At 38.9% G+C, this 72,089-nt stretch overlaps 2 protein-coding genes across 2 annotated transcripts; one reads left to right on the top strand and one right to left on the bottom strand.

Annotated features, from left to right (window-relative positions):
• Positions 1-36,457: 36,457 nt before the first annotated feature.
• LOC110933064 (basic salivary proline-rich protein 2-like) lies at positions 36,458-37,335 on the top strand. The gene is made up of 2 exons (XM_035974258.1): positions 36,458-37,025; positions 37,127-37,335. Exons 1-2 carry the CDS (start codon positions 36,458-36,460, stop codon positions 37,333-37,335), a joined length of 777 nt encoding a protein of 258 aa, XP_035830151.1.
• A 32,614-nt stretch (positions 37,336-69,949) lies between these two features.
• LOC110933063 lies at positions 69,950-71,158 on the bottom strand. Its single transcript, XM_022176304.1, has one exon. It carries the CDS (start codon positions 71,156-71,158, stop codon positions 69,950-69,952), a length of 1,209 nt encoding a protein of 402 aa, XP_022031996.1.
• Between the last annotated feature and the right edge of the window lie 931 nt (positions 71,159-72,089).

The raw sequence follows: 72,089 nt of genomic DNA, 5'->3' as shown, positions 1-72,089 counted from the left end.
AACGTTGCGAACCACAGTACACAGGTTGATGCGCACGTCCATGTACGACTTTTTAGCAACAGTAATTTTTCAGGTATAAAAACGACTTTTATGCAAAAACCCTTCAAAATTACTAACCCTGGCCGCACACTCGTTCTTGGCTCTCCCACTCCTAAAAAGAACAAATTCTTGGAAGAATTTAACTCAAATCTTCAATCAAGGTATGATTCCTTACTTGTTTTTAGTGTGTTTGTTTTTGTTTAAATAATGGATTTGATTTTAGTTATCTAACGGTTTGATCAATAGTATTGTTTGCTGTTTTGGTTAGTGACATACTTGGCAGGTATACAGGGATGCACACAGAGTTGAGAAGACTCATATTCAAAGTCTATTCATACAAGACTACTTCAACTCTAAGGGAGTACTTCTATCCTTTTTCACACTTTAGTTTAGCTCTTCATAATTGCTTAACTAAGACGTGTTTCACATTGGGGACAATGTGAAGTTCAAGTGTGGGGATGGGTTTAAGGGTTTATCTTAGTTTGTCCTTGTGTATCCTCGTTTTTGTATACATTTATTTTGAAAAATAAAAAAAATAATACAAAAAAAACTTTAAAAATACAAAAACGGTTAATTGTGTTGTTTAGAAAGCATCAGATTTGATAAAAACCGACAAGACAAATCTATTTTTGAAAAAGATAACTAAAAGCGTGACAAACAAAAAGAAAGACTTGCATATTTATCTTTACATTTATACCCATTCCTTCCGTTTACGTGAGCATATTTTTGAGCCTTTACTGCTTTCTTCAATGCTTCTTTGTTTTTGCGGAAAATGAGTGAGCCGGATGTTTCATGTAATTTAGAACTTGTCATTTGTATACTTTTCAAGATCATGAATATGTGAAATTGCATGAAAATGACGGAGGCACTTAGGATACCCTTTTGTGTTAGCCTTTTTCTTTGTTTAGATCCCGTACCCAACATTATCCATTAGTCCGTCATGTTGAGCCTATTTTTCGTATTTTTCTAATTTTACCCAACTACTTAGCCTACTTAACCAAATTTAGCCATTTTATTTTTAAACCTTTGTGTTAAAACTCGGCCAAAGTTATTATCCAACTAGCTTGTTTGTAATTTGTGACACCTGTGCCTCCGCGACCATAAAAAAAAAACCAAATCAATGAAATATTGGGTTTCAAACTTGGGATTTGTGTAAACATGTGTATCGTTTGCACATGTCAATTCTTGTTCGATTTCGGGCCTTAAATCGCTTTCTGGAAGGTTATACGCGATCTGATGCGTAAATATAACCAGTTTAATGCAACAAACACTCCGGAATAGTGACATATGCTTAACATACCTTAAATAACCTTTACATAACTTATAAATAAGTTTTGGATGGTTTGGTAATGCCGAAATCAAGTTTGTTCGCTTACAGGGACTAAAATTGACAAACTGCGAAAGTATGTCGATTTGAACTGTAACGAACAATCCGGAACTTGATCATAAGTTAAATATGCCCTAAATATCCTTTACATAGCTTAGAAATAGGCTTTGAGGTGTTTTGTGCGCAAAAATAAACTTTATGTTCATTCAGGGACTAAAAGCGTCAAAAAGTGCATAGGTTTGCATTTTCACGCATATCTTATGTTCTGAATACATCCGGACATCCAAAAATTTATGTAAGCATTAAAATATTTTATTTTAGTGTTTGGCATAAGAAAATTTCATTCGTCGCTTGATTTGGATCGTTTTTGCGTTCGTTACGACTTCCGCCGTAATTAACCGAACAACGCAACCGTACGACCAAACGAACCGACATCCGACATATTTTTGAACATGTTTTGAGTTCCCTATACTTTAACTTCATTTTAGAGCCTTGAAATGAGGTTAACGGGGCTTAAACGTGTCAAAAATGAGCCGAAATGCAAGATTCTGAAGTTCAGGGACCAAAATTGACATTCTGCCATAGTTAACTTAGGAAGGGACCAAAATGAAAAATCTAAATTCCAGCTTGTTCCAGCTGTTCCCCTCATTTGCACATGGTTTTAATGAAACTATGGGCTCCCATGGTTTCACAAAACCATGGGCACATGTGTACGGATGAGATCGAAGCTCGTTTTACGATGAACGATCCTAACGGTTCTAGATTTCCTATATATACCCACCTCCTTTCACTTGCAAAACCCACAATGATCTGATTTTGGCTCTCTAAGTTGAAGTTTATGCTTCATACCTGAGAGTAAATCGGATCATAGCTTGCGGTGACCTTTTGTAAGTATTCTTTCGTTCTTTTCATTCGTTTTTATCGTTAAAGTCAAACTGCGTTTGACTTTCTGCTTTGACCAGGTTATGGTCAACGCGAAGTTCGTTCGAACTTCATAACGTGATCGTAATCACGAGGGTTATGGTCCCTAGTGACTATACCTACTGATTACCACGTTATCTAGGCTCAGTGACGAGTCGTAGTTTCGGCCAAAATGCGTTTTCTCGCGTATTTTGTAACCAAGCTACTTATAGGTATCAAAACCGTTTGTTTTGATACCAAACCTCTTTTCCAACTTAACTAAACATGTTTTAGCATGTTTAGCTCGTCACTTTTTAGTTTAGTGGTTGTGTAGAGTCGTAAGTCAAGCGGACTAAACACCCGCTTAGACTTTTGAACACGACCCGTTTGGTCGATCATTAGGATCCGACCAAACATGTTTAGTGACCATAGTAGCATAGGGAATAACCTTCTGAGGTTATACCTTATGGTCACCTAGGTTTAATTAATCATATGACAGGTAGTATATATGCCTTAGGAAAATTACCAAAATATCCTTTTTACGCATAAATTCATTTTAAGCATATGTAACCTAAATTTTGACATCTAAACTGATTAGACAATAATATTAGACATGTTAAGGCATATATTACTTGTCATAGGACTAGTTAGGCGTTCCGAACGCGTTTTACGCGAACGACGCGTTAAAGTAGCGTAAGCTACCTAAACGGGTCATATCGGGTCGTAAGCACTTAGGTTAGGTTTCATTTTAGTATGTAGGCTTTGTTAGACCATATCATATGAGTTCCAATACTCATTTGGTTTACAAAACCTCATACTATCCGATCTTCCGAGTTTGGTTCGGTTATTAATGTAGTTACCTATATTAGGTGCCGTTTGATTTCCGTGATCCCTCTAGCTTTGCTTGGTTGTTGTTCAAGAATTCTAAGCACCCTCAAGTGAGTACATAGACCCCTCTTTTACTGTTTTTCAAATGTTTTGGGGTGAAACACATGTGCCTACTTGTTACTTTCATGTTTTCATGTTTTTATATCATATACTTGCTATGTTCATTAGTACACTATTAGTACATGATTTCATACGTTTTTATGCTATGTATGTCCATTGTGTGCATACTTAGTACATTGTTTTACATTACATTTTGCTGCATATGCTCATCCAGCATATGGACACATTGAATTACATTTTGAACCGTTGTAACTATTTGACTATGTGAACCGGTGTAACCATTTGATTATGTGAACCGTTTGTAACCATTGAATTATGTGAACCGTTTGTAACTGTTGAACCGTGTAACCATTTGTATCTGTTGATTGACATGAACCGTTGGGTTAGGGAAGTGATTAGGTAACGGGGCGGGTGTAATGTGCTAAAAGCATGGTGGATACGCCGCTGGTACTTCCTATATATAAGTGCTTTTAACACATTATATATCGTTGCGTTATCTGGATCACTTGGGCAAGGTTATCAAAAACAAAGTTATACTACAAGGTTTTTCTAACAATATATATATACTATTCGAGTTTTTATTTCAAAAATGATTTCCAATCTGGGTTTAATTAAACAAATGTTTTTGGAGTTAAGAAGCATGGCTACGAGATTTTATAAATTATAATCAACTTGATTTGAGTTGGTTAATTATGTCGCAATGCTATACTTTTCAAAATAAGGTTTTAAAATAAGCATTGCAACATGTAAAACGAGCCATGAATCTGACACTCACATAAAACCTATGTACTCGCCGGCATTTTTATGCTGACGTATTTTCACATGTGTTTCAGGTACAATAGTTGATGATATTTGATGATGATATTGGTGTATGCTCACATAGGAATGGACGAGGCCTTAGTGACTTAATAACAACGAAAGACTATTTGTTTATGTTTTGTTTCAATTTCTAATGTAATGTAATACATTTGATTTAATAAAACGAAACTATTTATTCCATGGTTGTGAAACAATGATTCTGTTACAACACTCCCGACGTTTCCGCCACGTTTTGTTGTTTTACGTGGTCGGGGTGTGACATAAGTTTTCCCTGTTAAAAAAAAACTCCAGAAAATAGTGATCGAAAAACAGATCGAAAGACGATCAAATTAGAGCAATTTTAAGCACTGAATAGTACAACTATGTTGTATAGCTCGAAAAGTGTAAAATCGTCTTTAAGCGTTATTTATGTATAATTGTTGATTCATTTACGCTAGTTACAAATAACCGCTGAGTTTTAACCGTTTAGCCACTTTCAAATATCCATTCCACACCCTTAACCATAGCCTATCATTACAACACATCAAAGACCTCTTGATTTATGTTTTTCACATGTTAATTGGTGGAGATTAGATCTTTTGACAAGCTTATGATATTGCATGATTCATTAACTAGGCATCGAGTGTTTTACATACACATTATATGTATGATGCAGAAATTTAACTGAGTGTGTGTGAACATTGTGAGAAATGTAAAGATTTGCATGCTAAGTCAATCGAACGTAGAGTCATTGCTTTATGATTATCATTTCATACATCCAACTAAGCTTGTTTATTTTAAATCTTTGATGATGACTTTTTGGAAAACCAATTCGACTACCAAACAAATTAAGTAACTTTGTAGATATTCAGATTTCATTCCTTGTTTTTACTTTAAGTTTGCTTGAGGACAAGCAAAGTTCAAGTGTGGGGATGTTTGATATACGTTAAATTATAAATGTTTTTATACCCCAAAACACTTCCGTTTTAAGCATTTTTTACCAAAACCGTGATGTTTAGGTACCAAATCTGTTGATGCACTACGTCTGTCGACTACGTCTTACATCGAGTCTAGTGTTGTATAGGTTAGACATGGCACGAAATCCTAGAAACTTGTGGTTGAATAGGTTTCGCTTATGTGTCAGTGTCTAGGTTTCGCTTATGTGTCAATTGTTCTAGTTTCGCTTATATGTCATTAGGATAGTTCCGCTTATGTGGTAAATGATGTAGTTCCGCTTATACGTACATGTACGTATAAGCGAAACCTGTGGAACTATATATAGGAGATCATTTCAAGCGAACCTAGTGTGTGTGTAGAAGGTGTTTTCTTCCGGTGAGCCACGAAGTGCTGCCGAAGTGCTGTCAGAGTCTGTAAAAGTTATCAAGATCAATAAAACAGCAATTTAAAGTGAATCCAACTGAAATAGCACCAAATCATTAGTTTCCGCCTCTTGATTTGGATAGGAATTCTACTGATCGACTCAAACAGGGCCGAACGCGATCCTACAAGTGGTATCAGAGCTCAGGAGGAGGAGTTCTTGCCATTTCAGCTGCATTTCATCTGTTTTTCTACACTTTCTTCAAAATTTCAAAATTTTTCACGGTAAAACCAGCTCAATTTCACACACTGCACTCGGAATCATGTATTAGTAAATCCTTGAAAGTTTCAGATTGAAAATCGACCTAGAAAGTAGAATTTTTTGAGGTTTCGCTTATTCGTGCATGTTCAAAAATGACATCAGCAGATAGGTTCGCTTGAAGGAACAAGTTAGTTTCGCTTTTATGGACGAAAATGTCAGTAGTTTCGCTTCAGTGACAGTTTAGTTTCGCTCCAAGTGACAGTTAGTTTCGCTTCAGTGACACTTATTTGTAGTTCCCCTTAAGAGATCCGCTTGAACAGACAACTTGTAGTTCCGCTTGTGTGACAATTTGGAGTTCCGCTTATTTGGTTAAACTTGGTTCCGCTTATCTGTTCAAACAAAGGTTCCGCTCCAAGGAACAAACAGTAGTTCCGCTTATTATGACAAGTGAAGATTCGCTTTTGTGACACATTAAGTAGTTTCGCTTATTGTGATAGTTTCGCTCCAAGGGTCAAACTTGCCTAAACTTGGAATTTTTTGTGAACTTTGGACAATCTAACAATGGACACTGAATTCTATAATGCCTTTGCTAGCCCGATTTCTATTACTCAGAATGCTTTGATTGATAATGAAACTGGAACGTCTCAGAAACCACCTAAACTCATGGATATTGATGATTATAACGTGCGGTCTGAACGATTTGGAAACTGGGTCGAGGCATATCACCTAGATGCGTGGGAACAGACTGAAGAACCATATGTTAGACCCGTTACAAATGGTGTGCAACAAACAATTCGAGAAATGAGTACTGAAGATAAAAAGAAATACAGGGATGAAAAATTGATGGTGAGTCTGCTTCAGCAAGCGATAAAGGAAGATATCTTGATATTGCTTCAACATGATGGAACAACTTATTCAATCTGGACAGAATTGGAAGCAAAATTTGTTGGAAGTGATGATATGCTCAAAAATAAGATGTCTCTCATGAAGAAAGAATTCGATTTATTCCGTGGTTTGAAAACTGAAAATACCAAGCAGATAATTGACAGATATTGTAACTTGGTGAGAAATATGACAAAACTTGGTATTAAGAAAGATACTGATGAATTGATTGAAAAACTTGTAGATGCGTTACCACATGAAACATGGGGAACGTTTCTGATGATGCTGAGATCCAACAGAAAAGATTACAAGAATATGACACTGGGAGATTTCATCAAACACCTGGAAGCTTAAGAGATGGAGCAAAGGAAGATAGCCAGGATGAAGAATTACGATGGAGAACAAGACATCAGCTTATACTACAAGAGTGGTGTTCCTGGAACGGCAAGTCATTCTCCAAAAATTGAAACCGCATTCAGTGTGAAAGATTCTTCTGAAAAGAAGTCATCCTAAGGATCAAGCAGTACAAGATTTTCATCATTCGATCCAAACATTTCTGTAACAAAGAATGGAAGAAAACTTCAGTGTAATATTGTTCTTAGTCTTGAAAATGATCAAGATTACACTGAAGAGATTGCTAAAAATCAAATGTCTTTGTTGGGAATGGTTCTTGAGTCTTAAAGTAGTTTTGTGGCCGGGAAGATCGGTAATCCAATGCTCACGAAAGAGGATTACGATCAAATTGATGCTGAGGAAATGGAATTGATGGACATTAAATGGTGCATGGCTAGCGTGATGAGACGAGCTGAGAAGTTTAAACAAATTACAGGCCGAGATGATTTTCATGATGCAAATGTTTCAACTTTAGGCTTTGATAAATCTAAAGTTACGTGTTTTTGTTGCAGGGAAAAGGGGCATTTCAAGAGGGAGTGCAAAAACCGTGAAGCTACTGGAGCCCAAAATCCTTTTGGAAACAACGATTATCACAAAAAGGCGATTTATCATCAAGTCACACCACCAGCACAGCATCAGGCACAAACTGCTCACGGAAGAGATGTGATTGACGGGTCAAAAAGAGCATGTCTAAGCAAATATGAAAATTTTTCATGGGATAAATATATTCCAACAAACAGCAAAGTGTTTTGGCAGAACAAGATGATGAAAAGTTGGTTGAAGATTTTTGTTGGGACGATTTTTTGTCTAGATCAGGATCTCATGGCCAAAGAGATGTCCAAAAACACTTCAAATGTTAATGCTTTCATTGCTAATGCTTATGATTTGAAATGTGCAGAAAGAAGCAGAAAAGCCATAGAAGCTGCTGAAGCAAGACGGAGGAAGCTTGAAGAAGAAGAAGAAGAAGAAGAAGAGAGATTAAAAGCTGAAGCTGAGAGAAAAAGAAGAGCTGAATTTTTACGATCAAACAGAAAAGTCAAAGAGGTTCCTGAATTTGAAGTAAAATTTGATGCTGAACCAGTCAAAGTTCCCGAAAAATGCATGAACTGTGATTCTTTAATCAAGTAGAACAACGAGTTGCTGCATAATATAAGCAGATTGTAAGAATCATATGATACAATGAACAGAGAAATCAACAAGTATACTGATTCGAGTGGTGAACAAGCTGTGGCTATGAATACACTGAAGATAGCGTACCTGAGACAGCTTGATGATGCTAATTTTCATATAAAGAAATGTGCTGATCTAGAGTTGGAATTAGCAACACAAAAGATAGAAGCTGAAAAAGTTAGAAAATTATTAGAAAGTTACTCATGTTCTACTTTTGTTGTTGACAGGATTTATCCGGTTGTGGAGAATTTGAAGACGTTTGGAGAAGAGAAGACATCCGAAGAAAAGAAATCTGTGACAAAAGACGAAGAAAAAGTGAAGACTTCTGGTAAGAAATCAAGTGTGGTCTACAATAGATGTCCGCCCCCGGTCGAAAATGGATATTCACCTCGAAATCCAAATTCCGAGAGAATCGAAAAAGCAATAAACTTAGAATGGGAGTCTGGGCCATCGGATAATTTGCCGAAAAATATTGATGTCACATACACGTCATCCGACACTGATCATGAGTCAAAGTTGATAAAAAGTGTGGTCGATCAGGTGTTAGATAAAGATGACAGTGAGGAGTCAAACATGGAGTCCAAACCCGAGTCAAAGTCTGAGTCCGATGCGTCAAAGCCAACAATCAAAAAGGACAAACGGGTTTATGACAAACAATTTTTGCTATCAAAATCTAATTTGAATGATGAATCATTCAAAGTGGCATATACTTTGAAAGATTCTGACAAATTATATTCTGATGATACTTTTCCAATAAGAAGTGTCAGACTTGAAATGATTCAAAAGGTTTTCAAAATAACAGAAATTAATATTTCTGAAATAAAAGATTTAAATCTTATCGGAAAACCTAAACAATACACTTCAAGAGATCAACAATGTCACACCCCCAAAATCCACCTGCGGATAACACCCGCTTCGGGGGCGTGACTGACCAGGATCCAGCCACCAATTATACCGAATACTTAAGTTGATAACAAAAGTAATACTTGCTATTCATAAGCTTAGCAAATATTAAGTTCAGAGTTTAAAGTTTTAAGTTCAAACAGTTAATAAGTAGCGGAAGCATAAGTAAAGTAGTTTAGACAAAGTTCATGTTTCAAAATAAGGTAACACCCAGCACAAGGGTGAACAGACACTACACGTTCCCAAGCTGCAAGCTCCTTCGTCACTGGTTACCTGCAAAGCATGCAGTAAGGGGTCAACAAAAATGCTGAGTGAGTCCACTAGTTGTCCAGTTTTAATTACCAAAAACTTTGTTTCACCGGTTAATTTATCCGTTTATACATGCCCTGGGGAGCTACCCCAAAAGTTAGCGACTAAACTGTTTTTCCAATACCGAACACTAGGTAACCGTTGCGTATCCGCAGGATGCCCCGATGTCAATGTTCTATCATCATTGACGGATTTCTGAGTACATTAGTTCACGACCGATCCCAAACCAGGGCACGGTGTGAGGCTGGTAAACACCTAAATAGCGCTATCAACTAATAACTCGCTCGCCTAACCCGGCGACTAATCGGTATTTGTAGTAGGGACTTGAGTGATAGAGTTTCGTTTAGTGCCGTTAGTTGCAATCCGTATAAACAGTAATTAACCAAAAGGTTTCCCAATACCCGGGAAGGAAAAGTAAGTTGTGTTCCCAATAACCAGGGAAAGTATGTAAATGGTATCCCCTTTTACCAGGGGATAGGATTGTCCAAAAGGTTTCCCAATACCAGGGAAGGAAAAGTAAGTTTTGTTCCCAATAACCAGGGAAAGTATGTAAATGGTATCCCCTTTTACCAGGGGATAGGGTTGTTAGTCTCGTGTCCCAAACCACCGGGACGCATGCTTTTAAGTGGTGAACTCACCTTGGGTTGCTCGGTAGGTTTAGGTTACTTGTCAATCACGCTGGTCACCACGTCCTAACATGGTTACCGGTATAGGTCAGGTTCGGTGCACAAGCATTCACGTAAAACACATATAGGCACGTATCAAGCATATAAGTAAACAGTCATTGGGTTATTGGGCCGGCCTAAACAAATTAACAGTCAACCGCATCACATAGTCCATTTAACAGATAGTCCAAGTTAACACAGAATGGCCCAATAACCAAAATGGACGGCCCACTCGCAACCAGCTGGTCTCGAGTCGCAACCAGGTGGTCTCGGCTTGTCTCGTTATGGTTGCGAGTCGCAATCGTGGTCTCGAGTTGTCACGTGTTGGTTGCGAGTCGCAACCGTCGTAGTCTCGAGTCGAAATCTCGTAGTTTCGACTTGTCATGCTTTGGTTGCGAGTCGCAACCGTGTGGTTTCGAGTCGTAATGCCGTCGTTGCGAGTCGGAATGCTGTCGTTGCGAGTCGTAATCTGTCACTTTCATATACACGTGATGAAGCAGAAAAGACAGTCCAAATTGTACATATGAAATCAGACCCATATCCGGAAACTACCAATAAGGTTTCTACAAACACTTTTCCTCATTTGACCATTAAACCATATAGATCAAACTTTGCCATTTTAAATCTTCAAACCATCTTCAACTAGTTCATCAAATGTTCATAGTTTCCTAGGGTTTTCTCCTTAACAAAATCATACATTTATGAACCAAAAATCACATATTTCTAGCAAGATTATCATGCAAGGACAAGTAAAACATACACTTTATAATCTTGAACATAGTTTTGGTTGGCATAATCATTCCTAAATCACTATACTTTAGCCATCTTTAAACATGTTATATGAGGGTTTTCACATATGACCAATCTTCACAAATCTTCCTAAAAATCATGTAAAATACTACTAACCAAGCATTTTTCTAGTTCATATACATATCATTCAAGCAAGAATACAAGGCATTTCTAGTTCATAATATTTCACAAATCTTATACACCAAGGAGATAACACTAACCGGTTATGAAAGGAGGGCCGAAAACAAAGAGAAGGGAACCGAGAAGATGGAGTATGCGAGTGATAGTCTTGACCGAGTCCTTGTCCGATATCCTTGCTTGAACCGAGATCAAGGAGAAAGAAAGTGGTGTTTGTAGAGGGTTTCTAGTGAGAGAGATTAGAAGAAGTGTTGGTGTGTAAAATGAAGCAAGTGGGGAAAAAGGGTGGGATTTATACAAGGGGTCACGAGTTGGGCTTGGGGGTTTCGGCCCAACCGGTTTCGGCTCACTAGGCCCACTCGAGACCGAGTGGCCCACTCGCAACCGCCCGGTTGCGAGTCATGGTCTCGGGTCGTGGTCTCGACTCTTATATATACATATAATACATACATACATCACATGTCATGCAAAAATCACGTTTCCATTTAATAATATTTATATACACACAAAATATTACAAGGTGATCGTTCGGAAAAACCTCGAGTGTCACATTATCCCCAAGTTTTAAGAACTTTCGTCCCGAAAGTTGAAGCAGCCACTGCCAAGCTAGCGTGTTTTAACGGGGTGTCACATCATCCCCCCGTTAGTTTGGAATTTCGTCCCGAAATTCGGTTGTAGCTTCAGTGCTGGGGTTTTCGTTTGGGAATAACTGGGGATACTTGGACTTCATCTGGTCCTCCCGCTCCCAGGTAAACTCTGGGCCGCGCCGTGAGTTCCAACGAACTCGCACAAGGGGTATCTGGCTACGTTTGAGGGTTTTGATTTCTCGATCCGTGATCTCAATCGGTTCCTCAGTAAAGTGTAGCTGTTCATCAATCGTCAGTTCCTTAAAAGGAATTACAAGTGTTTCATCAGACAAACACTTCTTCAAGTTAGATACGTGAAAAACGTTGTGCACTGCACTCAGCTCTGCAGGCAGGTTCAATCTATAAGCAACCTTACCGATTTTCTCGGTAATTTCGAACGGTCCAACATACCGTGGATTCAGCTTGCCTCGTTTACCAAAACGAACCACACCCTTCCAGGGTGAGACTTTAAGTAGAACCCGGTCCCCGACCTGGAATTCTAACGGTCTCTTACGCTTGTCAGCGTAGCTTTTCTGACGGTCACGAGCTGCCGCCATGCGTTGCCTGATCTGGGAAATCTTTTCCGTTGTATCTACCACTAGTTCTGGGCCTGTGAGTTGACTGTCACCTACTTCCGCCCAGCAGAGAGGTGATCGGCATTTACGACCGTACAATGCCTCAAAAGGTGCCGCCTGAATGCTAGTGTGGTAGCTGTTGTTGTAGGAGAATTCCACCAACGGTAGATGCTTCTCCCAGTTCTTGCCAAAATCGATCACACATGCTCTAAGCATGTCTTCCAGGGTTTGGATGGTGCGTTCAGACTGCCCATCCGTTTGCGGATGATAAGCGGTGCTCATGTCCAAACGTGAGCCAAAGGATTTGTGCATAGCTTGCCACAATTCGGAAGTAAAACGAGCGTCTCGGTCGGAAATAATAGAAGTTGGCACCCCGTGCCTGGAGACTACTTCCTTTAAATAGATTTCTGCCAAGGTAGAAAACTTGTCTGTTTCCTTAATGGCCAGAAAGTGTGCAGACTTAGTCAAACGATCTACTATCACCCAAATAGTATCATTCCCGCGTTGAGATCTAGGTAGCCCTGTAACAAAATCCATGGAAATCTGTTCCCATTTCCATTTCGGGATTTCGGGTTGCTGTAGTAGGCCTGCTGGTTTCTGATACTCGATCTTGACTCTTGCACAGGTCAAACACTTGCCAACATAGGCTGCTATGTGGGCTTTCATGCCAGGCCACCAGTATGTGGTTCTTAAGTCGTGGTACATCTTATCTGCACCAGGATGTACTGAGTAACGGGACTTATGGGCTTCGTCCATCACAAGCTCTCGTAGGCCTTCGTAAAGTGGGACCCAAATGCGCCCTGCCACATAGTAGGCGCCGTCTTCTTTCTGTTCTAGCTGTTGTCTTGATCCTCGCAGGGACTCAGCCCTGATGTTTTCCGGTTTCAGAGCTTCAATCTGAGCATTTCGAATCTGGGTAGGGAGACTAGACTGGATGGTAAGTTGTAATGCTCGCACGCGCCGTGGTATAGTGTCCTTTCGGCTGAGGGCGTCTGCCACAACATTGGCCTTGCCCGGATGATACTTGATGGCGCATTCATAGTCATTCAAAAGTTCGACCCATCGACGTTGTCGCATGTTTAACTCCTTCTGCTTGAAGATATGTTCGAGACTCCTGTGATCGGTGTAAATGGTGCACTTGGTACCGTACAGGTAATGTCTCCATATCTTAAGCGCAAATATTACCGCTCCCAGTTCCAAATCGTGTGTTGTGTAGTTCCTTTCGTGCGTCTTAAGTTGTCGAGAGGCGTAAGCAATAACTTTCTCGCGTTGCATCAACACGCAACCGAGCCCATGAATAGACGCATCGCAGTAGACCACAAAGTCGTCAGTGCCTTCAGGTAACGAGAGAATAGGAGCACTGCAGAGGTTATCCTTAAGCCTCTGAAAAGCAGATTCCTGTGCTTCATTCCACTTGTAGGTGATGCCTTTCTGAGTGAGCGTAGTGAGGGGTTGTGCAATCTTTGAGAATCCCTGAATGAACCTGCGGTAGTAACCTGCCAATCCCAAGAATTGGCGAACTTCAGTCGGAGTCTTAGGGGTAGGCCAATTCTTTATAGAGTCGATCTTAGCTGGGTCGACGTGGATTCCATCCTTGTTAACCACGTGCCCAAGGAAATGGACTTCTCGAAGCCAGAAGTCGCATTTCGAGAACTTGGCATACAGTTGCTCGTTGCGAAGGAGTTCGAGGATAAGTCGTAGGTGTTGTTCATGCTCTTCCTGACTTTTCGAGTAGATCAAGATGTCGTCTATAAAAACGATCACGAATTTGTCGAGGTAGGGTTTGCATACCCGGTTCATAAGATCCATGAACACTGCAGGGGCGTTGGTCATTCCAAAGGGCATAACGAGGAATTCATAGTGACCATAACGAGTTCTGAATGCAGTTTTGGAAATATCTTCGTTACGGACCCTTAACTGATGGTAGCCTGATCGCAGATCAATCTTAGAATAGTAGCTCGATCCTTGCAGTTGATCAAACAAATCGTCGATTCGCGGGAGAGGGTAACGATTCTTGATGGTAACCTTGTTCAACTCACGATAGTCAATGCACATTCGGAACGTGCCATCCTTCTTCTTAACAAAGAGTACCGGTGCTCCCCAGGGTGATGAACTAGGGCGGATAAATCCTTTATCCAATAGTTCTTGTAGTTGCGTCGAGAGTTCCTTCAATTCTGCGGGGGCTAGTCGATAAGGCGCACGAGCTATAGGCGCTGCCCCGGGAGCTAGCTCGATTTGGAATTCGACCTGACGATGGGGAGGGAGTCCAGGTAATTCCTCAGGAAATACCTCGGGGTAGTCACGCACTACTGGAAAGTCTTCAATCCTCTTTTCCTTTTCCTGCGTGTTGGTAACAAGTGCTAAGATAGCGGTGTGCCCTTTCCGTAAACACTTCTGGGCCTTCAAGAACGAGATAACGCCTGAGACTTCTCCGCCTTTGCCACCTTGTACAATGAGGGGTTTGCCAGAACGGCGAGGAATACGAACTGCTTTCTCTTGACAAAGGATCTCAGCGCGATGCTTGGATAACCAATCCATACCAATAACGACGTCGAAGCTTCCAAGAGTAACAGGGAAAAGGTCGATACTAAATGTCTGACCAGACAACTCTAGTTTGCAACCCTTGACAACGTGTGAGGCCTCGATGTTTCTACCATTAGCTAACTCGACGATATGAGGAGAACTTAGTAACGTAAGCGGACGCTTAAGCTTCTTACTAATACGTAGGGATACATAACTAGCATCGGCACCGGAATCAAATAACACAGAAACATAACGATCATCGAGTAGGAACTTACCCGCCACGACATTGGGGTCATTCCTTGCTTCACCAGCTCCAATCACGAAAGCTCTTCCTCTAGCACCATTCCCAGCATTGTTGTTCTGATTGTTGTTCCCAGCTCCCTGATTATTGTTGCGGTTCTGATTCAGTTCAGGGCAATCCTTCTTAAAGTGTCCCTCAGCTCCACACTTAAAACATGCCCGGTTGTTTCCCTGCTGCTGTTGCTGTTGGGGTTGCTGCTGGTTCTGTCTAGCTGGGAACTGACTTCTGCAATCCTTGGCCTCATGCCCCATTTTGTTACATCGCTGACACTGGCCCTTCACACACTGCCCGCTGTGATGTCGATTGCACTTGTTGCACTTGGGGTGGTTTCCACGATAGCCACCCTGTTGTTGAGCGCCCTTGTTGTTTTCGGTTTTCCTTTGCTGTGCTGGGGCCTGAGTGGGGTTAGCATCCTTGCTTTGACTTCCTTCCCACTTACGTTTGCTGTCACTGGAAGTTCCGACAGTAGCACTGATCCTTTTGGGCAACCGGCCCTCTTCTACGGCTTGATCAGTGAGTTTGTGAGCAAGTCGAACAATCGGCTGAATGGTAGTGTGGTTGGCTGAAGTGACATGGCTTCGAATCTCTGGAGCCAAACCTTTGATATACAGTTCGATCCTTCGGTACATTGGTCGAGACATGTTTGGGCAAAGAGCAGCGTAGTCATTTGACAGCTTGGTGTATGTTTCAATTTCTGACCCAACCATCTTGAGCTCATAGTACTCATTTTCAAGCTTGTGGATGTCATCCCGGTGACAGTATTCATCCTTAATCATATCCTTGAAATCCTCCCATGCCGTAGCATTTGCAGTTTCCAAACCAAACATCTGAATCTGCGCCTTCCACCAAGAAAGCGCGCTTCCTTCAAGCGTAGCAGTAGCAAATTTCACCCAATTTGCAGGCGGACACTCGCAAACAGCGAAAACAGCTTCAATTTTCTCAATCCAATGCAGAAGACCTATGGCACCCTCAGTGCCGTTGAAAGGGAGAGGCTTGCAATCCATGAAAGTTTTGAAAGTACACACTGGTGGTTGCGCAGGTGCATGCTGACCTGTTCGTGAGAAGCGAAGCGTATAGGTTTAGAGGCGAAAAGTCGACGTGGCGGTAGGATCTAAACATCCTAAAACAACGAGCTTACCTATAGGGTGAGCTGCGAAAGCTGCAGCCACGGTGTTGAGCAGGTTAGTGAACTGAGCCTGCGTCATGTTAATGTTTCCTCTTCCGCGTCCACTCATTGTCTTCATAACCAGAAAACACAGTATGAGTGTGATGCCGTAGTGTAGCGAGAATGAGATAGAAGAGAGAGGTGTATCTATCTAGTTAGGCACACTAGTACGTATAGCATAACAGGAAACATAAAGTAAACAAGTAAACACTGGTCCGAGCTATGAAGTCAAATGTGTCGAGCCTTGCACTTGGAGTGTAGTGTCGTCGCGAGTCACAGGTTATAGTCTGGTTTTCTCCAAAAAGATTTTCCCCTTTTTAAAACCAAGTTCACTATAACCAATGGCTCTGATACCAATCTGTCACACCCCCAAAATCCACCTGCGGATAACACCCGCTTCGGGGGCGTGACTGACCAGGATCCAGCCACCAATTATACCGAATACTTAAGTTGATAACAAAAGTAATACTTGCTATTCATAAGCTTAGCAAATATTAAGTTCAGAGTTTAAAGTTTTAAGTTCAAACAGTTAATAAGTAGCGGAAGCATAAGTAAAGTAGTTTAGACAAAGTTCATGTTTCAAAATAAGGTAACACCCAGCACAAGGGTGAACAGACACTACACGTTCCCAAGCTGCAAGCTCCTTCGTCACTGGTTACCTGCAAAGCATGCAGTAAGGGGTCAACAAAAATGCTGAGTGAGTCCACTAGTTGTCCAGTTTTAATTACCAAAAACTTTGTTTCACCGGTTAATTTATCCGTTTATACATGCCCTGGGGAGCTACCCCAAAAGTTAGCGACTAAACTGTTTTTCCAATACCGAACACTAGGTAACCGTTGCGTATCCGCAGGATGCCCCGATGTCAATGTTCTATCATCATTGACGGATTTCTGAGTACATTAGTTCACGACCGATCCCAAACCAGGGCACGGTGTGAGGCTGGTAAACACCTAAATAGCGCTATCAACTAATAACTCGCTCGCCTAACCCGGCGACTAATCGGTATTTGTAGTAGGGACTTGAGTGATAGAGTTTCGTTTAGTGCCGTTAGTTGCAATCCGTATAAACAGTAATTAACCAAAAGGTTTCCCAATACCCGGGAAGGAAAAGTAAGTTGTGTTCCCAATAACCAGGGAAAGTATGTAAATGGTATCCCCTTTTACCAGGGGATAGGATTGTCCAAAAGGTTTCCCAATACCAGGGAAGGAAAAGTAAGTTTTGTTCCCAATAACCAGGGAAAGTATGTAAATGGTATCCCCTTTTACCAGGGGATAGGGTTGTTAGTCTCGTGTCCCAAACCACCGGGACGCATGCTTTTAAGTGGTGAACTCACCTTGGGTTGCTCGGTAGGTTTAGGTTACTTGTCAATCACGCTGGTCACCACGTCCTAACATGGTTACCGGTATAGGTCAGGTTCGGTGCACAAGCATTCACGTAAAACACATATAGGCACGTATCAAGCATATAAGTAAACAGTCATTGGGTTATTGGGCCGGCCTAAACAAATTAACAGTCAACCGCATCACATAGTCCATTTAACAGATAGTCCAAGTTAACACAGAATGGCCCAATAACCAAAATGGACGGCCCACTCGCAACCAGCTGGTCTCGAGTCGCAACCAGGTGGTCTCGGCTTGTCTCGTTATGGTTGCGAGTCGCAATCGTGGTCTCGAGTTGTCACGTGTTGGTTGCGAGTCGCAACCGTCGTAGTCTCGAGTCGAAATCTCGTAGTTTCGACTTGTCATGCTTTGGTTGCGAGTCGCAACCGTGTGGTTTCGAGTCGTAATGCCGTCGTTGCGAGTCGGAATGCTGTCGTTGCGAGTCGTAATCTGTCACTTTCATATACACGTGATGAAGCAGAAAAGACAGTCCAAATTGTACATATGAAATCAGACCCATATCCGGAAACTACCAATAAGGTTTCTACAAACACTTTTCCTCATTTGACCATTAAACCATATAGATCAAACTTTGCCATTTTAAATCTTCAAACCATCTTCAACTAGTTCATCAAATGTTCATAGTTTCCTAGGGTTTTCTCCTTAACAAAATCATACATTTATGAACCAAAAATCACATATTTCTAGCAAGATTATCATGCAAGGACAAGTAAAACATACACTTTATAATCTTGAACATAGTTTTGGTTGGCATAATCATTCCTAAATCACTATACTTTAGCCATCTTTAAACATGTTATATGAGGGTTTTCACATATGACCAATCTTCACAAATCTTCCTAAAAATCATGTAAAATACTACTAACCAAGCATTTTTCTAGTTCATATACATATCATTCAAGCAAGAATACAAGGCATTTCTAGTTCATAATATTTCACAAATCTTATACACCAAGGAGATAACACTAACCGGTTATGAAAGGAGGGCCGAAAACAAAGAGAAGGGAACCGAGAAGATGGAGTATGCGAGTGATAGTCTTGACCGAGTCCTTGTCCGATATCCTTGCTTGAACCGAGATCAAGGAGAAAGAAAGTGGTGTTTGTAGAGGGTTTCTAGTGAGAGAGATTAGAAGAAGTGTTGGTGTGTAAAATGAAGCAAGTGGGGAAAAAGGGTGGGATTTATACAAGGGGTCACGAGTTGGGCTTGGGGGTTTCGGCCCAACCGGTTTCGGCTCACTAGGCCCACTCGAGACCGAGTGGCCCACTCGCAACCGCCCGGTTGCGAGTCATGGTCTCGGGTCGTGGTCTCGACTCTTATATATACATATAATACATACATACATCACATGTCATGCAAAAATCACGTTTCCATTTAATAATATTTATATACACACAAAATATTACAAGGTGATCGTTCGGAAAAACCTCGAGTGTCACATTATCCCCAAGTTTTAAGAACTTTCGTCCCGAAAGTTGAAGCAGCCACTGCCAAGCTAGCGTGTTTTAACGGGGTGTCACAAACAAAGAATTAACAAGAAAATGGGTTACAATTGTGGTTATAGTTTCCAAAAGAAACCAAACCATAATCGTAATTTCAAAAAGAAAGGATTAGGTTTTGTTCCACCGAAAAATGATAAAAATGAAAAAATGTATAAACCAAAAACTATGTTTGTTTCAGGGAAAACGTCAGAGGCTGAAAAAGAACAATCATTCAGAAAGCAGACAAATCAGGAATTCCTTGCCAAGAAGCAAGAAGAACTGAAGAAGAATGATGTTCCAAAGAAGATTGAAAAGAGAACCTGTTTTCAGTGTAAAACTGTTGGTCATGTTGCGAAGAATTGTCAAAAGACATTCAAGCCAAAACAGGAAGTCTCTGGTAAAATGAAAGAAAAGGTTGTCGAGAAAACTGAACTGTCAACCCGAAAGTTTACTGGCTTTGAAAAGAAAAGATAATGTGCCAAATCAAAAATGGGTTGTGAAAGGTTCAGGTAATAATTCTGGTGATGAATCTGATTCCACAAAATCAGAGGACTCACGTGTTGAGAAAAAGATTGAAAGAAAAGTTCCGACTATGAACGATGAAAATTTTCCACTATTTCGTGCTGAAAATTTTATAAAGAAAGTTGGAAAAGTTGAAATTTCAAATCAATTTTATTCTGACAAGAAAAAATTTGATGTTGAAAAGACTTTCAACGGAAATGTGAAACACATTTTTGGCAAAATTGTCAATGGTAAGGCCAAAGGTGTTAAAGAATTTTATGCTGCCAAAAGAAGGATTCACAAGTCTGTTGAAAGAAAAGATGAAGAAGTTGTTGCTACACCCAAAGAAGGTCAGGCTTGGGTGGATATATTTTTCAAAGAATAAAAACCTGACTTGCCGGAGATCCCAAGTTGGTAATTGTGGATTAGGAATCGGCATCATTCTTTATCATGTTTGTATAATGTGTTTAAGAAGTTTTGCAGGACTTGCCGGAACTCCCAGGTTTGTAAGCGAGGAGTAGGAATCGACATTTTGAGAATTCAACCAACAAATGGTAATTAGTTGAAAAAACAGGTTTGATTTGTATGATTGTTGTTGTTACAAGTGGTTCGGAATTAGAACCAGGTTGACTCTACAAGTGGTTAATCAAGGTCATTAGATTGAACTTGAATTAACAAATCATTCAAAAGATTGGTAAAACAACGTGATGATTTAATCCCCAATTTTACAAGTGATAAAATCAACAAAACTTATTTTCCGGAAAAACCATTCTGATTAAAACAAACTTGAGTGTTTTGAAATCATTATGGGAAAATAGTTTGTTGTGAGGGGGAGTTCAGATTGTTTATGCCAAACAGATGGAGAATTGAGGCATTTCAATATCAGTTGTCATGTTTTGTATAATTTGTTTTCAATTTTCTTTAGATGTATTTGAATTTTAGGGGGAGTAAGAAATTTTTAGAAAATCCAAAAACATCAGAAAATTTGAAAAAGCCAAAAACATGATAAAACTGAAAAATGAGTTTTGATTGCATAATAAGAGGAGATGATAGTACATCAGTGGACTATCACGACATGCTAAAGAAATGTATAGTCAAAAATGTGATAAACAATCTTACTGTGGATGTGTCAGTAGATTTTCGCACATTTAGTAAACTATAACGAGATATAAACCTAAAATCAAACTTGCTTATTCTGTGGGTTAACAAAACTGCTTGGATATATAGGTAATCCCTGAAATCTTGTTTGAAAGGTCCCTTATTCTGAGATACTAGGTCTTTATACTCAGTGATATCTAGGGTATTATCCCGGGACTTCTGCTGTATGGAAATACTGACCTAGTCCCCGGATAATGCTTTTTGCAAAAAGCTTTGAAATATAAGCTCGCCCTCAGCATGCTGATGAAACAATAAAATTGATAGTCGCTGCTGTTGTAATTAAAAGATCCTCTAAAGGGGACACACCAAAAGTCGAAGCCGTCATCTCTCTGCGTATACGGAAGTATCGACCTGAGCTCTCACGGCCCTCGCACATAACCCCTTTACAGATATCAGCTGTGGTATACTCACCTGTAAGACTGAATATTGGGATCTGGATACGGGAGTATATTCAAGTAGTGGACACACGGATAAGTTTAAGTATCTAAGACACTAATTGCATATCTCGAAACAGTTGAAATCTGTGTGAAAATTTAAGAGGACAAACATACTGACAATCTAGGTAAATTGTTTAGAGCTTAAAATGAAATAAAAGCTTAACGGTGTTGATGATATGTCTCAGAAACTGATATGATCCTCTTGCACGAACTCACAAAAATATTGTCTGTAAATATTTCATTACTGCATTGTTTCGTATTTTTGCAAGTGGTGTTAGTTACTTTCTTTCAGAAAATTCAAAAAGATTTTAGTGTGTTTTAGCATAAATTTTTGTAAAATCCAAAAAGATTTTCGACAACTGGTGTTGAAAAGCTGATTTTCGAAGTTCAAAGTGCTAAACATGAAGAACAGGTTTGGGAGAGAGTATGTGAAATTTGTTAAGTTTGTTTGAAAAGAGCCAGTAAAAGTTCTTGGATGTAAAATCTTTAATGTAATCTCTTGCATAGTTTCTAATTGTTGAAAAGGTTTAATATTTGAAGAAACTTATGTGTGGGTAGAGATTATGCAGGAAAATGTGTGCCAGGTAACTATTCTGTGATAGAATAGAGCCAGGTATCAATCCTGAGATAAATTTTGAAGCTGTGAATTCCAGACTACGATCCCAACAAATTGAGAGGGGGAGTCTGAAGACACCGTGTCAACATCCGAGAGAGAGGAGTTTGTTGATGATGAAGATAAAGTTTGCAGATTCTTGAAATGTCAAATACTTCAGAGAAAGATTGAAGACTGATAAAGACTATAGGTTGACAATCGAAGACTCGAAGACTCCGTCAACATCCGAGGGGGAGTCTGTTGATGCACTACGTCTTACATCGAGTCTAGTGTTGTATAGGTTAGACATGGCACGAAATCCTAGAAACTTGTGGTTGAATAGGTTTCGCTTATGTGTCAGTGTCTAGGTTTCGCTTATGTGTCAATTGTTCTAGTTTCGCTTATATGTCATTAGGATAGTTCCGCTTATGTGGTAAATGATGTAGTTCCGCTTATACGTACATGTACGTATAAGCGAAACCTGTGGAACTATATATAGGAGATCATTTCAAGCGAACCTAGTGTGTGTGTAGAAGGTGTTTTCTTCCGGTGAGCCACGAAGTGCTGCCGAAGTGCTGTCAGAGTCTGTAAACGTTATCAAGATCAATAAAGCAGCAATTTAAAGTGAATCCAACTGAAATAGCACCAAATCATTAGTTTCCGCCTCTTGATTTGGATAGGAATTCGTCTAATCGACTTAAACAGGGCCGGACACGATCCGACAAAATCCGGTACTTTTATATTTTCAGGTCTTAAACGAATAACAAAAGACAAATCTAATGAAAACGGGCAAATTCTGATGTGTTTCTGATAAAACGGACAAAATTCTGATGACTGCCAGGTGTGGCACTACCGTGCCATCTTAACGCACTACCGTGCGAGACCTCCGACCTCGGAAGCACTGCCAGTGCGACTCATGGTGCCGCTGATTACTCGAACCGCACGACCGTGTGAGCCAACCGCACCCCCGTGCACCACCTGGACCATACTTTCTGATCACGATTCTGATGACCTCGCACTACCGTGCGACCAATCGCATGACCGTGCCGATCTGGTGACCTAGACAAGTTGTCCACTAGTCCACTTGGCTGACCCAGGATCGCAGAAAATGACGTCACCCGACAAGGCCTGACCGCACGGCCGTGCGCCCCAACGGCACGACCGTGCCAAACTCAAAATTGCCTATAAATAGCAGCATTCGCTACTGATCAAAATGTTGGGTTTTTCTCCATCTTTCTGGGCGATTTCTGGGTTCCAAAGCAGTCCTGATCAGACCCATTTGAAGCTTAAAGATCGAATGGAAGCATAACCGATCCAACCCATCAATTCCTTGCTTGTTTATGGTTCGATTCCTTGTTCTTGAACATGTATTCTGATCATTTTTCAAGTTAAGAGCTGATGTTAGTTTATGTTTATGTAGTTTATGTAATGGTAGTTATAAACTTGTTTCTTGAATAATCGTTACATTGTAATCTTATTTGTATGAAGCTTTGGTACTTTTTCATGTTTGAATCTTCATGATTATATAATGAATGTTTCATTGATGTTGAGTTCCTGATTATGTTTGATTATCTTGGATAATGAATCTGTGGTTAGTGGGATGGTAACTATTTCTTTATTAATCACTTATTTGTAGACTTTGTTTACACCATGAAACCAGACCAGGGTATTGGTTTTATACAAGATATATCTTATTGTGATTAAGAATACTTTCTTGCACGTAAGGGTTCTAACGAATTATATGGTGTTGATTACATGTTCTTAAATGTGGTTTATGATCCTTGTTTAGTAGTTTTGGTCTGAAATTGCTGACATGGTAGATTTGTGTTCAAGACTTTTAAAGGTGAAATTGTTTGTTATATGATCTACATAATTGCTTATCATTGCTTATCTACGAAACCGCGGCGGAAACGTTGGGGAATGGAGCAACAGAATTATTGTTTCATAACCATGGATTCAAAAATTTTATTTTATTAATAGATTAACCATTTACATTGTCTTGAAATTTAAACAAACAAGTTAAACATAGTCTATCATCGTTATTAAGTCACTAAGGCCTCGTCCAGTCCTAAGTGAGCATGCATCCTAGCAATCAACATCATTCAACAACACCTGAAACATATGTAAAAACAAAGTCAGCAAGAAGTGCTGGCGAGCACATAGGTTTTATGAGAGTATCAGATTCATGGCTCGTTTACATGTTGCAATACCTCATTAGACTACAAGAGTCAAAAGTTGAAAACCTTGTTTTGAAAAGTATAGTATTGCAACAAAATTAACCAACTCAAAACAAGTTGGTTATAGTTTATAAAATCTCGTAGCCATGATTCTTAACCCAAAACATTTATTTAAGAAAAACCAAATTGTAAATCATCTCGTTAACAAAACTCGTATGGTTTATATCATTTTAGAAAACATCGTTATATGACATCGTTTTTAAAATCGTTTGCCCAAGTGAACTAAATAATGCCACGGAATGTAATATGATAAAAACACATATATATAAGAAGTACCAGCGGCGTATTTACCATGCTTTTATCATATCACACCCGTCCCATTATCTAATCACAACCCAATAACCAATCGTTTATCCAATTCGTTTAACTCGTTAAAATCGTTTCAATCGTTTAAAATCATTCTCGTTTTAATTGTGAAAACTACTTTTGGTCGTCTCGCTAATAACATCCAAACCTTCACAACTCGTCTATCGCCAATCTCGCATTAATAAACCACCAAAGGGTAAGTTAACAATCACAGATTCAGTCGTTACCCACATAACCCCCACACATAACCATGGGTGCAGTCTGATAACGTGATTTGTCAGATCCTATGGTACCATAACCTAATACTGGTCGATTCGGCCAAAACTAATGAATGTTATTCGTTATGTAACTACGTCCAACAAGTTTGTTCACATTATCGAAATCGTTATTAGTTTTATATAAACCATATTATTCATTTTTGAAACCATCGTTAAAAACATCGAAAACATTTAACACATATGAATCACCCCAAAACAATCGAAAACAGCAAAAAGAGGGGATCTATGTACTCACTTGAGAATGCTTAGAAATTTTGAATAACAACCAAGCAAAGCTAGAGGGATCACGGAATCAAACGGCACCTAATATAGGTAACTATGTTAATAAACCGGACCTAAATCGAAAGATCGGATTGAATGAGGTCTCGTAAACCAAATGAGTTTTGGAACTCATGTGATATGGTTTAACAAAGCCTACATTCTAAATCGGAACCTATCCTAAGTGCTTTCGACCCGTTACGACCCATTAAGGTAGCTTATGCTACGTTAACGCGTCGTTCGCGCAAAAGCTCGTTCGAGACGCCTACCTAGTCCTATGACAAGTATTATATGCCCTAACATGATTAAATATGTTGCATAATCAGTTTAAGTGACAAAAGTTAAGTTACATATGCTTAAAATTCAATTATGCATGAAAAGGGTATTTTGGTCATTTTCCTAAGGCATATAAACTACCTATCATACAAATAATTAAACTAAGTGACCATAAGGTATAACCACCGAAGGTTATTCCCTATACAACTATGGTCACAAAACATGCTTGGTCGAATCCTAATGATCGACCAAACGGGTCGAGTTCGAAAGTCTAAGCGGTTGTCAAGACCGCTTGTCTTACGACTCTATACAAGCACAAGACTAAAAGTGACAAGTTAAACATCTTAAAACATGTTTTGATATCAAAACAAAGGGTTTTGATACCCAAGAATAGTTTGGTTGGAAAAAACTCATAAACGCGTATTTTGACCGAAACTATGACTCGTCACTACGCCTAGTCAACGTGGTAATCAGTAGGTATAGTCACAAGGGACTATAACCATCGTGATTACGCTCACGTTGCAAAGTTTAAACAAACTTTGTGTTGACCAAATCGTGGTCAAAGCAAAAAGTCAAACACGGTTTGACTTTCATGCTTGAAAAAGCATGAAAAGCATGAAAGAAACTTACAAAGGGTCCAAGCTAGGAAGTCTTGATTCAAATTGCTCAGGTATGAAGTGTTAAACCTCAACTTAGAGCAGAGAATGAATCAAGTGTGAAGAAAATGAATGAAAGGCTTGGGTTTATATAGATTTCGAAGAACCGTTAGGATTGTTTCTCTATAATTGAGCTTTGATCAAGACCATACATGTGTAGCCCATGGTTTACAAAACAATGGGACACTAAAAACAATCAAATGGTATTGCAAAACCATGAACAAAACCATTAAAAACAGCTGGAATGGACAGATTCAATGTTTCTGTACTGGGCAGCTGTCGCGGGCCATGTAAGAAAAGGGCTAGGCTTACGCGCCCCGCCTAGCATCTTTCACAAATTGACAAGTTTGGTCCCTGCAAGCCCAAAACTTGGTTTTCGATGCATTTTTGACACGTTTAAGCCCCGTTAACCCCATTTCAAGGCTCTAAAATGAAGTTAAAGTATAGGGAACTTAAAATATGCTCAAAAACATCTCGGATGTCGGTTCGTTTGGTCGTACGGTTGCGTTATTCGGTTAATTACGACGAAAACTCGAACGAACGCAAAAACGATCCAAATTACGCGATGAATGGTATTTTTGCATTCTAATCACTAAAATAAAATATTTTAATGATTACAAAAATTTTTGGATGTCCGAATATATTCAGAACGAAAGATATGCGTGAAAATGCAAACTTATGCACTTTTTGATGCTTTTAGTCCTTATTGATCAAATAAGTTTATTTTCGCATACCAAACCCCTCAAAGCCTATTTCTAAGCTATGTAAAGGATATTTAAGGTATGTTTAACTTATGATCAAGTTCCAGAACGTTCGTTACTATACAAATCGGTATAGTTTCGCAGTTTGACGCAAATAGTCCTTACGATCGAACAAACTTGATTTCAACACACCAAACCATCCAAAACTTATTTCTAAGTTATGTAAAGGTTATTTAAGGCATGTTAAGCCTATGTCACTATTCCGGAGTGTTTGTCGTTTTAAACTGATTACGTTTACGCACCAGTTTACGTATAACCTTCCAGAAAGCGATTTAAAGCTTGAAACCGAACTCGAATCAAAATGTAAAATCATCAAACACAAATACACACATAATAACAACAAAACACATTATTTTATTGATAACTGATATTGTTTTACATTATACATCGATTACAGAGCGCAGTTGTCACCGATGCGATAACGATGCGATTAGTGACAAATAGATTAGCGATAAATAGCGATTAAGCTGCTATTATTAGCATTTACTCCACATAATACAACTAAAGTACATAAATTAAAGACATCGATTGACAAGTCAAAGAGTACAATCAATAATTAAGCAAGGAGTGACAGACCACGTTTAGCAATCTTTTCTTCCTTTGACTTTGACTTTGACTTCGAAGACGCGGGTTTTTACAGAAGTGACAAAGTTTATAATATGGAATGGATCAACTTTAAGGAAATGGTTGAAAGAAAATTCTGTCCTCCTAATGAGAATGAACAAATCGCCAATAAGTTCCTAAATCTTAAAATGACTGGAATAGACTGCAAAGGTTACACTATCATATTCTTCGAATATGCTAGGATAGTGCCAACCTTAGCCTCACCTGAACCAGTGTTAATCTCCCGTTATATTTGGGGATTAATTAGTGAGATTAGACACGTAGTCAAGGCAGCTAGACCGCAAACCATAAAAGAAGCAGTAGAACTAGCCAATACTCTGACTGATGAATTGGTGCGTACACAAGAGGAAAACCAGAGAAAGAGCCTAGCTCAAAAGCTTACCTAGGAATTTCACTACGGTAATTCCAACCATGGGAAAGGAACATGTTCTTCCTCTACACCTTATTTTAGATATTGCAAAAGAAAGCATTTTGGAAAATGCTTTATATACTGCAACTTTTGCAAAATGTCGGGACACAAGGAAGAAAACTGTAGGAGGAAACCAAGTAACGGGATATGCTTCACTTTTGTGGGGAGAGTGGGCTCATCAGAACAAACTATTCGAAACTAGCTCTAGCAGCAACTAATAAGGCTAAGACAACTGAAGGTCCTAAGAAAAATGCCAGAGCATTTGTTCTAACAGCTGAGGAAGCCAAGATGATTTCGGATGTGATTGCCGGTACGTTCTTAGTTAATAATATATTTGCCAAGGTATTGTTTGACTCTGGTGCATACCAAAGTTTTATAAATACTTCTTTCTACAAATTTCTTGACCAACCCTTAGCCAAACTCCAACAAGATTGTCTGGTAGAAACAGCAAACGGAGAATCCGTTAAGATTAGTGAAATCTTGCAGGGAGCAAGAATAGAAATCCTGAACCATCATTTCTTTGCTAACCTTTACCCAATGAGTCTGGGTGGATTCGATATCGTATTAGGAATGGATTGGTTGGTAGCCAATCGTGCCAGTATTTTATGTGATCAAAGTCAGTACAAGTAAGTACACCAAGTGGTGAAAAGATCACAATTAAAGGAGATAAGCCAACCAGAATGACGAAATTCATCTCTGTGATGAAAGTCGCAAGTTATGAAAGGAAAGGAGGAATAGTATATATGATTTCTGTAATCATTAATACTAAAGGAAAAGAATTAAAAGATATCCCAGTAATATCTCAATTCTTAGACGTTTTTCCAGAAGAGTTACCTGGATTACCGCCTGATAGAGAAGTTGAATTTAGAATTCACCTAATACCAGGGATGGCTCTGATTGCCAAAGCACCATATCGATTATCACCTACGGAGATGCAGGAGCTGAAGAAACAGTTGGACGAACTTCTTGACAAAGGTTTTATACAACCAAGTTCATCACCGTGGGGAGCACCGGTGTTGTTTATTAAGAAGAAAGCCGGATTGATGCATATGTGCATTGATTACCGAGAATTGAACAAGGTTACAATTAAGAATCGGTACCCACTACCGAGAATCGATGATCTGTTCGATCAACTTCAAGGAGCTCGATTCTTTTTCTAAGATCGACTTACGCTCCGGATATCATCAACTGAAAGTACATGAAGAGGACATTCCTAAAACTGTTTTCAGAACAAGATATGGTCATTATGAATTTACCGTCATGCCATTTGGTTTAACCAATGCCCCAGCCGCATTTATAGACATGATGAACAAGATATGCAAGCCATACCTAGATAAATTCATAATTGTCTTTATAGATGATATTCTAATTTACTCTAAGAGCAGAAAGGAACATGCAGTGCATCTGCATACACTTCTGACATTATTGAGAAAAGAGAAGCTTTATGCTAAATTCTCAAAATGTGAATTTTGGTTACAAGAAGTGCAATTCCTTGGACATCTGATTAATCATGCAGGAATTCATGTGGATCCCACAAAGATCGAGGCAATTACTAAGTGGAAAGTCCCTGAATCACCAACGGAAGTATGAAGTTTTCTTGGACTGGCAGGATATTATAGACGGTTTATCCGAGATTTTTCTAGAATAGCCATTCCATTAACCAAACTGACATGTAAATAAGTTAAGTTTGAATGGGGACCGAAACAGGAAGAAGCTTTTAAGATTCTTAAGCAAAGGTTAACTAACGCACCCATACTCGCATTACAAGAAGGAACTGAAGACTTTATAGTCTATTGTGATGCGTCTAAGTTAGGATATGGATGTGTGTTGATACAATGTCAAAAGGTTATAGCTTATGCCTCTAGACAACTTAAGAAACCTGAAGAGAATTATACAACCCATGATCTAGAGTTAGGAGCCATAGTTTTTGCCCTTAAGATTTGGAGACACTATTTATATGAAAATAAATTTGTTGTCTTCACCGATCATAAGAGTTTAAGGTATATTTTTGGGCAAAAAGAATTAAATATGAGACAGAGACGCTGGATGGAAGTTCTTAGTGATTATGATTATGATATCCAGTACCATGCTGGGAAAGCTAATGTAGTAGCTGATGCTTTAAGTCGAAAGTATCATGAAAAGCCAAAACGAGTACGTTCTCTCAGATTAAATCTACAAGTAGATTTAAATGAACAAATCAGAGAAGTACAAGAAACAACAATCAAGGACGATGCTGTAAATTTAAAAGGAATGATTAAGGAGTTAGAACAAGAAACAGAAGGAATTTGGAAGTTCCATAAGAAAAGGATATGGATACCTAAACAAGGAAACCTACGCCACAGAATTCTAGAAGAAGCTCATAAGTCTAAGTATACAATACATCCCGGAAGCGATAAGATGTATCAAGATCTAAGAAAGAATTTCTGGTGGATAGGATGAAAAAGGATATAGCAAACTATGTTGCTAAATGTCTAACTTGTTCACAAGTTAAAGCTGAGTATCAAAAACCCTCAGGGTTATTACAACAATTAGAGATGCCAATATGGAAATGGGAATTAATAACAGTGGACTTTGTTACCAAATTACCCAAGACAGGAAAAGGAAATGATACAATCTGGGTGATTGTTGACAGATTGACCAAATCTGCTCATTTCTTACCAATGAAGGAAACTTTCAGTATAGAACAGTTAGCTAAGCTATATGTAAATGAAATAGTTTCATTACATGGAATTCCTTTATCTATTGTATCTGATAGAGATAGCCATTTTACTTCTCATTTTTGGACAAGTTTCCAAAGAGCAATGGGAACCAGGTTAAATCTAAGCACGGCTTATCATCCATAGACGGACGGACAAAGCGAAAGGACAATTCAGATGATGGAAGATATGCTTAGAGCCTGTGTAATTGATTTCGGAGGAAATTGGGACGACCATTTACCTTTAATAGAATTTTCCTACAATAACTGCTATCATACTAGCATTAATGCTGCACCATTTGAAGCACTTTATGGACGAAAGTGCAGAACTCCAGTCTGTTGGGCAGAAATTGGAGAAAAGCAATTATCTGGACCAGAGATAGTGCAAGAAACGATAGATAAGATAACTCAAGTCAAGGAAAGACTAAAAGCAGCACGAGATCGTCAAAAGAGTTATGCAGATAACAGACGAAAACCTTTAGAATTTCAAGTAGGAGATAAGGTATTATTAAAAGTTTCTCCATGGAAAGGAGTAGTCAGATTCGTTAAAAGAGGAAAGCTAAGCCCCAGGTATGTTGGACCTTTTGAGATTATTAAAAGAATAGGACCTGTAGCCTATCAGCTACAACTGCCAGAGGAAATGGCAGGAATACATGATGTGTTTCATGTATGTAATCTCAAGAAGTGTTTAGCAGACGAATCGTTAGTGATACCTCTTAAGGACATAGAGGTAAATGAAAAACTTAAGTTTCTCGAGAAACCCATTCAGATTGAAGATAGAATGATTAAGAATCTCAAACACAAGAGACTAGTTCTGGTCAAAGAGAAATGGGATTCCAAGAGAGGACTAGAATACACTTAGGAACTCGAGTAAGAGACGCAAAGGAAATACCCACACCTGTTCCAGTAGATCTCGAGGACGAGATCCAAAACAAGGTGGGGAGGATATAACAACCCTCCTAAACACACTTGGACACCCCTAAATGTCCTAAAATATACCCTGTACGCGAGAAACGAGCCCGAAATACCCTTGTATTTATAAAAATCAAGAAAAACCAAGTTTAGCAGTCGCTCACGGGGCGCGACCAAGACCACCTTGGTCTGTTGCGGGCCGCGACTGCCTTGGTGTGCCGGGCAAGGCATTGCGCCACGTGTCCGGTGAGTCACCCAAGCTAGACCAATGACTAGCCAAGCCTACTGCTGCCTTTTGATCCTCACGGACCGCGAAAGGCCTAGCTATATCTCTCGCGGGGCGTGAGAGACCCCTCGTCAGGCCTATAAAAGGAGGGCTTCGGCTCATTTGATCAATCGTTCATTAATGTTTTCTCTCTCAAACTTTCTGTAGGTAATTATTATACCCGGGCATAATACCCACTATAAAGCGAAGCTCTGCCTCGTTGTAAGTACTATAACCCTGCTATTACCCTACACGATCGATTTAGGATTCCGTAACGCATGTCGGCTCTGCCTGACTCAGTCGTTGGAATTCTGTCTCGTGTTGCACTCGATTGATCTAGGATTCCATAATGCATGTCGGCTCTGCTTGACTCAGTCATTGGAATTCTATCTTGAGTTGTACGGTTAATGTGATTTGGGTTATTTTACTAACATGTGTGCATTGTTTAATTTTAATAGATAATAACCAGGAGATTCCCAGGAAGCTATAGTTTTACCTAAATCTGCAATGTGAGTACATCTTCTTTTTGTCACCTTTTTGCAAATATATTTCTGTGAGTCAAAATATTTTACCAAAACCTCAAATGTTTTAAGTTACACTTAACATTAATTGAGTATTTGTGATTTTACAATTACTGCCGGTATGTTGGGGTTTTGTATACAAAATGTGAAAGACGTTTCCATTGGACAATGAGATAGCCAATGAGTAATATGACCAACAGGTCAGGTGTTGACAGTACTGAATGAGTAATTGAGTAGATAAAAACAAATGTAATTGCGGATGCCCTCCATTCTATAAAGTTGTAAAACTGTTTTGATTAAACTGGGATGCACTCGCCAGTATTTCCTTTTAAAACGCGTTTCAGGTAACACAATATGAAAGCCAATAGAAGCCAGCTGGAGAGCACTGAAGGCTAGGAAACGTGGCTATAAAAGTTACCTAAATAAAAAGGAGTTTTTGTTTTCAATAATTAGGGTTCATCCCTAGAAATGTATTGTCAAATGAACTTGGGTTTTATCCCAATGATATATTATTATAAAAAGTTTGGTGTTTTACTCTGATAAAAATATTTCCTAACTACGGTCCTGATGTATTCCGCCGCTAAATTAATAAACACCGATACCACTGATCTGGATCCTCGCGGCTGTCGCTCCTGGGGTAGGGGTCGGGGGTTGCGGCATATAGTATGGCATTGGTGCTATTTGTCACGGTTTTACGCCCCACCGCAACACGGGGAGCTTAATACGATAGGACTAAAAGTGTCAACATGCCAAACTCGTGCCTCTGAATGACCTCATAAGATGTTCATATTCTTGATTGAATAAATTGACGGACACCGGAAGCCGTTATGCTTAAAAATAAAAAGTTATGGATCATAGGGGTTAAAAGCGTCAACATGTTAATATTACCTTTGAGTGGCCTTTTAACGTTCCCAAAGCTTTGTAATGCATTAATAAACCCTCTTATATATTTGATAATAAATTTATAAATTCCAACTCAAGCTTGTGAGGAATAATTCAAATTTAAGAACTTGGGATCACATGTGCAAAAACCGACAAATCTTCATTCAATGGCCATCTCAAAAGACTCCGAGGCAATGTTAATGCATGGCGATGCATTCTGATCAATGCAGACCTGATCATGTGGACCATTCCTGCTGAAAGCGACTATAGATTCGAGTTTAGAAAGTTGCATGGTCAAATATAAAAGTTCTCAAAATGTTTGTCTCTGATGGAAGGCTTACGGACCGCAAAGCTTTCGCCTTACAGTCCGTAAGATGGCTTAACTGGGCGATACAATTTGAATTACGGATACGGACCATAAGGGCTTAGGCTTACGGTTCGTAAGACCTGTAACTGGGCAGTAAAATGGACAGCTGCAGGTTACAGCCATTCCATCGCCTTTGCAAGCTTGTTTTTCGATACCAGGGTCTGTGCAACTGGTTTTAACAGCCTAGGGACACCTGGGAACATCTGGTAACATCCTAGGGACACTTGCATTAATCCTAGACAATCCAAAACAATATATAAGGGCCTTGTTTTTGCTTCATTTGAGCTCACACTTGAACTTTCTCATCTTGCAAACTCTCTGAAGCCTCCTGCTGATTAAGGAAGCTTTCCCAAGTTCAATATTCGTGCTAAGGACTATAGTAAGTGTTCTTAGCTTCCTAAGTTTAAGTTTTATTAGCTTAATAACCGAAAGTCAAAGTTATCGTAATTAAGCTTTGACTTTGTGGTTATTCACAAATGGTCCAGCCATTATTCGAATTGAAAGTGGCTATGTGATGGTAATTATGTAGGTAATAAACCCTTAAAAGGGCACCTCCTAATTATCACATTTACTTGGTCAATTGTCGGGTCAAACTTATTAATAAAAAGTCAAACGGGTTAGTTTTTACAAAATAATTCATAACTGATAATGTAGAAGTTATGGAACATGTTTTAACACTTAAATAACCTGATAAATAATATAAGAACATGTTTCGGCATGTTCAACCTGACAATTCTGAGTTTAGGCTCGGTTCGCAACCGAAAGTCGCAAAAGTAGACTTTTGCTTTGACTTTCAGTTCTGACCCGATTTAGCTTAGTTTAGATATGCCTTAGGGTTCCTTTGGGACCATATTATATGTTAGTAAAACCCTCTGAGGTTATGCTACATGGTTCCTTATTAATCCGATTCATTTGCATGTTCCCGTTAAATGCTTAAATATAGACCATTATGCCCTTTTGACATTAAAACGAGATTTTTAAAAATGTGAGAGGACAAAAACCTTTATTACTGATATTTAAGTATGTCCTAAAAATTTGACATCGGTTTATGGTCTGAAATGAGAGTTAAGCTCGATATCGTAAAATGAAAGCTTTTTATTAATTAAATAGCATTTGTGACATAAATCCTATTTAAACCCAATTTTTGGCACCAAACTTTCTACCCACCGTTATAATATAATATTTGGGATTTTTAGAAATTTTTGTCAAATTTTATACTGACCATAACATAGAGTTCTAGCATAAATTTGGTAATTGACGATAAAGCCCTTTTTGTTAATAAAATGAGTTTTACATATCATTTTGATACCAAACCTTTTTATGCTGATTTTATATATTAAATAAGATATTTTAAACTGTTGAGACTAATCAAAATCTCAGATTTCCTTAAACAACCCGAATATCGTCAAATACCGACTTTTATGCAATTTAGGCGCATAGTATGGGTTTAAACCATATTTGGCACCTAAGACTTGTTATCTACTGATGTTATAAATAAATTTTTATACTTTAACAGTAAGTTTAAGTTTTGAACTCAGATTTCCAATTTAACCCTTAAAGCATATGTGAAATGACCAAAATGCCCCTACGGAGCATAGTTTGGCCATAAATAATAAATTTCACATATGTATGATATCTTACTGATATAACCTATTAAAATAAATATTTTTACTGATTATTTTAGACCATAACCTCAGATTACTATTTAACCTCTTTTATAAACTTTAAAATGACCAAAATACGCCTACGGGGCTTAAGTTGGTTTTAAATTCGTTTTGGGCATAATGGAAGATATCCTACTGATATCATATCATATTTAGAGCATATTAACTAATGGAACTTGTACATGTCTCTTTTGGTTACCCGTTACGCGTATACGCGTTCGGTAAGGTTTATGTAACTAGTTTGCATAAATTAGCCGAAACTGGTCAAACCTTATCTTTTTCACTTCAAAATCCAGAATGTATTTAGTTTACCCATTTTATACAAGTCTTCAAACTTGTTGGGTTTAAATCACATTCTAATCCGGTCTTCGCTTAATCGTGCGTTTTGAACCGTATACCTTTCTTTAAAACTAACCGGTCTAAGTTATAACTTAAATAAGACCCGTTAGGAATCTAATAGGTTATTAAAATCTTCGTTCCAGATTAGGAGCCCAGTAAAAGCTACCGTACTTGCTGATTTGCTATACGGATGGGAATAAAATTATATTTTTGCTCAGGTAAATACTTTTAACTTATTTTCCCTTATACGGGCTTGGGATACGGTATTATAATAATACCGCTTGGTTGGGTATGAAATCATTTAATCGGAATGTGATTAATAAATAGCATAACCCGTTTTAATTTGTTTTGTTTGATACAATGCCTTTAGGGGGTTGATGACCATGTCCTGGATATCCTCGGCTCATTCACAAGAAATGGCCACGGCTTAAGTACGGGGTGTAGGCATACACCTGACAGTTGCGTATGTATAAACGGTATCTCACTCTCTTGTGAGCCTATTCTTGTGGCGTGTGTATTAATCTTGTCCGGCTCTTCTAGCTGGCCTTGAATGGACGACAAACATATAAATCTATATACAAGATTACTTTTAAATAATTATCCCAAGTGATAAAAGATGTTATGCCTTGTGCATCCAAAGCAATTTTATAAACACTTTTAAAAAAGAGTTAGTTAAATGTATTTACCAGTGTAAACTGACGTATTTTCCAAAAAGGATAAGTGCAGGTACTAAGCGTAATGGGCTAGAAGCTCCGATGATTAAATAAAGAGTCTTGCAAGCTTTTAATACTTAAAGTCTGTTGAACATTATTTCTTTCTGTTTTAGATCCGCCTGTGGATCCACTTATAACCCGTTGTGTAATATTTTATTTTACTTTCAACTCGGTTTGTAATATTATTTTTAGACTTCCGCTGTGCATAAACTGTGATTAATTGACTATGATGATATCAACTATGTCACGAACTCCCCACCGGGCCCACCGGTAATATGTGGAAATATCGGGGTGTGAGAGGTTGGTATTAGAGCCAACATTGAGTGAATTAAACACTAGCCTTTTGTGTTTAATCTCAATGACACAGTTGCACATTCCTTGACTTCCGAGTCTAGGCAAAGGACTTAGGATCAATCCTAATCTTATTTATTTTTTTGTCTTTTATGGTTTTCCTTTGTTTGTTTCTTTTGTTTGTTTTGACAAGAACAAAGAAAATGCCACCATGTGTTAGAGGCCGAGGCGGAAGGGGAAAAGCCCCAATTTTAACAAGGAATAACACGAGGCTGGGCCATCGCACCGACGCACACCATCCGCTTCCATCGGATCGAGTCCTCATGAAGATTGGAGGACCTACCTAGAGCCCGTGAGACGCTCTGTCTCGCTTAGCTCCTCACCTTCATATCACGATTCCTTCGGGATGCATCAGAACGAAAAGTCCGACCATTCACATCATTCCTACTTACCGTTGCAGCGGTCGGGTTCGCACCGTGCCTTCCAGGACCCGACCCCATACTTCCAAAGCCAGTTCAATCCGGTAAACCAGGTTCAAGAACCAGAGGGTCCAAACCCTCTGGGGCCAGCTGATCACTATCCTGAGATGCAGGATATGGAGATGGACGATGATCCAGATCCCAAGATGCCACCAAGTGGGACGCCGACGCATCCCATCGAGATTTTAAGCGGATCATCTTTTCATGGTTTGCCTTACAGGGGTCCAGACAGTTTTGTTGAAAGATGGGCCACATACAACTGGGAGTTCACTCCCCCTTTCAACCCACAACATCAGCAGCAGCAGGATCCCTCTGAGGATTCGCGTTTACTGGCGGTCACGCCACCGCCACCGCCACAGCAACAACAGCCTCCTGAACCACAGAGGCGAAGAAGATCAGGTGCACGGATGTCCGTGCATGGGGGTTTCCACTTCAGCACCCCCCAACACTCAAGCAACAGCCATTACCCGCCGTTGTACAAAGACCCGCAAATGGGTGGGCCTTCAAACCCAATTTCTGAAGTCGACACTGCGCCAGTCGCACCGCACCACCGCACATGGGTTATGATAACCCAATTCTTTCTTACGCCGGTCCAGCGGCGTATAACTCGTTTGAGCAGCCAGCTTACTCGGGTTACAACTACTACAATGCCCCTAGTGTTGACCCGTACCTCGAGGCAGCCAACTACAATACTCTTCATCCTGAAGGACCCTTTCAGGCTGCATACCCAACTGGGTACCCAGTATATGGGTATCAATACCCAACACCTCCTCAACCTCCGCAACAGCAGCCGCCACAGATTTAACCACCGCATCAGCAGGAAATCCTTCAGCGGTTGCACAAGGTGGAGCAACAGGTTGAAGAGGAGCATAGGAGCCGCCGTGGGTTACTAAAGGGTTTGGCAAACCTAATAAAGGGGAAGAAGAAGATTGATTATTGAAATTCCTTATTTTTTTGTTTTGTAATTTTTAATTTCAATTTAGTCCCTCCGTGGACATCTATTTATGTATTCAGTCCCTGCGAGGACTTGTATTTCTTTTTTAGTCCCTCTGTGGACAAGTTATTTCTTTTTAAGTCCCGTTTAGGGCATCTATGTACTTCTTTAAATTTATGGAATGTTTTAATTAAAAATTTCATTTGTCATTATATATACATATGAATATATTATATGAGATAAATCAAATATCATTCCATTTTATAATTAATCTACCATTGAATATTGAAAGAATGTCTTAAAGGCGTGACCTAGCCTATATGTCACTTTAGACCTGGCCATGATGGTGAAACCTTTTTAAGATTCAGATTCTTGTTAACATCTGAAAACATGTTAGCACTCCTGGCGAATGTGATTCGATAAAATCACACTAGTCATCCTTGTATTGGATTCTTCAAATCGCTCATTTTCACTTAATAATTTAAAACATCTATTAGTGATGTAGTGCCTATGGGCCATAATAATTGTCAAATAAGACAAAAGACAGTTGTAGTCTATGACTCCCTGTCAAGAAAGGTAATGAACTATGTTCAAACCTAATTGCCTTGATTCTATAAAATCATGGCTTATGAATTAAAATTGTCCTTGTGACTAGGCCTTTTGTATGCCACCCTATTACCCATACTAGTTTGTAACTGCGATAAATTGTGATAAAAATTTATATAAATTAAACTACCAATATGGTCTATTGTCACACCCCGACCACGTAGAACATACAAAACATGGCGGAAACGTCGGGGAGTGTTGTAACAGAATCAATTGTTTCAAATCCATGGCAAATGAAGTTTCGTTTTATAAATCCAACATGAAAGTTTACATTGTCTAAACAAGAATCAAAGTGTACATAACATAAATTATCTAGTTCTTGTCTCGTTTTAAGTCACTAAGGCACAAGTCCGCCTAAGTATGTCTTGATAAGTCCTATGCATCATCTCCTGAAAACACATGTGAAAATAGGTACGTCAGCATAAAAATGCCTGTGAGATACATTGGTTTTGTGAAAACGGAATTCATGACTTGAGTTTGAGAAAATTTTTAGTCATGAACCTCGTATTTTGCTTTGTCTTGTAAATCATTTGAAAAACGGTAAGATCAACTGATATGTATAAATAAGAGGACAATGCATGGTTAACTGAATAACCATGTAAAAAGAGTTTGTATAAGATTTGTTGTTTGTAAATCAATGTCTTGTGAAAAGCGTGTTATTTGTATAAAATGTTCTATGTCTCAAATTGAAATGATTCAAATAACGCTACGATATGTAATACCATACAAACACTTATATGTAGGAAGTACCAGCGGCGTATCCACCATGCTTGTATCATATTACACATGCCTCGTTACTTAAATCACTTGCTCAAACCAAACCATCAAGATGAAATGTTTAACAACGGTAGAAATGTTCATGTATAGTCAAATGTCTATTGTCAAATGTAATCCATGTCAACGGATACAACTGGTTTACACGGTTCAATGGTTACAGACGGTTCATGAAATCAAAGGGGTAAGACGGTTCACATAGTCAAATGGTTACAATGGTTCAAAATGTAGTGTAATGTGTTCATATGCTGGATGAGCATATGCAACAGAAATGCAATGTGAAACAATGTACTATGTATGCACACAATGGGCGTACGTAGCATGAAATGTATTGTAGAGTACAACGGTTCAAAATGTAGTATACTGTGTTCATATGCTGGATGAGCATATGCAACAGATATGCAATGTAAACAATGTACTACGTATGCACACAATGGGCGTACGTAGCATGAAATGTATTGTAGAGTACAACGGTTCAAAATGTAGTATACTGTGTTCATATGCTGGATGAGCATATGCAACAGATATGCAATGTGAAACAATGTACTACGTATGCACACAATGGGCGTACGTAGCATGAAATGTGATGTAAAGCAATGTACTAAGTATGCACACAATGGGCATACATAGTATCAACACAAGGAAATCATGTACTATATATGTACTATCGAACATAGCAGTATATGATGTGAAAACCGGAAAGCATGAAAGTAGCAAGTAGGCACATGTGTTTCACCCCAAAACAGTTTGGAAAACAGTAAAAGAGGGGTTCAATGTACTCACCTGAGATTGCTTTGGAGTTCTTGTATAATAACCAGATAATGCTAAAGATCACGGGATATCAAACGGCACCTAATAGGTAGCTATGTTAATATACCGGACCAAATCGGAAGGATCGGATAGTACGCGGGTTCGTAAACCAAACGAGTATGGAGACTCGTGTAATATGGTTTAACAAAGCCTACATACTAAAATGAAACTTAACCTAAGTGCTTACGGTCCATCACGACCCGTTTAGGTAGCTTATGCTACCTTACGCGTCGTTCGCGTAGAACGCGTCTGGAACGCCTAACATCGTGACCACTAGGTATAACCCCGGAAGGTTACAACTATGGCCACCTAAAGTGTTTGGTCGGATCCTAGTGATCGACCAAATGGGTCGGGTTCGAAAGTATAAGCGATGGTTTAGATCGCTTACCTTACGACCCTATATAAGCACTATACTAAACGTGACGAGCTAAGCATGTTAGAACATGCTTAACTAAGTTTAGAAAACAGGTTTGGCATCAAAACAAACGGCTTTGATGCTCACGAGTAGTTTGGTTACAAAATATGCAAGAATGCACATTTTGGCTGAAACTACGACTCGTCACTGAGCCTAGATAACGTGGTGATCAGTAGGTATAGTCACTACGGACTATAACCATCGTGATCACGCTCACGTTATGAAGTTCCATGAACTTCGCATCGACCATAAGCTGGTAAATGCAGAAAGTCAACAAAACGTTGACTTTCGGACTCGAAAAGCGAATAAAAGAGCGAAAGAAGACTTACGGAGGGTCCCCGAGTGCTAATCTAGATCAAATAGCTCAGGTATGAAACAATGGTTCCAACTTAGAGCCTTAAGATCAGATTGTGTGGGTTTTTGGAACAAAGGGGGGGGGTATTTATAGGAAAAGTGGAACCGTTAGGATCGTTTATCGAATATCGTGCCACGATCTCGTGCGTACACTTGTCGCAATGTTGTGGTAAGTCAGAAAATGCCCCTTGGCTCTTGATTGGGTGAAATGGCATTGCCTCTTGATCGAATGAAAGGCCAACTGCATTAAATGCATACATTGAATCTGTCTGACAGTCCCACGCGGCCCGCGTCAGGATATGCAAAAACTCAGGCGGGCCGCCTGAGCCCGTCTGATCTGCATATACTTTGAAAAATGACAGTTTTGGTCCCTGTTGCGTATTTAAGCCATTTTCGACACTTCTAAGGCCCGTAAAGCCAACTTTAAGGCCCTAAAATGATGCCTAAACATTGTGGACATGAAACATGCTCAAAAATGTTCCGGATGTTGGTTCGTTTGGCCGTACGATCGCGATGTTCGCTTAATTACGACGGAATGCGCATAAGCGCGAAAGATGATCCAAATGACGCGACGAATGGATTTTTCTTATGCCAAACACTAAGGCATAATATTAGGATGCTTACATAAATTTTTGGATGTCCGGATGTATTCAGAACGTAAGTTACGCGCGAAAGTGCAAACTTGTGCACTTTTTGACACTTTTAGCCCCTGAATGATCCAAAAGTTTGTTTTAGCATACCAAACACCTCAAAGCCTATTTCTAAGCTATGTAAAGGATATTTAGGGTATGTTTAACTTATGGACATGTTCCGGAATGTTCGTTACAGTTCAAATTGGCATACTTTCGTCGTTTGTCAAGTTTAGTCCCTGTAAGCGAATTAACTTGTTTTTGCCATACCAAAGCCTTCAACACTTATTTCTAAGTTATGTAAAGGTTATTTAAGGTATGTTGAGTATATGTTGATGTTCCGGAGTATTTGTCACATTAAACTGAGTACGTTTACGCACCAGTTTGCGTATAATGCTCTAGAAAGCAATGTAGAGTTTGAAATTGAACACTAATTGATATGTGCAAAACATACACATATTTATACAAGATCCCAAGTATGAAATACAATATTTCATCGGCTTGGTATTTGTTTGATGGTTGCGGTGACACGGGTGTCACATCTATAGTTACCATGGTTAGTGAATTGCCATAAATGACAATTCCATTAAAGACTTCTGAATAATCGTTGTCATCATTTTTATGTAGCAATCAAGCTACATGGCTGAATCAGATGAGGTTAATAGTCACCCGGGGGAGAATAATGATACCACCAGAGTTAATGTGGCTGGTGCAGAACTGCAGGAATTAATAGATAATGTTGTTACTCGAGCCCTTGACATACAATTTAATGAATCAAGTGGAACACGCGCCAGAACTCAGTCTGTACCTCATACAAGACCACCCTCCAAGACTCATACATCTCACAAGAACGATTCTCATCATTCATTGAATCAGAGGAGTGTCCCGTCTAGACAGGTTGTGCTTAATCAAGAGCCTCGTGTCAAAACCTGTTCTTACAAATACTTTGTCTCCTGTAAGCCGAGGGATTTCACAGGAGAGAAGGGAGCCATTGATTGTATGACCTGGCTCGATGAGATGGATACCGTGGTTGATATCAGTGGTTGTGTAGAACAAGATATTGTGAAGTTTGTGTCACAATCGTTCAAAGGTGAAGCTCTAGCTTGGTGGAGGTCACTAATCCAAGCTACAGGGAAGATCCCATTGTATAACTTGACCTGGGATCAGTTTGTTGATCTAATCAAAGAAAATTTATGTCCCCAACATGAAGTTGAGAAGATTAAGACTGACTTCTTGACATTGGTAATGAAGGATTTAGACTGTCAGGCATATGTTACAAGCTTCAACACCATGTCCCGATTGGTTCCTTATCTGGTCACACCAGAACCGAAGCGTATAACTCGTTTTATTGGAGGTCTAGCTCCAGAGATCAAAGGGAATGTGAAAGCATCCAGACCTACCACTTACAGTCAGTGGTAGATCTGTCTCTATCTCTTACACTGGATGCGATCCGAAACAAGTCGGTTAAAGTTTCGGAGGAAGGAAAGAGGAAAAGGGAGGATGAGAGTTCTCATCCCTCCGACAAGAAACAGAAAGGGAACTCAGGTCATAGGAAGAGTTCTGGGTCTAAAAAGGGTAACCAATAGACTGACGAGAAACCTAAATGCAAAACCTGCCAAAAGCGCCATTTTGGGAAGTGCAGGTTCGAATCAAAATCTAAGGCACAGTCAAAGCCTATCAGATGTGGGATCTGCAAGTCCAAAGAGCATAAGACTTTGGAATGCAAGAAGTTGAAGGACGCAACCTGTTATGGTTGCAACGAAAAGGGGCACATTAAGACTAACTGCCCAAAATTTGCAAAGAAGCCTGAGGAGGCTAAAATGACCAATGCTCGGGTCTTCCAAATGAATGCACAAGAGGCAGTTCAGAATGACAATGTGATAACAGGTACTTTTCTGGTCAATGATGTTTATGCTAGAGTACTATTTGACTCTGGTGCAGATAAGTCTTTCGTAGATGATAAATTTTGTAAATTATTAAATCTGCCTGTTAAGACTCTAAGCATAAAATATGAAGTAGAATTGGTCGATGGTACGATAGAGACTGCGTCAACAGTATTAGGTGGATGTTTTATATCCATTAGGAATCATTCTTTTCCACTATCTTTGCTTCCGTTGAAATTAGCAGGATTCGATATAGTGATAGGCATGGATTGGTTATCTTCTAACCAAGCCCAAATTGTATGTGATAAGAAGCAAGTGGTTATCAAGACTCCTTATGGTGAGCCTTTAACAATTCAAGGAGATTCGCAGTACGGATTGCCTAAACAAGTGTCTATGCTTAAGGCATCGAGGTGTTTGAAGAAAGGTTGTGTCATTTAGATGGCACAGGTAACCATTGATGAGCCAAAGCCCAAGATCGAAGACATCCCTGTTATTTCTGAATATCCAAACGTATTTCCTGAAGAACTACCTGGTTTACCTCCAGATAGGCAAGTGGAGTTCAGAATCGATATTATTCCTGGAGCAGCACCAGTTGCAAGAGCACCTTACCAGTTGGCACCGACTGAGATGATAGAGCTAAGGACTCAGTTGGATGATTTGTTAGAGAAGGGATTTATTCGACCTACCTCGTCCCCTTGGGGAGCACCGATTATGTTTGTGAAGAAAAAGGATGGATCAATGCGTCAATGCATTGATTATCGCGAGGTGAATAAAGTAACAATCAAGAACAGATATCCATTGCCCAGGATCGACGATTTGTTCGATCAGCTTCAAGGAGCAAGTTACTTTTCAAAGATCGATTTAAGGTCAGGTTATCACCAGTTGAAGGTCAGAGATGAAGACATGCACAAGACCGCATTCAGAACACGCTATGGTCACTATGAGTTCTTAGTGATGCCTTTCGGGCTCACTAATGCACCTGCAGCATTCATGGATCTCATGAATCGCGTTTGCAATCCGTATCTAGACAAGTTTGTCAATGTTTTTATCGATGACATACTCATTTACTCAAAGAATCAAGTCGATCATGAAAGACATCTCTGGTGTATCCTTAAACTTTTGCAGCAAGAGAAGCTCTACGCCAAGTTTTCAAAATGTGAGTTTTGGCTTTGTGAAGTCCAGTTTCTTGGAGTGGTAAGCGAGCGTGGTATCCAGGTGGATCCCGCTAAGATTGAAGCAATTATGAATTGGCAAGAGCCTAAGACTCCTACAGAAATTCGCAGTTTCTTAGGTTTAGCAGGATATTACAGACGATTCATCGAAAATTTTTCAAGGATTGTTGCACCACTAACTTTGTTGACTTGCAAGAATATAATGTTTGATTGGGGTCCCAAGTAACAAGAATCCTTTGAGATTCTTAAGCAGAAGATGAGCAATGCTCATGTATTGACATTGCCAGAAGGGATTGAAGAATTTGTGGTTTATTGCGATGCATCGCACACTGGCATGGGTTGTGTGCTTATGTAGAAAGGCAAGGTTATTGCCTATGCTTTGCGTCAATTAAAAGTGCACGAAAAGAATTACACCACCCAAGATTTGGAGTTGGGTGCCGTTGTCTTTGCACTAAAGCTTTGGAGGCACTATCAGTATGGAACAAATGTGTGATCTTTTCTGATCACAAGAGCCTTCAACATCTGGTTAACAAGTAGGATCTTAACATGAGACAACGTCGTTGGATGGAGACACTGAATGATTATGATTGTGAAATTCGGTATCATCCTGGCAAGGCAAATGTAGTCGCTGATGCCTTGAGTAGAAAGGAAAGGTTAAGCCTATTAGAATCAATGCCAAAAGCATTGAATTAAAGAACAACTTGAATAAAAGGTTATTAACTGCTCAGAAGGAAGCTGTTTTTGAAACTAACCTTCTGAATGAAAAGTTAGGCGTGACTGCTGATCAATTATCATATGGCAAGGATGGGATTCTTAGATTAAATGGTCGAATCTGGGTCCCTATCCATGGGGGACTTAGAGACGTGATCCTTCAGGAAGCTCACAGTTCAAAGTATTCAGTACACCCAGGCAGTGACAAAATGTACCAGGATTTAAAGGCAAATTATTGGTGGATAGGTTTGAAGAAATCTATAGCCACTTATGTGGCTAAATGTCTGACATGCGCACATGTTAAAGCCGAGCATCAGAAACCGTCAGGTTTACTAAAACAGCCTGAACTTCCCACTTGGAAGTGGGAAATGGTAACTATGGATTTTATCACTAAGTTACCAAGGACGAAGCGTGGAAATGATACTATTTGGGTTATAGTCGACAGGTTGACCAAGTCAGCTCACTTCTTGCCGATTAGAGAGACACACAGTTCGGATAAGCTAGCTCAGCTGTATGTGGATGAGATTGTATCTCTCCACGGAGTTCCAGTGTTTATTATCTCTGATAGGGATACAAGATACACATCACATTTTTGGAAAAGCTTTCAGCAATCTTTAGGCACTCAATTAAACTTTAGCACTTCTTAACATCCTCAGACGGATGGGCAAAGCGAGCGTACAATTCAAACGCTTGAGGATATGCTTCGAGCATGTGTTATAGACTTGGGTGGAAGTTGGGATGACCATCTTCCTTTGGTTGAATTTTTGTACAATAATAGTTATCACTCAAGTATCCAAGTTGCGCCTTTTGAGGCCTTGTATGGAAGGAAGTGCAGAATGCCAGTTTGTTGGGCGGAAGTTGGAGATGTCCAACTGTCAGGACCTGATATAGTCCAGGAGACGACAGATAAGATTGTGCAGATCTATGATCATCTCAAAGCTGCCAGGGATAGGCAGAAAAGCTACGCGGATAGAAGGCGTAAACCTCTGAAATTCGAGGTAGGTGATAAAGTGTTACTCAAAGTGTCACCCTGGAAAGGGGTAATGCGTTTTGGCAAAAAGGGCAAGCTAAGCCCAAGATACATAGGACCATTCGAGATCATTGAATGTGTCGGAACTGTGGCTTACAAGCTTGATCTACCTGAAGAGCTTAGTGGGATACATAATGTGTTCCACATCTGCAATTTGAAGAAATCTCTGGCCAATGAATCGCTAGCAATGTCGCATAAGGATGTGCATATAGATGAGAGCTTGAAGTTCGTTGAAAAACCTTTGTCGATCGAGGATCGAAAGGTTAAGAAACTTCGAAGAAAGCATATGCCGATTGTGAAAGTTAAATGGGATGCCTGTAGAGGCCCAGAGTATACATGGGAGGTTGAATCCACAATGAAACAGAAGTACCCTCATTTATTTCAGTAAATCTCGAGGTCGAGATTTCTTTTAAGGGGGTGAGGATGTAACACCTCGCTAAATCATGTCCAATATAATGAAGACACGTGTCATAAACCCTATTATGTTAAATTGATAACTTGAGGGACTAAAGTTGACAGAGGAAGAAAGTATGTGTGTGTGGAAGGACTAAAAGTGTCAACATGCCAAACTCGTGCCTCTGAATGACCTCATAAGATGTTCATATTCATGATTGAATAAATTGACGGACACAGAAGCCGTTATGCTTAAAAATAAAAAGTTATCGATCATAGGGGTTAAAAGTGTCAACATGTTAATATTACCTCTGAGTGGCCTTTTAACGTTCCCAAAGCTTTGTAATGCATTAACAAACCCTCTTATATATATCTGATAATAGATTTATAAATTCCAACTCAAGCTTGTGAGGAATAATTCAAATTTAAGAACTTGGGATCACATGTGCAAAAACCGACAAATCTTCATTCAATGGCCATCTCAAAAGACTCCAAGACAACATTAATGCAAGGCAATGCATTCTGATCAATGCAGACCTGATCATGTGGACCATTCCTGCTGAAAGTGACTATAGATTCGAGTTTAGAAAGTTACATGGTCAAATATAAAAGTTCTCAAAATTTTTGTCTCTGATGGAAGGCTTATGGACCGCAAAGCTTTCGCCTTACGGTCCGTAAGATGGCTTAACTGGCTGATACAATTTGAATTACGGATACGAACCGTAAGGGCTTACGCTTACGGTCCGTAAGACTTGTAACTGGGCAGTAAAATGGACAGCTGCAGGTTACAGCCATTTCACCGCCTTTGCAAGCTTATTTTTCGATACCAGGGTCTGTGCAACTAGTTTTAACAGCCTAGGGACACCTAGGAACATCTGGTAACATCCTAAGGACACTTGCATTAATCCTAGACAATCCAAAACACTATATAAGGGCCTTGTTTTTGCTTCATTTGAGCTCACACTTGAACTTTCTCATCTTGCAAACTCTCTGAAGCCTCCTGCTGATTAAGGAAGCTTTCACAAGTTCAATATTCGTGCTAAGGACTATAGTAAGTGTTCTTAGCTTCCTAAGTTTAAGTTTTATTAGCTTAATGACCGAAAGTCAAAGTTATCGTAATTAAGCTTTGACTTTGTGATTATTCACAAACGGTCCAATCATTATTCAAATTGAAAGTGGCTATGTGATGGTAATTATGTACGTAATAAACCCTTAAAAGGGCACCTCCTAATTATCACATTTAGTTGGTCAATTGTAGGGTCAAACTTATTAATAAAAAGTCAAACAGGTTAGTTGTTACAAAATAATTCATAACTGATAATGTAGAAGTTATGGAACATGTTTTAACACTTAAATCACTTGGTAAATAATATAAGAACATGTTTAGGCATGTTCAACCCGACAATTCTGAGTTTAGGCTCGGTTCGCAACCGAAAGTCGCAAAAGTAGACTTTTGCTTTGACTTTCAGTTCTGACCCATTTAGCTTAGTTTAGATATGCCTTAGGGTTCCTTTGGGAACATATTATATGTTAGTAAAACCCTCTGAGGTTATGCTACATGGTTCCTTATTAATTCGATTCGTTTGCATGTTCCCGTTAAATGCTTAAATATAGACCATTATGCCCTTTTGACATTAAAACGAGATTTTTAAAAATGTGAGAGGACAAAAACCTTTATTACTGATATTTAAGTATGTCCTAAAAATTTGACATCAGTTTATGGTCTGAAATGAGAGTTATGCTCCATATCGTAAAATGAAAGCTTTTTATTAATTAAATAGCATTTTTGACATAAATCCTATTTAAACCCAATTTTTGGCATCAAAATTTCTACCCACTATTATAATATAATATTTTGGATTTTTAGAATTTTTTTTTTCAAATTTTATACTGACCACAACATAGAGTTCTAGCATAAATTCGGTAATTGACGATAAAGCCCTTTTTGTTAATAAAATGAGTTTTACATATCATTTTGATACCAAACCTTTTTCTACTGATTTTATACATTAAATAAGATATTTTAAACTGTTGAGACTGATCAAAATCTCAGATTTCCTTAAACAACCCGAATATCATCAAATACCGACTTTTATGCGATTTAGGCGCATGGTATGGGTTTAAACCATATTTGGCACCTAAGACTTGTTATCTACTGATGTTATAAATAAATTTTTATACTTTAACAGTAAGTTTAAGTTTTGAACTCAGATTTCCAAATTTAATCCTTAAAGCATATGTGAAATGACCAAAATGCCCCTACGGAGCATAGTTTGGCCATAAATAATAAATTTCACATATGTATGATTCTTACTGATATAACTTATTAAAATAAATATTTTTACTGATTTTTTTAGACCAGAACCTTAGATTACTATTTAACCTCTTTTATAAACTTTAAAATGACCAAAATACCCCTACGGGGATTAAATTGGTTTTAAATTCGTTTTGGGCATAATAGAAGATATCCTACTGATATCATATCATATTTAGAGCATATTAACTTATGGAACTTGTACATGACTCTTTTGGTTACCCGTTATGCGTATACGCGTTTGGTAAGGTTTATGTAACTAGTTTGCATAAATTAGCCGAAACGGGTCAAACCTTATCTTTTTCACTTCAAAATCCAGAATGTATTTAGTTTACCCATTTTATACAATTCTTCATACTTGTTGGGTTTAAATCACATTCTAATCCGGTCTTCGCTTAATCCTGCATTTTAAACCGTATACCTTTCTTTAAAACTAACCGGTCTAAGTTATAACTTAAATAAGACCCGTTAGGAATCTAATAGGTTATTAAAATCTTCGTTCCAGATTAGGAGCCCAGTAAAAGCTACCGTACTTGCTGATTTGATATACGGCTGGGAATAAAATTATATTTTTGCTCAGATAAATACTTTTAACTTATTTTCCCTTATACGAGCTTGGGATACGGTATTATAATAATACCGCTTGGTCATAACCCGTTTTAGTATTTTTTTGTTTGATACAATGCCTTTGGGGGGTTAATGACCATGTCCTGGATATCCTTGGCTCATTTATAAGAAATGGCCACGGCTTAAGCATGGGGTGTAGGCATATACCTGACAGTTGCGTATGTATAAACGGTATCTCACTCTCTTGTAAGCCTATACTTGTGGCGTGTCTATTAATCTTGTCCGGCTCTTCTAACTGGCCCTAAATGGACGACAAACCTATAAATTTGTATACAAGATTATTTTTAAATAATTGTCCAAAGTTATAAAAGATTTTATGCCTTGTGCATCCAAACCAATTTTATAAACACTTTTCAAAAAGAGTCAGTTAATTGTATTTACCAGTGTAAACTGACGTATTTTCCAAAAAGGATAAGTGCATGTAAAACCCATTAAATTTTTACTAGAATTTAATATTAATACATACCATTTTAAATAAAAGATGTCTAAATTATAACATAAGTTCCATAGATAAGATTCATAAGTGGCAAAACATTAGTCAACTAACGACTAATTCGAAACATTCATAAGTTGTTTAACAATTTGTTTACATCCAATAACATAGTCTATTTAAAATTTAGATATCGCGGAAGCTTCAAAAGTGTGTTCGGTTCTTCGACATTTGCTTGACCGCCATCCGTATGTTCACCGTAGTCACCTAAGGTCAAAACCACCAAAAATGTTAGTTTTGACAATTGATTGAAGTGTATAAACGATTCCAAGCATTTAAGCATGCAATAAAAAAAATATAAAAGTCACACTGTTGCGTGTCGCGACAGGTCCTCGCGTGGCGCGGGAGGCCCCGCGTGTCGTGCCAAAGCTTTGTGCTCCCCTCGCGTGGCGCGGGGGAGTCGGTTTTCCAGCAGGTCCAGATTTGTGACCTGCATTTGTTGCCAGCTCCGGAAATCCAAAATTTTAATTTCGTTTGGCCATAACTTTTGACTCGTAAGTCCGTTTTAGGTGATTCTTTTTCCTATACGTCTGTAAATTCATTACCGACATGCCTATTACAATTACGATATCGAAAACTTGTTTTACGGGCCAAACGATTAAATGTGGCTATGCTATTTGACCCATTCTAACATTACATATTTTACTATCATTATACTAATAAGCCTATGGCACCCTATGCCCAAACATTCGGGGCTTATTTTCACCCGCATTTCTTTACCAATCTCATGGTTAAATGCTCTTGTGAATATTCTCGCCATAGCTAGAAATTTAGAATACCAATACTAAAATTTACACTGTTATTCAACCCGTTGGCTCATCTTGCGGAATCCTCCAATGTGATGACTACCAAACGGTTTCCTATCACTCTCATGTCTATTAATTCAAGTAACGATCATGATCGCTACAATCAACACCATAACTATCATTCAATGTAAATACACATAATTTAACACAATTCACTTAATGTAACGGGTCAAGTTACATACCTTTAGAGTACGCCCTTCAAACGCAAATCGCTACCGGCTTGTCCACTCGACGTCCCGATATCTTTTCCTATAGAGTTCAATAATGACGTGGTTAGAACTCTTTTCAATCATGTATCGCATAATTTGCCCAAACATCACAATTATGCGTTTAAACTCAAAATTTCAATTTCAAACCTTCTTTGAGGCATTTCAACAAACATTTTAAGGGCAGATTTTACATGATTATGTAACCAATCCCTAAATTATTATTTAATCCTAATTTACATCAATCAAGCTTTCATACATAGGGTTTAACATTCAGATTTCAGAAATCTCTTCCTAGGAACCATATTACACTAGAATCATGCTCAAAACCCTAGTGTTCTTTAACTTCACACGAAACCCATGAATGACCTTCAAGGTATTCATGAAATTTCTAGAATTTTGGCATGATTTCATATGTTTTTGTCTAGGTTTTACTTCTAGATACGATATCATGCCTATCTTATCCAAATAACAAACATGCATCATCTAATTTCAGATTTCCCAATTTCATGAGAATTTCAAACAGAGAATTAGCATAAAATTTTACATACCTTATAACCCCCTTGTAATGAGGATCACTAATCTATGTTCGGATTTTGATTTGGGACTGAAATTAGCCTTGAATTGATCAATTTTGTGGAGCTAGGGTTTGGTGGGGGTTCTGGTCGCCCCTTTCTCCTGTTTGGCTCGATCTCAACACACATCAGTGTGTTTGAGTTTTTATTTTTTTTGTCTTATTAATACGAGTTTCATTTTAAACACATTTGGCCCCTCAACTTTAGTTTTTGCTTGTTTTAACTCTTACTACTCATAAGTAATCACTAACTAGGTTAGTATTATTCCTAGTTGGTTTATTTTAACAATTTTATTTGCAAATCTAATTTGCAAATTTAATAATTCATATTTTCGGGATGTTACAAGTCCACCCCCCTTAAAAAGGGTTTCTTCCCCGAAACCAAAGTACGTACCAAATAATGTAGGGTAGAGACGTCGCATCTCCTCTTCGGACTCCCACGTAGTGTCCGAGCCTTTCCTATGCTCCCATTTGACCTTGACTTGCTCGATTTGTTTGTTCCACAAGTGCTTGATCTTTCGATCTAGAATCTCCAATGGTCTTACCGCATAATTCAGGCTATTATCCACCTCGATAACGTCGTAATGGACATAGGCTGTCTCCTCCGCCAGACATTTCCGTAATTGCAACACGTGAAATGTGCCATGTATTCCACTTAACTCTTCTGGTAGTTCGAGGCGATAAGCCACCTTGCCAACCCGTTCGATGATTTTAAATGGCCCGATAAACCTCGGGCTTAGTTTCCCCCTCTTTCTGAATCTGATAACACCCTTCCATGGGGAAACTTTCAGCATAACCATGTCGCCTATCTGGAATCCAGTCGGTCTTCGTCTTTTGTCGGCATAAGACTTCTGCCTATCTTGGGCCGCTTTCAAATGCGCTCGCAACACTTCGATTTTCTCATTAGTGGCCTGAATTATGTCTGTATGTGCCAATTCACGCGGTCCCACTTCACCCCAACACACCGGGGTTCTACATTTTCTACCATATAGCATCTCGTAAGGTGCCATGCCGATACTCGATTGATAACTATTGTTATAGGAAAATTTGGCCAAAGATAGATAAACATCCCAACTTCCACCGAAGTCAATGATACATGCCCGTAACATGTCTTCCAACGTTTGTATCGTTCTTTCACTCTATCCATCCGTCTGAGGATGGTACGCTGTGCTGATGAACAATTTGGTTCCCATTTGCTCTTGGAAATCTCGCCAGAAGTTTGAAGTGAATCGGGTATCCCTATCAGACACAATGGACACCGGTACTCCATGGCGTGCGATTATTTCATTAGTATAAACCTCTGACATCTTTTCCGACGTATAAGTCTCACAGATCGGAATGAAGTGAGCACTTTTCGTCAATCTATCCACCACTACCCATATAGCATCGAATCCGCTGTTTGTCCTAGGTAGTTTAGTTAATAGGTCCATCGTAACATGTTCCTATTTCCAAACCGGGATTTCTAACGGTTGGATTTTACCGTATGGTTTTTGGTGCTCCGCCTTGACTTGTAAACATGTCAAGCATTTTTCCACGTATTTCACAACATCTCTTTTCATTCCGGGCCACCAATAATTTTGTTTCAAATCGTTGTACATCTTGGTCGCACCCGGGTGAATAGAATAGCGGGATTTATGGGCCTCATTAAGTAGTAGCGCCTTCTGTCACACCCTAACCAATGGCGGAAACATCGGGATGAGACGAAGTGTGAAGATTGCTAGAGACATCATAACGCTATTTGTGACAATATTTAATAAACCGATTTCATTTCATAATTCATTTGTCAACGTTACAAAGAAATCAAATAACGTCAAGTTCAAAGGAATTAGAATACAACATAATCAAAATTGATACAACGATTAAACCTAAACGTCTATATGTGTATCTAGGCATCAACGCTACTTCATTTCATAGCATCATCATCCTCAACCTGTAACATGTTTAAAATAAAGTTTAATGCAAAAGCAAAGGCGAGTATACAAGTTTAAGCATAAGTATAAGTATAAGTATAAAAGTTTAAAACGAATCCACATGGCAACTTAGTTTATACGAGATCAACCTATCGTGGCATGCAATATTTCTAGCCAACCTCTGTTTACGCAAGTAAGTTTAATTAATTCAACATGACCCAAGTTTAAGGGGGGCGGTGCGTTACTCCTATAGCGCTATACATGTCGAAGGGAGGCTCGTGAGAGCTAATGACTAAAACATATCACATAAGTATGGTCCACGTAAGCATCAAGTATCATAACATAGTATTCATGTATAAGGATTGTTTTGTGCATTGCATAAAGAATAAGTTTAAGTGTAGTTTAATAGTAAAACATGTTACACCCCAAAAAGTGGTAAACATAAAAAAGGGGGTTGCGAGTATACTCACAAATTTGCATATGCTTTCCGATTATCCAATGTGACGAAGTTGATGGGGTTAGAAAGTTGAATGTGTAGGGTTAAAGTTCTAGTATGCTTAGAGTCGAGATTCGGTATTTAAAACAACATAAAAGTAAGATATGAGAATAGCATGTGAAAATAATCATCTTCAACACTTAACCCTTGTATGACACTTGGTAACCACAAGGGTTATGATAATGTTTTCATGAGTTGAACACCCATAAGAATCACAACAAGGTTTAGGTCTTAGGTGATGTTCTACTACTTTAACATATAAACACAAGTTCAACATCAAAGGTTCGAATGAGTGTATATATATACTTAGGTTAGGTACTACATATTATTTAGTCCAATAATTCAAGTAGGAGGTAGAAGATTAGGATCTTCATTTAGGCACCTCGTATTATTATAGATGTCATGTATGGGGTAGGAAGGACATGCTTCCATTTAGGAACCCCTTGAATGTTCATGATGCGTGTGTAGTGCGATATATTTTAGATGTATATTTAAGCCCTTTTTACACTTTTAGCCAAGTTTTAAATTTATAAAAACACGATATTTACTAACACTAAACACACATATGGGCAAGTGCACCCATCGTGGACGTAGTATAGTGTTGGTAAGATACCGAGGTCGTCCAAGGACACAAGAGCTTTTAGTACCGGTTTATCCTCAACGTCTAATCAAATCAAAAAGTGAGAAAAAATGTTTTAATCTAAGAAAATAAAAACTAACTAAATGCTGAAAAATAAAATAAAATAAAAACAGATAGACAAGATGAATCACTTGGATCCGACACGTGTATTAGTATAACCTTTGATTATTTTCGCACTTTTGCACTTGTTTAAGAGATTATCTTAGTTATTGTAGTAGGCCCCTCTTTTGAAGGCGACGTTACCCTCAACCCAGTAGTTTGAGTCAGCAAGGATACAATCCTAAAGGGTCGGATTATTGAAAGATAATGAATTAAGTTATTAATGCAAATTGTGGTAGGCCCCGCTTTCGGCGGTGACGTTACCCTCGGCTAAGTAGTCTGAGTCAGCAGGGATACAGTCCTAAATAGCCGGGTTATAGTATTAATAGTAGTTAACTTATGAGGGGGTCAAAGAGTTTGGATCCCCGCCATCCAATACCTATGGGCATTGAAGGAGATCCTACTAAATTTGACCCAGGTCCCAAGCAGGACCTCTAAACGCTGAACAAGGGCAAGACCCTTACCAAACCGTTCCCTTAACCCCCGACCAGGTAGCCAACATACCTCCATATAGACCGTGGAGATATGAATAGTGAAAATCTTTTATTTTATATAGACAGTAAAATAATGCCAAGACACCACGGACAAACGATAAGGAAAGATCACCTTCAACATAAGCAACTAGTTATTAAAGTCATTAATACAAAACCAAATAAAAAGTGCAAAAGATTGAAAATAAAAAGTATTATACTAAACACTTGTCTTCACCAAGTGATGTAAGAGACTTAGGCAAACATGGCCTTGATTGTCAAGAACTCTTACGATCAATCTTGGATCCCGAGACGACTCACACACTCTACGATGGATAATGGATGATGGTGGTGGATGATGGTATTATGGTGGTGGTGGGTGGTGGATGAAGTGTGAGAGAGGTGGTGTGCCAAGGGATGAGTTGAAATGGCTCCAAGCACTCCTATTTATAGGCTGAACAGAAGCCTGGGCACGGCCCCGTGTCCGCTGGACACGGCCCCGTGCCCGTCTGACACTCTCTCTCTTCATTAATTGTAATTCGCAATTACAATAAATGCACCTGCATCACTCTGACCACGCCCCCGTGTCCGCTGGGCACGGCCCCGTGGTCGGCAATAGAAGCTTCTATCACTTTGTCTTTTCTGCCAGGGCTGACCATCCTGGACACTGCCCCGTGCTCGCTGAGCACGGCCCCGTGTTGAGCTGGACACGCCCCGTGTCCGCTGGACACAACCCCGTGTTCAGCTGGGCACAGCCCCATGCTCAGATGGGCACAACCCCATGCTCAGCTTTCTTCTTGTTTTTGCTTTGGGAGATGCTGTCAAGGAGTCGGGCATGCCACGTTTCTTCCTTTTCTTTGTATTTATGTTGGATTTGGCTGCATTTTTGCTTCTTTTGTTCATTTAAGCTCTTTTAACCCTGAAAATACAAAAGGAAGACAAAAGTACACTTTTTCCAACATTAGTACTTAAAAAGGGTTAGTTTTATGGCTCATTTGATGTAATTTATATGTTGCATTTTACTCACATCAAATACCCCCACACTTGAATCTTTGCTTGTCCTCAAGCAAAACTCTTTAATATGTGGCTTACACTCCCAAATGGAATGGGTAGAAGAGAAGGTTTTGGGCTTGTCTTGAGTGTCGGGAATCCAAGATCTTTATTGGGTTTTATTTTTATACTATTTACAATCCTATTCGTTGGGATTTATTTAGAACGTTTCATAAGAGAAATTACTTATTTGGGCATAACATGCCTTTTTAAAATTTCATTTATATACAAGTTCACATACCTCACGGGGGATCACTCAACACTCGGCCGAAGGTGTATTTTTAGTGAATCACTCGAGAGCGGCATGGAACTTATTCCTACCATAAGCTTGCCAAGCAATCAGTCCTCCTCCTTTTTAACTTTATACCTTTGTAAATATCAAGAGGACTTTTTGGGTGAAGGGTTAGGCTTGGGCTAAAGGTGGGTGGTTGGGTTAGTGGTTAGTAAAAGGGCGAAAAGCATAAAAAGCGTCGGTTTTCGTAAAACACTTTGTTTTTTTTTTTTCTTTTTTCTTCTTTTTTTTTCTTCACTTTTTTTTATTCTAATGAAGCATTTTTCAAACAAGGTTTCTTTTGATGAGCTTGTTTGTTTATTGCTAACTTCATCTCTTTTTTTTTCTTTTTTTTTTTGTGTCACAAGAAAACCGAGCTTTGTTACTAAAATAAAGGGTTTAAAATGAAAAAGGTTTTGGTGGGTAAAGGGTGTTTGTTTTGGGGAAAGAAACGAAAAGGTTTAGGCTCAAAGGGGTTAACTAGGGGGATTTTTGGGTAGGTGGTAAAAAAAAGGAAAATTAATGGTGTAGAAATAAAAAGGGGTTAGTCCTAATGCCTCCATCATTTACTTACTCGGGTTTAAGTTGGTAAGGACCGGGAATGTATCGTCGTGGCAAGTTCTAGAGTCGTAAGAACCAAGCGGCTATTCACACAAGAAACGAAAAATGAGCATTTAGTTTAAAGATGTATATTTGTATGCTCAATAAAGGCTCAAAACTCACTTTTGTGGGAATGGGTTTTTATGTGATCAAGTATATATAATCAAATTTTAACTAAGATTGTCATGCCGTTTCATAATCTTCTTATTTGGCTCTTTTTATCACGACGCTATCGGTTGTAAATTTATAAAAATATAACCTTTTTAGAACTTGTTATTCCCAAATTAAACCAAGACAAGTAAAAAAAATGAAAAGTTTTTGAAAAAATTTGGGGTGATTAGCGGTTCCAATAGAGTTTTGTGTAAGGCTTGTTATTAGGACTTGCAAAATTCAAGGTTTTAGCATCCCCCCACACTTAAATTACACATTGTCCTCAATGTGTCCCAAAAATAAGTTTTTCGGTTGATTAAAATGTGTAAAAGTGGGTTAAAAACAAGATTTTATGGTACTGGGTAGCTGAACACGGGGTGGTGTTGGCTGAACACGGCCCCATGTCCAGACTGCCAGTACCAAAAGTAAACAGAAGGCTGGGCACGGGGGCGTGTTCAGTGAGCACGGCCCCGTGTCCAGGTACCTGAACTGGGCATTTCTGCAGATTTTTGGGCACGGGGGCGTGTTGGGTGAGCACGGCCCCATGCTGAACTTGCAGTAATGAAGAAAAATTGTCGAGAGGCTCTGTTTTTGCGCATGGGGTGTTGGTTCAAGTTTCCCTTAGTATCCTTCACCATCCCGAGTGTGTTTTATTCCTGCAAATTAAAACTAAACTAGAAAGCATAAAAGTTAAACTAATCTAAAACTAAGGATAGTTCCGCGGAATGCCTCCGTGGTGCGCCACGTTTATAAGGCCTTGGCTAGACCCTCCTTATCGGGTGGTTCAGGCTCATCTTCAATTAGGGGGTCATTATTGCCAAAAGGATATTTCATTGAGCGCTCAAGATCTATGCTCCTTTTGAATGCCCCTAATTGAAGAGGTAGATTGTTGTACTTCCGGTTTTTCAAAGCTTCATGAGTTTTTACAAAAGGTCATCCCAACACTAGAGGAGCTTCATCAAGGATGACAAAGTCGGTTGGGATTACCATTTGATTTGTTTGAACCAAGATATCCTCAACTACACCGATTGATTTTATGATTTTCCGATTAGATAGAAAAATGAGTATTTGAAGTGGAGAAAAATCACTAATACTTAATTTTTCGAAAATGTAGTTTGGCATTAAATTAACACAAAGATCTTTATCAATTGTAATATTACTAATAAAGGAATTTTGAAAAAAAACATGGAACCGGTGTAATGTTAATTTCAAAAGGGTCTTCTTTTATTAGCGAAGTTTGATCATTAGTTAACTTAACACTCACTAGTTCTTTGATTTTAGCACTAGTGTTTAACTCTTTTAAAAACTTGGAATGAGGGGTTATTAAACAATGATTTTCGAAAGTAGGTGACAAGAGATTAATTTCTTCAAAATTAGACTCTTCATGAATTTTAACATTATCGGACTCACCTTTTTCATTGTTTAACTCATGTGTCGGTTTTTCACTTTCTTGTTCTTCCATTTTTACATTTTCAACTATCTCTACGTTATTATTACTCTTCAATTCTTCTCTTGCGCGAGATTCCTCTTCCCTTGCGCGAGATTCTTTCATGTAACGTTCGATAGTTTTAATGTGTTCTAATATCCTATTGGTCACTTCGGTGAGAGAAAAAGAATTTGGATCCTCAAAGCTTGAATCCGGTTGTTCGATCCTTGGCTCCTCATAATACTCATATGAAGTAGATGGTTCACACCATTGTTCTTCATTGTAAGTATATGATGGATAAGGGTCGAAACTTTGTTCTTCATAGTACTCATATGAGGTGGGTTGTTCACGCCATGGTTCCTCATAGTAAGAGTATGAAGATGGTGGCTCATATCTTGAATCTTCAAAGTATGAGTATGAAGGCTCATACCTTGGTTCCTCAAAATATGAGTATGAGGGAGGAGGTTCATACCTTTGGTCTTCATAGGATGTGTATGAAGTTGATGGCTCGTACCTGGGCTCCTCATTGTAGTTGTATGAATTGGATGGTTGATATGAGTTATTATATTGAACCGAGCGTGCGTTACGACAATTAGTTCAATAATTACCCCTATAATCATCCTCATCATAGGTGTAGTTGTAACCTCTTGAGTATTGATCCATAAGAATCACTCAACAGACTACAACTGAGTCTCGGGACCAGAAAACAAAAACAAAGATGGAAACAGAAGCTGGACATGGCCCCGTGTTCAGTGGACACGGCCCCGTGTTCAGGGTCTGTATCTGGGCGTTTTAATTAAAGTTACTGGTCACGTTGAGCACGGGGGCGTGTTCAGTGAGCACGGCCCCGTGTTCAGACTCTGTATCTGGGTATCTAACTAAAATATGCAGCACGGGGGCGTGTTCAGCGAGCACGGCCCCGTGTTCAGGCTACTGTAAATGCAAACTAAACTAAAATGCAGAAAAATGTGCGCGCGTTTTGAAAAGGTTTTGAAAAACTGATTAGGCCGTCGATTTTAAGCTTTCTTAAAATCCTTGTGTCCCCGGCAGCGGCGCCAAAAACTTGATGCGTGTGTAGTGCGATATATTTTAGATGTATATTTAAGCCCTTTTTACACTTTTAGCCAAGTTTTAAATTTATAAAAACACGATATTTACTAACACTAAACACACATATGGGCAAGTGCACCCATCGTGGACGTAGTATAGTGTTGGTAAGATACCGAGGTCGTCCAAGGACACAAGAGCTTTTAGTACCGGTTTATCCTCAACGTCTAATCAAATCAAAAAGTGAGAAAAAATGTTTTAATCAAAGAAAATAAAAACTAACTAAATGCTGAAAAATAAAATAAAATAAAAACAGATAGACAAGATGAATCACTTGGATCCGACACATGTATTAGTATAACCTTTGATTATTTTCGCACTTTTGCACTTGTTTAAGAGATTATCTTAGTTATTGTAGTAGGCCCCTCTTTTGAAGGCGACGTTACCCTCAACCCAGTAGTTTGAGTCAGCAAGGATACAATCCTAAAGGGTCGGATTATTGAAAGATAATGAATTAAGTTATTAATGCAAATTGTGGTAGGCCCCGCTTTCGGCGGTGACGTTACCCTCGGCTAAGTAGTCTGAGTCAGCAGGGATACAGTCCTAAATAGCCGGGTTATAGTATTAATAGTAGTTAACTTATGAGGGGGTCAAAGAGTTTGGATCCCCGCCATCCAATACCTATGGGCATTGAAGGAGATCCTACTAAATTTGACCCAGGTCCCAAGCAGGACCTCTAAACGCTGAACAAGGGCAAGACCCTTACCAAACCGTTCCCTTAACCCCCGACCAGGTAGCCAACATACCTCCATATAGACCGTGGAGATATGAATAGTGAAAATCTTTTATTTTATATAGACAGTAAAATAATGCCAAGACACCACGGACAAACGATAAGGAAAGATCACCTTCAACATAAGCAACTAGTTATTAAAGTCATTAATACAAAACCAAATAAAAAGTGCAAAAGATTGAAAATAAAAAGTATTATACTAAACACTTGTCTTCACCAAGTGATGTAAGAGACTTAGGCAAACATGGCCTTGATTGTCAAGAACTCTTACGATTAATCTTGGATCCTGAGACGACTCACACACTCTATGATGGATAATGGATGATGGTGGTGGATGATGGTATTATGGTGGTGGTGGGTGGTGGATGAAGTGTGAGAGAGGTGGTGTGCCAAGGGATGAGTTGAAATGGCTCCAAGCACTCCTATTTATAGGCTGAACAGAAGCCTGGGCACGGCCCTGTGTCCGCTGGACACGGCCCCGTGCCCGTCTGACACTCTCTCTCTTCATTAATTGTAATTCACAATTACAATAAATGCACCTGCAGCACTCTGACCACGCCCCCGTGTCCGCTGGGCACGGCCCCGTGGTGGGCAATAAAAGCTTCTATCACTTTGTCTTTTCTGCCAGGGCTGACCATCCTGGACACTGCCCCGTGCTCGCTGAGCACGGCCCCGTGTTGAGCTGGACACGCCCCGTGTCCGCTGGACACAACCCCGTGTTCAGCTGGGCACAACCCCATGCTCAGCTTTCTTCTTGTTTTTGCTTTGGGAGATGCTGTCGAGGAGTCGGGCATGCCACGTTTCTTCCTTTTCTTTGTATTTATGTTGGATTTGGCTGCATTTTTGCTTCTTTTGTTCATTTAAGCTCTTTTAACCCTGAAAATACAAAAGGAAGACAAAAGTACACTTTTACAACATTAGTACTTAAAAAGGGTTAGTTTTATGGCTCATTTGATGTAATTTATATGTTGCATTTTACTCACATCAGTTCACCACTTCACTTGGTGTAACAACAACCAAGGAGGGTCACGAACTAGGATTTGCACAATAACATAAACAACCTAACTATAGAGAAATCATCAAATCATGTGAGGATTGTATGTAGGACAACCCAAGTCGTTCCATAATCACTCATGTATCAAAGGCTATGTTTGACTTGATTTGTGGGTTGAAACCCTAAACAAAACACCAAGTTTATGAGGTTTAATCCTCTGATTTTAAATGTCTCAACCTTGGTTTTAATCTTAACCAACCATGGGATAAGTTGTAAGCATTAGGACATAGGTATGAGATGTGTTGAACACAAGTTACATAGGTTTAAACAAGTTTTTGATGAACATAAAAACAAACAGAAAGTTTATGGACGATTTCGGGGCATTTCCAGGTCTGATTTCTCCAAGGAGAAGTCTAGGAATCGAACCCCATGATTATCCAAGTAAATAGGAAAAAGAATCAAGTGATTTCGTTAAGAAATGAGTGAGTTATGCTCATTTTCGTGAAGGGGTGTCAATCTGCTCGAACCCTTGCTTTCAGCTACGGTTTGGAGGATGTTTTGAGAGTTTTTAGTGTTGCAAAAGTGGTAGGGAGGCTGGTTATAAGTGGTATTTATAGGTGGAAGGATTAGGGTTTCAATGGGTTGGGCTTTGGAAGTGTTTAGAAGGGGTTACACCTTGAAACTTGCCCACAAAGCCCAACTATATGGGGCTGAATTTTGCTGAATTGGGGCTGCCATATTTCTTTATTTTTTTATTCTTTTAAAACATTATAATGAGTAATTTTGTTAATTAAGTTGTGTAATAATATGCAACAATGTTTCCCCTAACTTGTAACAAGGTGAAATATGAAATAAAACATGATTTAACTAGGTAAAAAGTGTAATGTACAAGTATGTAACATGTTTGTAAGTGACAAGTATATGTCACATATTAGATGATTATCCGTTGTATAAATAAGCATATTATTAGGGGTTTTTAGGTAACAATTTGAGGACAAGCATGGACATGCATCGTGAATAAGTATCGTATAAGTATGAATTACAAATAAGGATTCGATGTACAATGAATTCCAACGTATGAACATGTATGAATATGTAGATAGCGAATTTAAAGAAATACGAATTTTATTTATGATCCAAGTCTCGGATTTTACAACGAAAAGACGACTACAATAATACAAGATTTCCAAAAATAGCATTACAAGGCGAGCTTTCTAATTATGGAAAGTATGAAAAAGCAGGGCGTTACAGTCTCCCCTCATTTAGGAAATTTCGTCCCGAAATTTATTTAAGAGGTAGATTTAAAGAGTTTTGGTAACAGTTCGAGACTTGAGATTTTGAAACGTTTTGAAAAGTACGAGATTTTGGGAAGATAAGATAAGTTTGTAAAATGATTTGTCGAGCCGAAATGGGTTTGAGGCATAAGCAGGGGTAAACAGGTATATGTAAAACGATTTGTAATGGCTAATAATTAGAAAGTTCTAAGGGTAATAAGATAAGTTAGGATTTGAATGCTTAAACGAGCTTGATTGTGAACGAGGTTCGTATGAAAGGAAGGAAATAGGAGCATGGGGCGAACAATTGACACTAAATGAACGCAAGAATACGAATGATATGGGCATTAGATAGATGAAAGTAGCATGTTAAGTATGAAGTCTCGTCATGGATAATCGGACATAATGTGTTTGTGAGTTGCTTAAAGCTTGTATTAGGTCCAAGAGGTCTGTAAAACACTGAATTTCCCATGGCACGTTTTACGAAATTTTGGTAACATGGTGAAAACACTTATATATAGGAAGTACCAGCGGCGTATCCACCATGTTTTGACCATGTTACGTCCGTTTCGTCTTCGGTGTCATGTTACGTTTCGTGTATTACCATACGCAGTAGCACACTCTATGGTTCTCATACGCCTATCACTATAATCCCGTGTGCACCCGTGATTATTTTGATCGTCGCATGATCCGCATAGCTTGTACTAGTTGTGTATGCATCAGGGTATACATAAAAAAGTTTAGAATGTGTACGTACAAGAATATAGTATATAAGCAAGTCCATGTTTAAGTATGTGTGGGACCCACGCAAGCGAATCCCTCAGGTTACGCTCGCGTATAGGTACGAATGTATGAATCATGAGTAAGGATGAAAGTATGAGCATAAGTTTAAGTATGAATACGCATGTATGTATGAGCATAAACATAAAATGTGTAAGTAGTATGTGTACAAGCAGAAGCGTAAAACGTATAAGTAGTATGTGTATGAGTACAAGCATAAAACGTATGAACATAGGTGTAGGCATGAAAAATAAATATTGCGTATATAGTGTTCGTTGGGACATCACGGATCTAAGTGTAATAAACATTCAAAAGGTCGAGTACGTAAATACGAATGATATAAATGATGTTATCGCGAGGTATCGACCAAAATGTGTACGATGATATGCATGTATAGTTGTTTAAACGAAACGTTGAGTTTATTGAATCAAATTTAGATTGAGCTTGGTTTGAAAGGTAGAATATAGTTTGCATATGTAAGAGGATATAAAGTACTTATTGGTCATGCATATCGTATTTTGTAATGAATGGAAATGCTACCTTTGTTTTAAAAGAGTTTACGAAATCCGAAGATGGTCGGTCCCCATGGAGTCTTCTTGCCCACGTGTTTTGAAAAATAGGTGTAGAAAAAGGTAAGTTCGTTTCATCAAAACAAGAAATTTTGGAGTTTTTGTGAATACGTTGATCCTTGGAAAAGGGATTTATCAAAGGTCTTAGTGTTCATTTTAAAGGGTTTTGACAAATGGTTCGTTGATGTTGGAAATATTCTTTGGTAAAACGATCTCATAATATCTATAAGATCCTATAGGTAATTGAGAAAGGTTGGTTTGGTTTCAATTAAGAATGGAAGTCTCTAGTATGACGATATAATGTGAGCAAGTTTTAGTGATTAAGTCGAATACGAAGTTCATGGGAAAGAGTTTCATTGGGCCGATTAAATTGATAGGTAGCATTTCGTAAGGTTTTGAAGTTTGCGTAATAAAATGTTTTAAGACATGATTAAGAATCTCGTGTATATGAATTGAGTACGTTTTGACAAATTAATGTATTTTGAAATTGGTATGAGTGGGTATTTTGAATAATGATAAACAATTTGGGTATAAAATATGATCGAGTTTGCATAATAAGATATTTTGAAGAGACGTTTTGGTAACGATCACCTAGGTAAGGGAATCACCCCTAACTCGTTGGTGAGGTCGTTTTTAAGAAAAGGGGAGTGGAGTTAATCGTCAAAGTAAGGAAATCACTCCAATCTCGATGATACCTCTCCACTAGTTGTTACAAGGAATAAGAATTTAAATTATATGAAAATCATGCATATATAAATGTATCGAAAAGGTTCGATATGTTGTGCGTGTGAAAAGAGAAATCAAAGGTAAACTCGAGGTTGAAAGATTGCATCGTATAAAATGAACAATAGAAACACATGTTTGACCAAAGTTTGGAGTGTTCCAAAACGGAACTTTGACTAACCAAAGTGGTCGAAAAGTCTTTTGAATTTGAGGAGCATGCTTTGGCCTAATCGGTAAAATACTCTCGCCGACAAGTCGGTTAACGGTATTTACCCTTCCGGTTACTACATGTCCCAAATCAATCGAAATTTCGAGACTTGGCGGGATTTATGAAAAAAAATGCCAAGGAGTGGAACTAGTCGACAAGGTGCGGGTTTCACCCCTAACTTGACGATTTCGTATCCTAAGTGTGGTTGGTACTCGTCGGGTCAAAATTTAATTTCGACGTGTTGACGAGGGTCCACTAGAATTTGAAATTCGAATTTCTCCATCAAGGTGAGGATTTCACTCCTAACTTGGTGGCGAATTCCGTGTAAAAAGAAAGGTAGAAGGATTGAGAGTCATTCACCAAATTGTGGGTTTCACGCCTATTTTGGTGGACTCGTCTCGTTTGTGCAATATGTGTGTTGTCGGATTTAGAATAGTCGAGTAAAACGCGTGAGGAAAAGTGTATATTAAAGATTAAACAAACAAGTATAACATGTCAAGAATATCACAATAAAAGTGAAATGATGAAACGAATATTAATGCATAAAAAGTATGTCAAGAACACACATAAAGGATAAGACGATGAAACAGGTATTAACACATAATAAAAATAAGTGTAGCATGTTAAGTGTTAACGCATAAGTGACACATATGCTTACAAGATTAAGAGAATAAATAAAAGCAAATAAGATAGCATGCAAGTAGTTTTTAGTAAAACGTACGAATAAGGCTCTAGAACTATAGACTAGGTTAAAGCATTCCTACTTTTCCTAATTCCCTATAGTTATGGCTCTGATACCAATCTGTCACACCCCAACCAATGGCGGAAACATCGGGATGAGACGAAGTGTGAAGATTGCTAGAGACATCATAACGCTATTTGTGACAATATTTAATAAACCGATTTCATTTCATAATTCATTTGTCAATGTTACAAAGAAATCAAATAACGTCAAGTTCAAAGGAATTAGAATACAACATAATCAAAATTGATACAACGATTAAACCTAAACGTCTATATGTGTATCTAGGCATCAACGCTACTTCATTTCATAGCATCATCATCCTCAACCTGTAACATGTTTAAAATAAAGTTCAATGCAAAAGCAAAGGCGAGTATACAAGTTTAAGCATAAGTACAAGTATAAGTATAAAAGTTTAAAACGAATCCACATGGCAACTTAGTTTATAAGAGATCAACCTATCGTGGCATGCAATATTTCTAGCCAACCTCTGTTTACGCAAGCAAGTTTAATTAATTCAACATGACCCAAGTTTAAGGGGGCGGTGCGTTACTCCTATAGCGCTATACATGTCGAAGGGAGGCTCGTGAGAGCTAATGACTAAAACATATCACATAATTATGGTCCACGTAAGCATCAAGTATCATAACATAGTATTCATGTATAAGGATTGTTTTGTGCATTGCATAAAGAATAAGTTTAAGTGTAGTTTAATAGTAAAACATGTTACACCCCAAAAAGTGGTAAACATAAAAAAAGGGGGTTGCGAGTATACTCACAAATTTGCATATGCTTTCCGATTATCCAATGTGACGAAGTTGATGGGGTTAGAAAGTTGAATGTGTAGGGTTAAAGTTCTAGTATGCTTAGAGTCGAGATTCGGTATTTAAAACAACATAAAAGTAAGATATGAGAAAAGCATGTGAAAATAATCATCTTCAACACTTAACCCTTGTATGACACTTGGTAACCACAAGGGTTATGATAATGTTTTCATGAGTTGAACACCCATAAGAATCACAACAAGGTTTAGGTCTTAGGTGATGTTCTACTACTTTAACATATAAACACAAGTTCAACATCAAAGGTTCGAATGAGTGTATATATACTTAGGTTAGGTACTACATATTATTTAGTCCAATAATTCAAGTAGGAGGTAGAAGATTAGGATCTTCATTTAGGCACCTCGTATTATTATAGATGTCATGTATGGGGTAGGAAGGACATGCTTCCATTTAGGAACCCTTTGAATGTTCACCACTTCACTTGGTGTAACAACAACCAAGGAGGGTCATGAACTAGGATTTGCACAATAACATAAACAACCTAACTATAGAGAAATCATCAAATCATGTGAGGATTGTATGTAGGACAACCCAAGTCGTTCCATAATCACTCATGTATCAAAGGCTATGTTTGACATGATTTGTGGGTTGAAACCCTAAACAAAACACCAAGTTTATGAGGTTTAATCCTCTGATTTTAAATGTCTCAACCTTGTTTTTAAGCTTAACCAACCATGGGATAAGTTGTAAGCATTAGGACATAGGTATGAGATGTGTTGAACACAAGTTACATAGGTTTAAACAAGTTTTTGATGAACATAAAAACAAACAGAAAGTTTATGGACGATTTCGGGGCATTTCCAGGTCTGATTTCTCCAAGGAGAAGTCTAGGAATCGAACCCCATGATTATCCAAGTAAGTAGGAAAAAGAATCAAGTGATTTCATTAAGAAATGAGTGAGTTATGCTCATTTTCGTGAAGGGGTGTCAATCTGCTCGAACCCTTGCTTTCAGCTACGGTTTGGACGATGTTTTGAGAGTTTTTAGTGTTGCAAAAGTGGTAGGGAGGCTGGTTATAAGTGGTATTTATAGGGGGATGGATTAGGGTTTCAATGGGTTGGGCTTTGGAAGTGTTTAGAAGGGGTTACACCTTGAAACTAGCCCACAAAGCCCAACTATATGGGGCTGAATTTTGCTGAATTGGGGCTGCCATATTTCTTTATTTTTTTTATTCTTTTAAAACATTATAATGAGTAATTTTGTTAATTAAGTTGTGTAATAATATGCAACAATGTTTCCCCTAACTTGTAACAAGGTGAAATATGAAATAAAACATGATTTAACTAGGTAAAAAGTGTAATGTACAAGTATGTAACATGTTTGTAAGTGACAAGTATATGTCACATATTAGATGATTATCCGTTGTATAAATAAGCATATTATTAGGGGTTTTTAGGTAACAATTTGAGGACAAGCATGGACATGCATCGTGAATAAGTATCGTATAAGTATAAATTACAAATAAGGATTCGATGTACAATGAATTCCAACGTATGAACATGTATGAATATGTAGATGGCGAATTTAAAGAAATACGAATTTTATTTATGATCCAAGTCTCGGATTTTACAACGAAAAGACGACTACAATAATACAAGATTTCCAAAAATAGCATTACAAGGCGAGCTTTCTAATTATGGAAAGTATGAAAAAGCAGGGCGTTACACCTTCACCCCACAAGTATTTGGAACCCATATTCTCCCGGATCGAGTCTTCAACCCGCTAGTTCCATCCGACAAATCCTTTATCTGGCCGATTATTCTTTCCTTCTTCCAGTTCTCCTTTTTTAATGCTTCTACTTGCGCTTCTTGGATACGTTGAAGTATACCCGAGGTCACCACAAGCTGCATCGACCTTGCTCGTATTGGGACGTGTAGTACGCTTTTTTGCTCAAAGCATCTGCCACCACATTTGCCTTTTCGGGGTGGTAGTGTATTTCGCAGTCGAAATCCTTCACCGTTTCTAGCCATCATCCCTGGCGCATGTTTAACTCCTTCTGATCGAAGAAGTATTTTAGGCTTTTATGATCGGTGAATATGGTGCACTTTACCCCATACAAGTAGTGCCTCCATATTTTTAACGCAAACACCACCGCAGCCAATTCAAGATCGTGCGTGGGATATTTCTTTTCATGTATCTTCAGTTGCCTCGAGGCATAAGCTATAACTTTGCCTCGTTGCATCAGAACACATCCGAGCCCTGATAATGAGGCATCTGAGTAAACCTCGACTCTGTCCGGCAATGTTTATACTGGAGCTTATGTTAACTTCTCTTTTAGCGTCTGAAACGCCCTCTCTTGTTCTCCACCCCAAATGAACTTCTCCTCCTTCCGGGTTAACTTTGTTAGTGGCGACGCAATCCTGGAGAAATCTTGAATGAATCTCCTATAGTACCCCGCAAGCCTAAGAAACTTCTAATTTCCAAAGAGTTCTTCGGGGGATTCCATTCGACACGACCTCGATCTTTGACAGATCCACCAACACTCCATCGGCACTTATGATGTGGCCGAGAAATTGCACCTCTCGTAACCAAAAGGCGCACTTAGAAAATATCGCATACAACCTTTCTCGTCTAAGTGTCTCTAATACTTCTTGTAAATGGTGTGTATGCTCAGCTTCACTTTTTGAATACACCAAAATATCATCTATGAACACGATGACCGATTTGTCTAGCATTGGCTTGCAAACCCGGTTCATGAGATCCATGAAAGCCGCGGGTGCGTTTGTCAGCCCAAATGACATTACGAGGAACTCGTAATGTCCGTATCATGTGTGAAAAGCCGTCTTCGGCACGTCTTCCTCCTTTACCTTCAATTGGTGATACCCCGATCTGAGGTCAATCTTTGAAAACCAATTCGCACCCTGTAACTGGTCAAATAGATCATCTATTCTCGGAAGCGGGTATCGGTTCTTTACCGTGAGTTGGTTTAACTCCCGATAATCGATACACATGCGCATGCTTCCATCTTTCTTTTTCACGAACACTACCGGTGCACCCCAAGGAGACACACTCAGCCTTATGAATCCTTTGTCAAGCAGGTCTTGAATCTGGGACATCAACTCTTGTACTTCCGACGGCGCGAGTCGGTATGGTGCTTTAGCTACGGGTTTTGCGCCCAGAATCAATTTGATTCCGAACTCTACCTCCTGCTCGGGCGGCATTCCCGGTAAATCGTCCGGAAATACGTCTTCAAAGTTACATACCACGGGTACGTCCCCAATCTTCGGTAGTTCTTTCTCAGGCTCATTTGCGTATATCATAAACGCTTTACATCCATGCCTCATGAGCTTGTGAGCTTTCATCATTGAGCATATTATAGGATTACCTCCCTTTTCGCCATAAATTGTAACGTGTTTTCCGCTAGGAGATGTTAGCTTTATCTCCTTACGAAAACACACGACCTTCGTGTGGTGCTGAGATAGCCAATCCATCCCAACAACTACTTGAAATTCCCCCATTGACATCGGGATTAGGTCTATTAAATATTCTTCATCATCAATGCTTAATTTGCAACCTCGACAAATATCACAAACTATAAAGCTTTTGTTGTCTCCTATTTCAACTTCTAAGGGCACAGATAATTTCGTCAATACGAATGAAGGATGTCAAATAAATCCATGCGAAATGAAGGACTTATTCGCACCCGTATCAAACAATACACGTGCAGGAATTGAGTTAATCGAGAATATACCTGAGACCACATTGGGTTCTGTCTTTGTTTCAGCCGCAGTAAGTTGGAAGGACCTAGCCTTTGCCTTTGGAGTTTCCGTTGAAGACTCTTTTGTGTCTCTCTTCCCAACCAATTCGGGGCATTCAGACTTTTTATGGTCGGGTTGATAACATTTGTAACAAACGGAAACCTTTCCGGGGCATAGCGATGCAGTGTGCCCCGTCTTCCCACATATCGGACACGGTTTGTCTTTAAAGCTGCACTCACCTTTGTGCCCCTTTCCACAAACCTTGCAACTTGGCGACCCGCCTTTAGCCTCCACTTTCTTCCCTTCTTCAGTAGTTCTAGCTTTCTTTGTAGGGCTTGGATTCACATCATGTGCCCTTCGCTCACCCCTTTCAACTTGCTTCTTTAGCTCGATTTCCCGCTCCCGGGCGGTGTTGATGATTTCAGTGAGAGTTTCATAATTTGAGGGAGTCATAAACTCCCGGTATTCAGCACTCAGCATGTTGTAATAGTAGTATATGTTCTGCTCTTCAGTGGTGACTAACTCGTCACAGAATCTCAGCTTATCCATGAAGATACCCGTGATTTTATCAATTGATTCTCCCTTTTGTCTTAATTGGATAAATTCCTCTTTGATCCTGTTGATAACTGCTTTGGGACTATGGTGTTTAAGGAATGGCACCTTAAACTCATCCCAAGTCATAACCCTCGCCGCTTCGGCTCCTATTTCTTTCTTCTTATTGTCCCACCAATCCTTGGCTTGACCCCTCAATTGACCCATCCCGTAAGCAACAAAGTCACCTACGTCACAATGGGTCCGCTCAAACACCCCTTCAACATCACTTATCCATCTTTGGCATATTATCGGGTCAACCTCCCTGTTGTAGATTGGCGGTTTACATGCCATAAATTCTTTGTACGAACACCCTTTGCATTCTCCCGATTTTTCTTTTATAAGGTTGACACTATCTTCCAACCTTTTAACTCGCTCTTCAACAAGTGACAACACCGTGTTTTGAATTTTGTCTATGAACCCGGATAGACTACCTTCAATTGCCTTCCCCACTTCTTCGGCCATTATCTCCTTCATTTGTTCGGTGCTTGTCTGCACCGGATCATCATCATTTCTTTCCGACATCTTGAAACTGAAATGTTTACATTAAACGTTAAACATTTCATTTATAACTTAGCTTTATTTACATCGGTTTAGCCAAGTTCATAACTTGTTTTGACCGTTCACTTTTTGGTGCACTTTCCGGGTTTGAGTGAATTAACACACTCTTCCCGTGCACATCAATTCACCTCTCATTTATTACAATAATATAATCTATTAAAATAACAAATTAATTCTTACCGGACGATCGATCAAGCTTGAACCGAACACTTTGTTGACAACCTTAAGCTCTGATTACCAACTTGTAACACCCGTTAAATTTTAACTAGAATTTAATATTAATACATACCGTTTTAAATAAAAGATGTCTAAATTATAACATAAGTTCCATAGATAAGATTCATAAGTGGCAAAACATTAGTCAACTAACGACTAATTCGAAACATTCATAAGTTGTTTAACAATTTGTTTACATCCCATAACATAGTCTATTTAAAATTTAGATATCGCGGAAGCTTCAAAAGTGTGTTCGGTTCTTCGACATTTGCTTGACCGCCATCCGTATGTTCACCGTACTCACCTAAGGTCAAAACCACCAAAAATGTTAGTTTTGACAATTGATTGAAGTGTATAAACGATTCCAAGCATTTAAGCATGCAAAAATAAAAAAATTATAAAAGTCACCCTGTCGCGTGTCACGACAGGTCCTCGCGTGGCGCGGGAGGCCCCGCGTGTCGCGCCAAAGCTTTGTGCTCCCCTCGCGTGGCGCGGGGGAGTCGGTTTTCCAGCAGGTCCAGATTTGTGACCTGCATTTGTTGCCAGCTCCGGAAATCCAAAATTTTAACTTCATTTGGCCATAACTTTTGACTCGTAAGTCCGTTCTAGGTGATTCTTTTTCCTATACGTCTGTAAATTCATTAACGACATGCCTATTACAATTATTATACCGAAAACT

The sequence above is a fragment of the Helianthus annuus genome, chromosome 6 (genome assembly GCF_002127325.2).
Source record: "Helianthus annuus cultivar XRQ/B chromosome 6, HanXRQr2.0-SUNRISE, whole genome shotgun sequence".
Taxonomy (NCBI): domain Eukaryota; kingdom Viridiplantae; phylum Streptophyta; class Magnoliopsida; order Asterales; family Asteraceae; genus Helianthus; species Helianthus annuus.
Note: the sequence above shows the minus strand (reverse complement) of the source record. Positions and strands in the feature narration are given on the sequence as shown.

Excerpts from the sequence above, each read along its gene's own strand:
- LOC110933064 (XM_035974258.1), top strand. The coding sequence starts at position 36,458 with ATGCATCAGAACGAAAAGTCCGACCATTCACATCATTCCTACTTACCG. Across the intron at positions 37,026-37,126 it reads GTACAAAGACCCGCAAATGG|CGGCGTATAACTCGTTTGAG; the intron begins GTGGGCCTTCAA and ends ACGCCGGTCCAG.
- LOC110933063 (XM_022176304.1), bottom strand. The coding sequence starts at position 71,158 with ATGTCGGAAAGAAATGATGATGATCCGGTGCAGACAAGCACCGAACAA.